Source organism: Sceloporus occidentalis, unplaced genomic scaffold, assembly GCF_023333645.1.
Source record: "Sceloporus occidentalis isolate IW3139 unplaced genomic scaffold, rSceOcc1.0.p SCAF_55, whole genome shotgun sequence".
Classification (NCBI taxonomy): domain Eukaryota; kingdom Metazoa; phylum Chordata; class Lepidosauria; order Squamata; family Phrynosomatidae; genus Sceloporus; species Sceloporus occidentalis.
Genome location: NW_028317035.1, coordinates 331,527 through 403,615, shown reverse-complemented (window position 1 = coordinate 403,615; position 72,089 = coordinate 331,527). Strand labels below are relative to the sequence as shown.

Genomic DNA, 72,089 nt, shown 5'->3' with positions numbered 1-72,089 from the left:
ACCTGAACTGTATCATTCATTTGAACCGCAAGTTCCGTTACCAGTTAAGTTCTCTGGGGATCGTAAGACATTCCGCAGGTTTGTCATGAACTGTGAACTTATGTTTTCTGTAAAACCCCGTACTTACAGCACTGACATGGTGAAGATCCGTTCTATGATCCTTCTACTTGAAGGTGAACCTTCTGATTGGGCTCACAGATTGTTGGAGAACGACGATCCTGTTCTTGACTCCTACTCCTCCTTTGTTACGGCTTTGTCTTCATTATATGATGATCCTCACCGTCGCTCCACTGCGTGTTCTGTTATAAGAGCCCTAGTCCAGGGCCGTCGTCCAGTAGAGGAATATATTTCCGAATTCAGGTGTCTAGCCACTGATACCAAGTGGAATGAATATGCTCTTGTGGACCAATTCCGTCTAGGACTCTCAGATGCTATCAGGGATGAACTTGCACGTTGTCAGATTCCTGAGTCTCTAGAGTCCCTCATGTCTCTGGCCTTAACTATCGATAGGAGACTTAGAGAACGTAGAGCTGAAAAACAACGTCCCTGGACGCCCAGTTGGAGAGTGCCTCCTACTCGTCCTCATGAACTACCCTCAAGTCCTCCACCTGTACCGGCAGCTGAACCTATGCAGATTGGATTGACCAGATCCGCGCTGTCCTTAGTGGAAAAGAATCGTCGCAGGGATAATAATTTGTGCCTGTACTGTGGAGGAGATTCCCATCTTTTGCCATCCTGTCCGATACGGCCTAAACAACCCAGGGGTGAGTTTCGTCACATACGCTCTTGTGTATCCTCTATCATGTCTGAGTCACCTACTCATTTGTCTATTACTCTACGTCTACAGTGGGGAACTCGTCATCTTTATGTTCAAGCCATCATTGACTCCGGGGCCAGCAGCAACATTATGGACAAATTATATCTCACTAAGCACAATGTCCCTACTTGTTCCAAGAAACACCCCACATTCATTCAGACCATCGATGGCTCCCCTGTGTCTTCAGGACCCGTCGAGTCAGAGACAATTCCGCTGTCCTGTTCCATAGGGGGAAGACATACCGAAAAGGTCTCTTTTGATATTATCCACTCTCCGTTATTTCCTGTCATCCTGGGGCTTCCGTGGCTGAAAAAACACGATCCAGCCATCCAATGGTCCACAGGACGTATCACGTTTTCGTCTCTGTTCTGCACATCACACTGCTTGGGCACAGCACATACCACGTTTGACACCCCTATCTCAGGGTTACCATCCCACTACACAGAATTTAAAGAGGTTTTTGACGAGAAAGGAATCGAGTCCCTTCCACCACACCGACCCTATGATTGTCCTATAGATCTCCTACCTGGATCCAAAATACCTTACGGCAGGATATACCCCCTTTCGGATACCGAACTCAAGGTCTTACGAGAATATCTCGATGAACATCTGGCTAAGGGGTTTATCCGCCCTTCGACCTCACCAGCCGGGGCAGGAATCTTCTTTGTGGGCAAAAAGGATGGAGGTTTGCGGCCTTGTGTGGACTACAGAGAACTTAATGCCGTCACCGTAAAGAATCGGTATCCTCTTCCACTTATTTCTGAACTTTTTGAACGTTTAAAACAAGCTACTGTCTTCACTAAACTAGACCTTCGAGGGGCGTATAATCTCGTCCGTATTAGAGAGGGTCATGAATGGAAGACAGCTTTCCGTACCCGGTACGGTCATTTCGAATACTTAGTGGACTCTGTAACGCTCCAGCTACTTTCCAGAACTTTGTCAATGACATTTTCCGAGATTTATTGGATACATTTATGGTGGTGTATCTAGATGACATCTTGATCTTTTAGTCTACTCTCCAGGAACATCGTGACCATGTTCGTCAGGTCCTTGCCCGTCTTCGCACCCACCATCTATTTGCTAAATTAGAGAAATGTAAATTTGAGGCTACCCAGATTGAGTTTCTGGGGTTCTGCGTTTCCTCTAAGGGTATTGAAATGGACAAGAACAAGGTACAAGCTATTGAACAATGGCCACAACCACAATCCCGTAAGGAGGTGCAACGTTTTATCGGTTTTGCAAATTTCTATAGACGTTTTATTCGTAATTTCTCCAAGATCGTCCTACCTCTCACGTCCCTTACGTCTAAGACTGTCAAGTTTCTGTGGAATAAGAGTGCTGAGGAGGCTTTTACCACTCTAAAACAAAGATTTGTGTCTGCACCAATCCTCGTTCATCCTGATCCTGACCTACCTTTTGTGGTGGAGGTGGACGCCTCTACGGTGGCTGTAGGCGCTATCCTTTCCCAAAGGCAGGGAGGTAAAGACTTGCTTCATCCTGTGGCTTTCTACTCACGTAAATTAACGTCTCCGGAGAGAAATTATGACGTGGGGGATCGGGAGTTGTTGGCAATAAAGTGTGCATTGGAGGAGTGGAGACACCATTTGGAGGGGTCACAACACCCATTTCTCATTTTCACCGATCATCGTAATCTAGAATATCTGCAGAGGGCTAAGAGATTGCGCCCTCGTCAGGCCAGGTGGTCCCTCTTCTTCACAAGGTTCAATTTTCATATCACATACAGACCAGGAAGTAAGAATGGCAAGGCTGACGCTCTGTCCCGTCAATTCTCTAATGAACCTGATCATCCTAACCCGACTCAACCAGTGATCCCTCCTACACATTTCCTGGTAACGAAAAAAGACTTTCTCAACACGCTTCGGGATTATTTTCAAAGCAGAGAGAATCGTCCAACTCAGCTTCGTACTGTAAAGCGAGAGGGCCTTTTCTATTATCAAGAAAGACTGTTGATTCCACCTCCATTTGTGCGTGAAGTACTACAAATGTGTCATGACGCACCTTTGGCGGGACATCCTGGGATAACAGGAACCCTTAATCTACTCCGTCGCCGCTTTTGGTGGCCCCACATGGTATCTACTGTAAGAGACTATGTAAAGACATGCCAGACCTGTGCCCGCAACAAGTCTTCGCACCAACGCCCTCAAGGGTTGCTACAGCTCATTCCCGTTCCTCGCTCTCCTTGGTCTTCAATCTCAATGGATTTTATTGTGGATCTACCCGTGTCCCATGGGCATACTGTAATCATGGTAGTAGTGGATAGGCTAACAAAGATGGCACATTTTATACCTCTGCAACATCTTCCCTCAGCAGCAGAGACGGCTGAAACATTTATTAAAGAAATTGTTCGGTTACACGGAGTTCCTCTCCAAGTTCTGTCTGATAGAGGTTCCCAATTTACATCCAAATTTTGGAGAGCTTTCTGTAAAGGACTAAGGATTGACCAAGCCATGTCCTCCGGTTATCATCCCCAGACTAATGGGCAAACTGAAAGAGTAAACCAAAGTCTCGAACAGTACTTACGATGCTTCACTACTTACCTGCAGTCCGATTGGTTCTCCCTATTACCTATGGCCGAATTTGCACACAATAATAACAAGAATGCGTCTACCCAAGAGACTCCATTCTTTCTTTTATATGGCTACCATCCTCCTGACCTACCTACCCTGATCCCAGCTGTGCCGGTGCCTGAAACGCAACAAAGGTTAAAAACCTTGCAAAGGGCCCTACGAGCAGCCAGGCTCAATCTGGTACAGGCTCAACAACGATATAAAGAGCAAGCAGACAAACAGACGGGGTGTACCTGTCTACTGTCCAGGTGACAGAGTTTGGTTGGCCACCAGACATATAAGGTTAGCCATTCCCTCCTTAAAGCTAGGACCCCGATTTATAGGTCCCTATACCGTCACACATTGCATTAATCCTGTCACCTATCGTCTCGCCTTACCATCGTCTCTTAATATTCATCCCGTGTTCCACGTGTCACTACTGAAACCAGTAGTGATAAATAGAATGACCAGACATTCTCTGTTACCTCCTCCGCCTGTTTCGGTTGAGGGACACCCTGAATATATTGTTCAGAACATTTTGGACTCACGTTTCCGGGGAGGTCGTCTTTTTTATTTAATTGATTGGAAGGGTTATGGACCCGAGAATAGGTCTTGGGAACCTGCGTCCTCGGTCCATGCGTCTGCCTTGGTTCGACGTTTCCATAGGAACCATCCATCTAAACCCGGTCCTATCGGTTCCCGGAGGTTACCGTTAGGGAGGGGGTACTGTCATAAATCAACTCACCCTCTCCCCGGTTCCAGCGTCGGCAGGTCTCGGCGTCGGGTTTCCTCTCAGCCTCTGCTTGCCGACACAGACACGAGCAGAGGCTGCGTGCAGGCACGCCCCCTCCACTGCCGGCAGAGAGCAGCAGGGAGGAGGACGCGGTCCCAGGTTGCTATGGAGACGCGTCCACTCCCTGTTACTGCTGATAGACGCCGGCAACGTAGGAGTTGTGTACGCGTTGCCATGGAAACGCGTCTCTCAGTATGACGTCATTTTGGCGCCAAATTCAAATTATAAAAGCCCCTTCCGCTGAGAGATCATTGCTCAAGTATCAAGCTATTACTGCCTCTGTACCTAAGCGTTCCTGATTGTTTCTACTAGTGTACCAGACCCTTCCTTCTGATTTTTGACCTACGTTCCTTGCTGCCTGCCTCGACCATTGCGTGTGACCTGACCTTGTTTTTGGATTATCGTTTTTTACCTCGCCTCGGACTTTGTGGTTGCCATCTGCTATTAGGAACCATCTACCTTTTCGGCTCACGGGTCAACCGTGATAGGTTGATGGGGTCTTTTGGGTTAATTTAGGGACAGTTAGGGTTAATAGGGTTTTTAGGATTAATTTAGGGGCAGTTATGGTTAATGGGAGTCTTTAGTGTTAATTTAGAGGCAGTTATGGTTAATTGGGTCTTTAGGGTTAATTTAGGAGCAGTTATGGTTAATGGGGGTCTTTAGAGTTAATTTAGGGGCAGTTATGGTTAATGGGGTCTTTAGGGTTAATTTAGGGGCAGTTATGGTTAATTGGGTCTTTAGGTTTAATTTAGGGGCAGTTATGGTTAATGTGGGTCTTTAGTGTTAATGTAGGGGCAGTTATGGTTAATGGGGTCTTTAGGGTTAATTTAGGGGCAGTTATGGTTGATGGGGTCTTTAGGGTTAATTTAGGGACAGTTATGTTTAATGGGGTCTTTCGGGTTAATTTAGGGGCAGTTATGGTTAATGGGGTCTTTAGGGTTAATTTAATTAATTTAATAAGGTTAAATTAAGTTGCAGTTAGAGGTGAAGGGGGACAAACTAAGGGAAATCTAAATCCTGGGGCAGTGAAGATTAATCCTGTATTTTTTTATAAAAGTATTCTGTCAGTGTGCTGTATATGAGTCTGCGAGCGAGTCTGTGAACGAGTCTATGAATCTATGAGGTCACTATGGCATATCTGGGGGGGTATAAGGCATATCAGGGGGTATAAGGCATATCAGGGGTATAAGGCATATCAGGGGAGGACGGAGTGGCATATCTGGTGGTATAAGGCATAAAGGGTATATAAGGCATATGTGGGGAGGGCGGAGTGGTATATCTGAGAGGCATGGGGCATATCTGGGAGGCAGTGTGGCAAGCCTGGGCTCAAATGTGCATAACTGGAGGGGCAGGTTGGGAAATAAAAACAAAAGTTTTTTTATTCTGCTATTTGTTTTTAACATCCTGTTTATTAAATTATTTTAAATAAATGAAAAATGTACATTTATTTTTTTAATCCGATTAATTGAAAAAATAATTGGCCAATTCATTGATTATGAAAATAAGCGTTAGTTGCAGCCCTAAAGGATAGACCTTCGAGAGGAACGGCTGGTCCCCTCACTCAGGAGCATTTTGCACACATTTCAGGTGTGCAACTAACGGTTCCATCTGGATTCACAAACAAATTGAAAATAGGCTTGAAAATCATGATTGTATTGTGAGTGCAATGAATGATTTATATTATTATTGAGAACTATTGCAACAGTCTACACTATTATTATTTCAATTTTTTCTTTCGTTGGATCTTATATGAGCGCCCCCAAGTGGAAGTATTCGGATACTAATAATTGACCAGTCTCTGTGATCAATAGCCAGTTACTTTATCTGATCATCATCCTTAACACTATACACTAATTGTAACCTGACCCTAAGATGTAACGGTAACACTTTTGCGATCCATTAATAGGACCCCGACACTACTCCTTATGTCAGCCCCTATCCCATAACCTAACCACTAGGTATATCCACTAAGCTGTTACATATTATTTGCTAATAATATATTTGACCAGGTTTGCTGGCTTGGTGCTCTCACCTTCATTCTTCACATCCAGTCCCTCACCAAATCCTGCCGCCTTCACCTGAAAGACATCTCCCGAATCCGTCCATTCCTTTCACAAAAAGCAACCAAAATACTAATATACTCTCTTATGATTTTCCACCTGGATTATTACAACTCCCTACTAACTGGTCTCCTCCTTATACCACGTCAATCTGTCTTCAACACTGCACCTAGATTAACCCCTTAATGACAAGACTGTTTCTTACTCATAGTAGATTTTGGGATAATGGCTCTTTTAACATTTTTCAGTGTTGCTGTTTAGCTGTGATTTTCTTTTCTCATTTCGTGCTCCCACATATATTATATATTGTTTTTTTCAGGACAAACGGGGCTTTCTTTAGATACCACTATTTTTATCATATCTAATTTACTATTTAAAAAATGATAAAATATGGTGATTTTTTGTTAAAAAATTACCTTTTCAAATAAAAAAAAAAAAAGTTTACTCATCTGCAAAAACTAATGAGAAAACCTGCTAAATAGATTCAACTATTTGTCCTGAGTTTAGAAATATCCAATGTTTTTATGTTTTTTTTGCTTTTTTCTGCATGTTATGGGGCAATAAGTACCAGTAGCGTTTTGCCATTTCAAAACCATTTTTTCCCCAAATCTGGTCGTTCTGCCCCATGTGCTATTTCGGGTATTTTTGAAGCCGGCCAATGCAATTTCCCCATCAAACCATATATTTTTAAAAACTAGACACCCCAAGGTATTTCAAATGCTGGTATTTTAACCATTTCCATGCACTAGTTCTACCATCAGCCTTTGTCAAACTTTATGGTAGTAAAAATGTTGTACTCCAGGTATAAATTTACCACACCTGGTATATGTCACTGCCAAACAGCACCCCAATATGTGTTCCGCAACATCTCCTGAGCGCAGCGCTACCCCACATGCTTGGGTTTGTTGGGTTATTTGGGAGGTAAAAGGCCACCTTTGTGAGGTGTGTATTTTTTGCCATTTAGACATTCTGCCCACGTCCCATATTTGGGACATCTTTGAAGCTGGCCAATTCAATTTACCCATCAAATCATAAATTTTTTAAAACTAGGCACCCTATGGGCATTTATAATGCCAATATTTTAACTCTTTCCATGCAGGAATTTTTGTGAACATATAGCGTGAATTGTAGGACTTGCTCATAAAAAATGTATTTTTGGTTTTTTTGGTGACAGTGGGGAATTTTTACATGTTACCATATTTTTTAATTTTTGTAAAAAAATTTAACATTTTTTTGTGTGCTATCGGAGCTATCACAAGGCTATCTGGGTAGGGGGGTTGTGTTGATACATGTCTCGCTATCGAGGCATGTCAGCAACACCGTTTATGCTTATGTTATGTTTAAGCTGTTTTAGGCTGCTATTTTTCTTGTGTGGAGGGCTTTCGTCCCCAGATCCACAGTCAGCCTCACTTGTGAGGCTTCCGTGGATGTTGCAAAGCCGCTGATCGCGATGCAGCTGTAACAGCAGCCCGTACATGTACGGGCTTTGTCATTAAGGGGTTAATCTTTTTCCCTCACCATTCCTCATCTACCACTCCTCTTTGCCAATCACTTCACTGGCTCCCCATACCCTTTAGAGTCAAATTCAAACTTATGACCCTGACCTACAGAGCCCTTAACAACTCCACATCCCTTTCAATCTCTTATCCAAATAAGCAGTCCTCTCCTACTGTTTCACTTCCCACTCAACTGACTAGATTGTAAGCTTGCCCTCTTTTCCTTTTGTACCAGTTTATTATTGTTTGATTTTAAATTTAACCTACTGGCTCTGATTTTAAACTGCAATGTAATGTGCTAGCGCTATATAAATAAATGTAATGTAATTTGAAAAATTAGACCCAAACCCAGGGAAGGAGAGACAAATATTTTTATTTTTTTTAAAAATACCCCAAAACCCAGGAAAGAAGAGACACCAAAAACATTTAAAAAATTGCTGAAAAAAACAAGGGAAGAACATCAGCAAAATTTATGCCATGCAAGAGAAACCGAAATCCTGCTATTCAACCTGATACAGTGGGGCAAAAAAGTATTTAGTCAGCCACCAATTGTGTAAGTTCTCCCACTTAAAAAGATGAGAGAGGCCTGTAATTTTCACCATAGGTACACTTCAACTATGAGAGACAGAATGGGGGGAAAGAATACAGGAAATCACATTGTAGGATTTCTAATGAATTAATTGGTAAATTCCTCGGTAAAATAAGTATTTGGTCACCTACAAACAAGCAAGCAAGATATCTGGCTCTCACAGACCTGTAACATCTTCTTTAAGAGTCTCCTCTGTCCTCCACTCATTACCTGTATTAATGGCACCTGTTTGAACTTGTTATCAGTATAAAAAAAGACACCTGTCCACAACCTCAAATAGTCACACTCCAAACCCCACTATGGCCAAGACCAAAGAGCTGTTGAAGGACACCAGAAACAAAATTGTAGACCTGCACCAGGCTGGGAAGACTGAATCTGCAATAGGCAAGCAGCTTGGTGTGAAGAAATCAACTGTGGGAGCAATTATTCAAAAATGGAAGACATACAGGACCACTGATAATCTCCCTCGATCTGGGGCTCCACGCAAGATCTCACCCCGTGGTGTCAAAATGATCACAAGAACAGTGAGCAAAAATCCAAGAACCACACCGGGGGACCTAATGAATGACCTGCAGAGAGCTGGGACCAAAGTAACAAAGGCTACCATCAGTAACACACTACTCCGGCAGGGACTCAAATCATGCAGTGCCAGACGTGTCCTCCTGCTTAAGCCAGTACATGTCAGGGCCTGTCTGAAGTTTGCTAGAGAGCATTTGGATGATCCGGAAGAGGATTGGGCGAATGTCATATGGTCAGATGAAACTAAGGTAGAACTTTTTAGTAGAAACTCAACTCGTCGTGTTTGGAGGAGAAAGAATGCTGAGTTGCATCCAAAGAACACCATACCTACGGTGAAGCATGGGGGTGGAAACATCATGCTTTGGGGCTGTTTTTCTGCAAAGGGACCAGGACAACTAATCCGTGTAAAGGAAAGAATTAAGGGGGCCACGTATCCTGAGATTTTGAGTGAAAACCTCCTTCCATCAGCAAGGGCATTGAAGATGAAAGGTAGGCCAATGTTTAGGATCCATCCCATTATGTGCCCAACATGTATAAAAAAAAAAAATGTAAAAAAGGCACAGAAAACTACAATTTTGTGTTCCTATTAGCTATGAAATCCTCGGTTTATGTGCATAACAAAAACTAACACGCCCCACTCCCTATTTCCCTCTTAAACTTTGGTGTCTCCCATGACATCAGTGGGAACACCCACTGACGTCAGGAGTTAAATTGCTGAAGGGGACATATCAAGACATTTTGGACAATGCTGTGCTTCCAACTTTGTGGGAACAGTCTGGGGAAAGCCCTTTTTATTCCAGCATGACTGTACCCCAGTGCAAAAAGCTAGGGCAATACAGAAACTGTCAGGAACATGTATTTCAGGTGTATTGTCTCTTTAAATATTTTGGTTCTACTTTTCCTTTAAGTTCACAGGTCCTATGACAATTAACAACATATTTAAGGTTTCCATGTCAGTGAACCTGTGCACTCTTAATGAGTTGACTGCAGCATGTTTCTTTTGCACCTGTGGCTCTCATATTAGCCTTCTGATATTTGTGTCTTGGAATAACCAACTTACCTCTGAACTGAAACTCGTCTTGCCTCACTTTGGATATCTACAGTTTGAACAGCTTACTTATTTTTTATTACTGGATGTAATACGTGGACTTCATTTGCTCTATACTCACCTGCTGAAACCTTAATGGAATCCAGTCTTACTCTGCTTCCACAACTACAGCCTGCCAGTTTGTGAACTGCTTTACTTTTCTCCATAAATAAATTACTTTCCCCAGTAAGACCTTGGTAACTAATTCTAGATTTAATTTTTTTTTCTTTGCTTCTAACATTTGGACTGTTGGTTATGAACTTTATTTTCCCTTTGCTTATTTGGCAACTTATATGGTGAAACAACCTATTTCAATTAACAAGAACGGCTTCCTTTGTTTTGTTTATCGCAAGATTATCCTTTGATTTAAACTGCCTGCTGTATGAAGAACTTTGCTGTTACCAATAAAAGTCAGTGTAATCGGATACCCCATTTTCCTTCTTCATTTGAGGGGAACATGAGGGAGTACAACACAGTCCAAATCTTGTGGAAAGCTTTCCCAGAGCTGTCATAGCAAAGGAGGGCCCAACTACATATTAATGTAGTCCATGTTGGTGTAATGGTCCCAAAACTTTTGTCCATACAGTGTATGTGCTTTATGCTTTGAAATCTTTAATGGGTGTGTTTTTAAGGTATATGAGGTTAAACTGAAAAATGTGACACCTACTGTCTCTTAAATAACATGTTCCAATTTTGACCCCACAACATGAGAAGCACAGCTTACTCATGCATGTGACATATTACCATATTCAGGTGTTGCTCAACAGTTTTTGTTTTTGCACATATCCAAAAAAAACATGGTAACTGCAAAGTGTTCATGGAATTAGCTGTATGGGGCATGCTATGTCTCTAATCAGATTCCATGTGCTGTCTGGTTTTTGAAAATGTGGTTTTATGGAGTTAAATTGAAACATGTGACTCTACTGCGCCTCAAATGAGAAGTGGACCTATCAATTGATCTGTCAAAATGTATGTGTTCCAACTTTCAACCCACAACGTCCAAAAAAAATAAAAATACTGAATACTGCAATATGTTTGTTAAAAATGGGAAAAAAGCTACATTTTACTGCACAGATTGGAATTTATGGTTAAATAAAGTTTTGCAATGTCCCTAGTTGAAATTGTCAACTTTCTGTCAGGGACTGGGTCCATACAGACGACGAAATTTTTGGGAACTCAGTGTTGGCACTCAAGGTTATGATCAACGTACTCTTTAGCATGTGTAACTAAATGTGCCATTAAAAGACATAATTCCAGGTAGGTATAGTATATTAGGTTGCAAAAAACTTCAGTCCATCAAGCTCAACCTTTCACACGGGTACTGTTGACTGCACAAACCCTTCCCAGAAGTATTTACTTGAGTCACATTTTGCCTCACATTTGGGTGCATTTTTCAGAAGCACTCCCCATAGAAAGGTGTTTTGGTTTTTCTTTTTTATTAAAAACCTTCAGAAAAGAAAAGGCTTCCCACACAGGTTCCACCAATTTATTGAAACAAACAAAATTATGTCTCAAGCAAGCTCATTACATGACATATAACATATAGCAGCATTTTCGGAAGGAGACTATAACTGGGTTGTGTAAAGAAGTAGACTTTAAAGGTACTGTTCCACATAGACATTCTTCCTCAACTATCCTAGATTCTTATATTATATATATATATATATATTCCTTTTTTTAAATAACAATGTTTTGTTGTATTTTCATGTTGAAAACATTTCAGCTGGGCCTCTTAATCTTGCACTGCTCTGGCTGCCAATCATCATAAAATGGGTGTTACCTTTAAGGTTTTCTAGTTTAAAGGGACCCTACTTATCACACAAAACACCTCACATCTATCACTCCATCACACAAAATATCTTAATCATATTGATATAACTTAGGAGGCCCCCTAGGCGGAACAGTACCTTTAATGCAGATGTTGTGCCAGCATCCAAAGGTTTCTAAACAAAATGCTATAACTGCATAATGTACACATTCACATGTTTTTTGTTTTTTTACAAGTTTCAGTATCTTACTAATTTGTTTTTTTGGTAAATTTTGCTAACATAGGTTTCTGTATTTCTGATGCACACAGAGCAAAGTAAGGACAGATAAAACACATGAACACAGACAGGCAAATAACCAATCAGAAACAAGAGACTAGTACACTGCAATCGGATACCCCATTTTCCTTCTTCATTTGAGGGGAACATGAGGGAGTACAACACAGTCCAAATCTTGTGGAAAGCTTTCCCAGAGCTGTCATAGCAAAGGAGGGCCCAACTACATATTAATGTAGTCCATGTTGGTATAATGGTCAGGTGTCTCAAAACTTTTGTCCATACAGTGTATGTGCTTTATGCTTTGAAATCTTGGGTGTGTTTTTAAGGTATATGAGGTTAAACTGAAAAATGTGACACCTACTGTCTCTTAAATAACATGTTCCAATTTTGACCCCACAACATGAGAAGCACGGCTTACTCATGCATGTGACATATTACCGTATTCAGGTGCTGCTCAACAGTTTTTGTTCTTGCACATATCCAAAAAAAACATGGTAACTGCAAAGTGTTCATGGAATTAGCTGCATGGGGCATGCTATGTCTCTAATCAGATTCCATGTGCTGTCTGGTTTTTGAAAATGTGGTTTTATGGAGTTAAATTGAAACATGTGACTCTACTGCGCCTCAAATGGCCTTTTGTCACCTCAAACCTACGAATATTACTGCCCCTGACCATGCACTTAGTGTAGTTGGCAACAGGCTTGTCATCTTTCACTCTCAATGTAAACCAATCCTCATCTTTTGTAGAGCAATCCATCTTACACTGTTTCTTTATACTTATCTATTTTTTACAAACTAAAAAATATACAAACTGTCCATAACATTCACGTGTATTTGTGTTATTTGGCTTCATCTTAATCTTTGTTTGTCATGCTTTTTCATCCAGACTAACCACTTCATCATTTTGCGTTTTTCTTACTGCTAAAGGAAAGTTGGGTTTATTTCACTTCAATTATTCTGTGTAATCATTCCGAAAGCATCCTAGGTAAATGGACACTTTCACATAAAAAAATGTAGTACAGTAAGTAAATAATGTATCAACTACATTACTTTTTTATTTTTTTTAGAATTGATGTTACAGCTCTGGTTTCTGTGCATGCCCTCTTGTTTCATATCTTACTTAATTATGTAGAACTGCTAAGTGAGCAGATTGTCCTTTCATTGCTTCTGAGTTTTGTTCTGTGTTTAGTATTAATTCCAATCTGATTAGTACCAATGCTGTACACAGAAAGCTGCATTCCTATCCATGAGATTTCCTGAAGGGCCCATAACGGTTTTGAATTCTCTAAACCCAGTATGCTTGCACATGGTATCTTATGGCTTATTCAAGGGATTGTTGCTTGCTGTATGGACAAATGATGGTCATTCAATGTAAAAGATGGTAAAGACTTTGGTAGGACAGTTGTGGTTTCCATCCCTTGACTTCTCTGTGCATTATGAAGTGTCTAACCAAGTGATCTTCTGCTACAGTTAGAGCTTTGCTGGCCCTATATAATAAATGCTGAAAAAGTGAGATTTCTTTAAAGTTACCTCTCTCATTGAATTATGCATTATGCAGGTCAGCTCAACCCTTGTTGCTGGTGATAGTTCTGGCCCTTTTGACAAGTGTTAACCACAATTCTCTCAAGTGAATAAACCCAACTTTTCTACTCATGTTGTCTTTCTGGAACCTTTACCACTGTATGAGAAACTATTATGTAGGTTTTAAAATTCTCAAATTTTTTTTTCCTGACTCTCAGGTTTATTGTTTTAAGCCCTATTTTATTCTCAGAACTCCAGATTTCTCTCACTTTTTTAAGGTTTTTTTTTTTCTCCCTACTCCCCGTTTTGTACTTACTCAGTGTTCTCTTAACATTTAAATTACCCTGTATCCTCTACATTTTAAGGTATCTTGTCTGCCTGTCCCATGCCAAAACTTGGTGATTTCAAGGCCATTGTCTTCCTTACCAGTGGTGTCTCATCTTGCTAAAGTTCTCTGTCTGCAAACCTTTGAGTCTATCTCACCCCATGTTCATTCCTCTCGTGTTCAGGGTTAGCCTTCATTTTTCCTATTCCTCCCCTACCCTCTAGAGCATTATCTCTATGATAAGGGTTTGCTCTTCTCGTTCCCCAAAGCTGGTGTTTCTTCTTCTCCTCTGGTACCTCCCGGCAGCCCACCTGACATACACAGAATCTCCTCTGGAATGGGCTCTAGTTCTTCACTCTGCAGAGCCTGGGTGATGAGTGTTAGTTCTTCACACAAAGTCTCATATCGAAATCCAACTCTAATATCAGGAACATTAGTTCTGCGGATGTCATTGCCTCCAGGTCCATCCCGCCGGTAATTAGGGCCCAACCAGTAACTTTTCACCTACAAAGGAGAAGTGGTGTATGGGTGAGTTATAGTGGTGTATGGGGGGTATAATGAATTTCAGGGTAGCATAGTGGTGTATGGGGGTGTAATGAATTTCAGGGAGGCAGAATGGCATATCTGGGGGAGTTAGAGTGGTGTATAGGGGAGGTAGAGTGATGAATCCGGGAGTATAATAAATTTCAGGCATATCGGGAGGTATAAGGCATAAATGGGGGCGAGTGGCATATTGGAAGTTATAACGCATATCAGGGGGGGCATAAGACATATCTGGGGGTAAAAGGTATATCAGGGGGCTCAGTTGCATATCACTGGCATATAAGGAGTATAAGGCATATCGGGGGCACAGTGGCATATCGGGGGCACAGTGGCATATCAGGGGGCACAGTGGAATCTCTGGCATATAGGAGGTATAAGGCATATCTGGGGGCAGAGTGGCAAGCTGGGGGTCAGATGTGCATAACTGGGGGCAGTTTGGTAAATAAAAGAAAATATTAAGAAGGCTTTTTTCTCAGTTTTTATTAAATATGAAAAATAGTTAACATATGAATTAATATGTACTAATAACTTTGTATTAAAACCTAGTTTGAGAAACACTGTGTTTGGGTTCTTGTAGCTTTTATTATTATCTCAGTAAAATAAGAAGGTGAATAGAGAAATGCCATTGCGATAAAGAGATGAAAGTGTAAATTGTACGTTTTTTATTACATTATTTGAAATTAAAAAAAAATTGCATTTTTTTTATCCGATTAATGGAAAAAATAATCGGCCAACTAATCGATTATTAAAATAATCGTTAGTTGCAGCCCTAAATTAATAACAGAGGTGCACTGGGACATACCCGGGCTTGTTCAGTTAGAGCCATGTGTGCTTCAGTAGAATGCCAGTACTTAGAATGTATCTGATATAGCAGGGGTATTTGCTCGATTATAAGACAAGGTTTTTGTCAGAGCAAATGCTCTGAAAAATACCCCTCGTCTTATAATCGAGGTTGTCTTATAACAGGGGCGTCCAACATGCGGCCTGCGTGAGATCGGCAGCCTCTGTACTGCACAGAGGAAGCGGAACCCAGCAAAGTCACGTGAATGTACGTGACATCACATGATAGGAGTGTTAGCAATCACACTCCTATCATGCCAAGTCATATTGTTGAATGTTGCTGTCCAATTTTGGTGTGTTACTTACTTTTAATAAAATTGTGGTTAACACACCAAAATTGGACAAAGAAATACAATAACAATATTAATTTATATATGATTGTTGACAGCAATCACACTCCTATCATGCCCAGCCAACCAGTACATGCTGGAATCTGGGTATGCCTGAGATTGCTGTTAACAATCATTATATATATATATATATATATATCATTATTACATTTTTTGTACAATTTTGGTGTGTAACTTTTATTAAAAATGTGGGATTTTTTATTATTTTTAACGGTAGGGGGGTCATTTTTGGTTTCAGCTACGTGAACCCCGAATTTTCGGTTTTGGTCCAGAATTCTCATTTTGGTGCATCCCTAGAATAAATAGAACTATTTCATTTTTACTTATCCAGAATCCTGAATTTGTAGTCACAAAACTTTCTAGGCCCAGAAATCAGTGAGAGGAAAAGAAAAGGTTTTCTGTCATTTACTTTATTTTAAAATGCATATCTTATTAAAGGCTAAAAATTACAGTGAAAAATGAGTGCGGCCCTCGCACGTATACAATTCTGATGAAGTGGCCCACCGCGGAAAAAACTTGGACACCCCTGTCTCATAATCAGACCTCAAATAGAGGTCTGACTATGAGACTAAGATCCAGATCCCCCGCAGCGCCTGGTAACCTCAGCTGCTGCCGGCACTTCCATCAGGGCTTCTATCACCGAGCGCCGGAAGGTCATGTGACGCCAGTAGCGGAGGTTGTCTATGCGCATCCCACAGACTTTCCCCTGCTGCCAGAGAGGAGCAGCGCTGCAGGGAATTATCTTCTTTGGCAGCCGGGGTCTGTGCGATGCGCGTAGACAACCTCTGCTACTGCTGGCACTTCTGCTGGGGCTTCTATGACGGAGCACCGGCGTCACATGACCTTCCGGCCTCCACCCGCTGCCCCCACTAGACAACAGGGAGTCAGAAGCACTGGTAAGTCGGGGGGGGGAGTGTTATATGGGGCGGGCATAAGGCTTTTCTGGAGGCAGAGTGCCTCATGATATGCCTTTTAACCCCTATATGCCAGAGTGGGGGGTATAAGGCATATCATGGAGGCAGAGTGGCATATAGTAAGCCGCGGACCGTGACGTCTGTTCCGTTTTTGCACTAGTTTTCCTGTCTCCGCCTCCTCTTCCTATTTAAACCCGTTTTTCCTTTTAGTCAGTGCCCGTTCTTAGCGCCAATTAGCTTTTGGGTGTGCATTTTCTTACTCTTGATTCCTGCCTTGTGTACCGATCTCTGCCTGTTACCGACCACGATTCTTCTCTGCCTGCCTACGAACTCGGACTGCTTCTCGATACTGAACCTTCTCTGCCAGCCCTGACCTCGGATTTGATTTCCCGGTAGGCTGGCAGACCATCATTCAAAGCGGCCGCACGACGGCTGCTCTGAACTTCGCGTCCAGGCGGTCGTGCAGCTGTAACTTCTGTGGCAGCAGTGTCTCAGCTCTTCGTCCCGCCCTCTTTTAAGACGTGACGTTCAACAGGGCGGGCTTACAGAAGAGTTCCTCCTGACAGGGAGAGGATCTTCACGTCGGAGGACAGCAGGGGAAAAAAAACCACAAAAATCTATATATTACCAAAAAATTGTTTGGGGTTTTAGAAAAGTGGACCCATATTCAAGTGGGGGGAAGAATTCCCTTGGGACAAAAATTAAATACAAAAGGGGGGTGGCTGGGTCGTGGCATTACATAATCTATAGGGGAGGGTGGCTGGGGGTAATACACATGGCAGTAGGGGCATCAATAGACAAGAGGTTGGTTGGGCATCACATTAGCCAGTACAAAAAGGGTGAGGGGCATCAATACACAAGGGAGGGGATTAGCTGGGGCATCACATAAATCAATATACAAGGGTGTGGGGCAAAAATGCAAAAGTGGCAGTTAATGACGAAGTGGTGTAGAAAATAAATTTTTTATGCTTCAGTGCGGCAGAGCCTGTCCTGGTGTGTGTGTCTGGGTGTCGGTGTGACAGAGCCTGTCCTGGTGTGTGTGTCTGGGTGTCGGTGTGACAGAGCCTGTCCTGGTGTGTGTGTTTGGGTGTCGGTGTGACAGAGCCTGTCTTGGTGTGTGTGTCTGGTTGTCGGTGTGACACAGCCTGTCCTGGTGTGTGTGTTTGGGTGTCAGTGTGACAGAGCCTGTCCTGGTGTGTGTGTGGGTGTCGGTGAGGCAGAGCCTGTCCTGGTGTGTGTGTGTTTGGTGTGTCAGATCCTGCCCTGGTGTGTGTGTTTGGGTGTCGGTGTGACAGAGCCTGTCTTGGTGTGTGTGTCTGGTTGTCGGTGTGACACAGCCTGTCCTGGTGTGTGTGTTTGGGTGTCAGTGTGACAGAGCCTGTCCTGGTGTGTGTGTGTGGGTGTCGCTGAGGCAGAGCCTGTCCTGGTGTGTGTGTGTTTGGTGTGTCAGTGTGTCAGATCCTGCCCTGGTGTGTGTGTTTGGTGTGTCAGTGCGGCAGAGCCTGTCCTGGTGTGTGTGTGTTTGGTGTGTCAGATCCTGCCCTGGTGTGTGTGTTTGGTGTTTCAGTGCGGCAGAACCTGTCCTGGTGTGTGTGTGTTTGGTGTTTCAGATCCTGCCCTGGTGTGTATGTGTGTGTTTGGAAGTCGGTGTAGCAGAGCCTGTCCTGATGTGTGTGTGTGTGTGTCATTGGGCAGAGCTTGTCCTGGTGTGTATTTGGTTGTCTGTTTCCTGGCACTTTACTTAATGCAGGAATAAATAAATAAATAAACTATTTAATTTTTACTTATCCAGAGATAAAACTTCCTCCTGAATTTGTAGTCACTTCAGAGGACAAAACTTTCTTGGCCCAGAAATCATCTATTTCAATCTACATATTTTATTTAAAAGGATTAGTGGCACTAAATTATGGCTTCAGGCGTCCTGTGTATGATGACTTTTTTAGGGTACTGATTACTCCAAGTCCCATCACATAAGATTCTATCTTGTATTATCTGCCTCACACTGATGTCATCTTTATCCAGTATACATGGATGCCGAGGAGTTAAGATTCTGTCTATTTTACTTATTTCCATTAAATGGCCATCAAAATCCTCAGAACCAGGCCTGTGATGCCCTTAATCCGGCCCTGCCTCCAGTGTGCATCAGACATCTTAAATCCATCTTGTACCCACAGAGTGCTCCAGCCTTGTGCAGTTTTATTTGGCTAAACTAGTTCTAAATGGTTTGTGGACTAACTTTGTTTTACTGTTTAAGTAATTCAGTATTGATAGAATGACATATTAACCCCTTCGAGACAAAGGCTGATTTTACTTTTTGTACCCTTTGTGACAATGGCCTTTTTAACATTTCTGCGCTGCTTGTGTTTAGCTGTAATTTTCTTCTTTCCCGTTTACTGAACCCACACACATTAGATATTGTTTTTTTCAGGACAAGAAGGGCTTTCTTTAGATGACATTGTTTTGATTGTATCATATTATTTACTATTAAAAAAATTATAAAATATGGTGAAAAATGTAGAAAAAAATGACTGTTTCTAACTTTTAGTTGAAAAATCTTTTACTCATCTATAAAAGGTAATGAAAAAACCTGCTAAATAGATTCTACTATTTGTCCTGAGTTTAGAAATACCCAATGTTTTTATGTTTTTTTGCTTTTTTCTACCCATTATGGGGCAATAAGTACAGGTAGCGTTTTGCTATTTCAAAGCCATTTTTTCCAAATCTGGTAATTCTTCCCCCCATGTGCCATTTCGGGTATCTTTGAACCCGGCCAATGCAATTTACCCCATCAAGTCATATATTTTTGAAAACTAGACAGCCCAGGGTATTCCAAATGCTAGTATTTTAACTCTTTCCATGCACCATATCTACCACCAGTCTTTGTCAAACTTTATGGTAGTCATTTTTTTGCATTTGTTTTGTCATACACATTTTACTTCAGGTATGAATTAAAATGTTCTAGTTTATGTCACTATCACAAAACACCCCAATATGTGTTCAGCAACATCTCCTGAGCGCAGCGATACCCCACATGAATGATTTTGCCTGGCTGTTTGGGGGCAAAAGGGCCACATTTGGGGCATGCGCATTTTTCAATGTTGAACTTTGGCATTTGGGGATCCACTGCCCATGCCCTATTTGGTACATCTTTGAGCCGGGCCATTTCAGTGTGCCCAATAAACCCATATATTTTTGAAAACTAGACACCCCAGGGTATTTCAAATGCTAGTATTTTAACTCTTTCCATGCACCATATCTACCACCAGTCTTTGTCAAACTTTGTGGTAGTCATTTTTTTGCATTTGGTTTTCCACACATTTTAATTCAGGTATGAATTAAAATGTTCTCGTATATGTCACTATCACAAAACACCCCAATATGTGTTCAGCAACATCTCCTGAGTACAGCGATACCTCACATGAATGATTTTGCCTGGCTGTTTTGGGGCAAAAGGGCCACATTTGGGGCATGCGCTTTTTTCAATGTTGAACTTTGGCATTTGGGATCCACTGCCCATGCCCTATTTGGTACATCTTTGAGCCAGGCCATTTCAGTGTGCCCAACAAAACCATATATTTTTCAAAACTAGACACCACAGGGTATTTTAAATGCTGGTATTTTAACTCTTTGCATGCACATATTTTACCACCAGCATTTTTTCAAAGTTTGCAGTAGTATTTTTGTGTGTGTATTTTTCCCACACACACCTACTTTATGTATGAATTTACAGCTCCTGGTATATGCCGCTGTCACACGACACCCCATAATGTGTTCAGCAACATCTCCTGAGTGCAGTGATACCCCACATGCATGGGTGTGTCATTTTTTGGGGGAACTAAAAGGCCACATTTGGTACGTGTGCATTTTTCTAATTGGAAATTAGATGTGTGGCCATCCTTCCCCCCGTGTTAATTGGGACGTTGTTGAACCTGGCCCATTCAATTTACCCCATCAAATCATACATTTTTTAAAAGTAGACACCCCACGGGCATTTAATATGCCAGTATTTTAACTCTTTCCATGCGAGAATTGTTTTAAGCTAATATGCTAATTTTAGGACTTGCTCACAAAAATATATTTTTTATATATATATATATTTTTTTTTTATTATTTTTTTTTAAAAAAAAATTAACATTTTTTTTCAACTTGGAGGTTCCCCTGATAGTGACATCAGTGGGAAATGATTTTTACATTTTACTGTTTTTTTACTATTTTTTTCTAATTATTATTAATTTTATTTTATTTTTTAATTTATTTTTACTAATCACACTGTGATTAGAAAGCTGGGCTCCATTGACTTGCATGGTGAATGCAGTACCTGTATTCAACCTGCAAGTGGAGCCAAAGTTCTCTAGATGGTCTGGACCATCTAGCGAACTTTTAAAATTTGTGGTTCCTGTTACAGGACGGCGGCCATCTTCCTTGATGGCGAAGATTGCCGGCAGCTGCGGCTGTGACCGCTCTCCGGAGCGGTCACAGCCCATCAAAAGGTTAGTGTTTGGTGTCGCTGGATGCCTCCTGATCGAGGCATTCCAGCGACACCATTTAAGTTTAGGAGGCGATCGTCGATCGCCTCCTAAACGCTTTTAAAACGGGCGTCCGCCGCCATACAAAGTATGGCGGATGTTGACGCCCCGTGGAGGGGCCAGAGATGGCCCCTTCGTGCCGATCGCGGCGTTGCTGAATGCCTCGAGGTCGAGGCATTCAGCAACGCTTTTTGGGTGCAGAAAGCGATAGTAGATCGCTTTCTGCACCCGTTTAAAGACGTGCCGGTCCTGGCACGTCAATTGTCGTAAAGCACATGCTTTTCCGTGCCGTGCCAGGACCGGCAATTGTCATTAAGGGGTTAAAGTTGATTAAAAAAAAGTTTCCACTGCTTTTTTCATTATCGTAAAATTAAGCTTGGATTAATATGCATTATAAAGCTAAAAGGCCATATTTTCTCTATATATCTACAAGACAATTATACTAATTGATAAACAAAAATCACAGGCTATAGGCAGTTTTAATGAACAAAGTTATGCTAAAACTTGTAAAAATGCCACTTCAAAGTGTTCAAATGTTTTTTTATATATTTCTTTAGTTTTTAATGAACATGTTCATACATGGTTGTAATGTGATGGATTGGAAAGTATTACCTTGTCGGGAAAGCCACTCATTAAAACACTGTTCCTTGCTAGTTCACACATGTCGCATGAGCTTAACTTCCAAACTTGGGTTGCAATGCTGTATTCTTCCATCAATGGCTCCTACACAAAACAATGTAGATCAAAGTTAAGTAATTCCAAACTGCCACCTTGCTACACTACAGAAAATATTTTCTCCTGACTTATCTCTATCCACCCTCTGCAAACACGTTCCCCAATTGCACCTTTGTAAAATGAAACTGCAGTGGGTCATCTGTAGACAAAGATACCACGAGGCCACGAGATAAGAAATCTGGTAGTGGATTCCGGTGATAACTGAGAAACAGACTGTTATTACTGAGAGGTGACATAGCGATGCCAATCTGTGCCAGGTAGTACAAGTACTGCAACACTGGAGCCTGCAGGAAAAGATGGCATGGGGTGAGCAAAGTATTTTGTATAAGCCTGTATAAAACATTAACACGAGTCACAGGTGGGGAAGAAAGAAAATGAGACAACAGAATGTAGAGAAAGATAAAAATAGAAAAGTGGAGTTTTGTTTGGCATATGGAAAATTTGACAGCGCCAGTGACAATAAGTATGGGATTAAATTAAAGTCTCTAATAGGGTATTCAGGAAGCAATTCCAGATCAATAGTGCGTGCTAATTGAATTTAGGGCCACAATCACCTTGCGCAACAGAAGCCCGTGTGAGATATTCTGTGACAGCATGAATCCAGAAACCAGGTGGTGAATCGGCCCTGCTTCTCCACAGTGCGGTCGTAGCACAAATGTGTGAAATCCACGCTGCCTGTGACCATAAAGACACACGGGAATATCAAAAGAAATTAGTGTTTTTACAACACTGTTATATAATTTTTTTTTAAATGCATGATATAATAACCCGTGGATGATGAAATAATGGGAGGGAAAAATTTTATTACTGAGCTTGTCAATGGTAGTTTAGATAGAACAACAGGATATTTTGAAAGGTTATAATTAGAAAACAAAAGATTCCTTGCACATGTGTGAACCAATGACCCGAAACTGAGAGCCATTTTTTTTTTACATGGGTCAGGATTTATTGTGAGTGGCTGCAATGTTTTATCGGAACCTATTAGGAAAAGATTGGGATGACGGGAGTAACAGTGCATTTTTTTTAGCAGGATGCATGCAATGTTGCCTCATAACATGAAGTGTTATTCTCATGCTCCTCAAGTGATGAATGAATAAAGATGTAAATACAATGCTTCCTCAGAATATGTGTTACCAACATTAGCGGTTTCCAGGAAAGTTGGACCATTCAACTCCTGAACATTATGTATTATGAAGGACAAACCACATTAAAAGCTGAGTTGGACTTTCATAATGTGGGGATTTCTTAAAAGTCATCCCTCTGATTCAGATCTGCATTATGCAGGGTCAGCTTAGCTAGTCTTGCCAGGAAAAGCCCAATGGGTTGGCCCTTTTAATACACAGTGATATCTGGATGTTGAAATTTTTAACTCTCCTGAAAACTTGCAGTTTACTATATGAGTAGGCTACATCCCATACAATATCACATAAGGTAAATACGTATGGTTTTTCTTTTGTAGTAGATTCTTTAAAGGGGAAGTCCCATTGAAAAAGTGTTTTCTCTTTGACCATAGTTGGGCTAATTTTCTTATATTTGCTATAGTTACAACCTTACAAATAATTTACACCTTTAACAGGGATGCCTATATTTTTCAAGACACATTACACCATTTATAGATACTTAGTTTAACCCCTTCAGTCCCAGGGGTTTTTGGCATTTTTGCGGTATGTCGGTTCAGTGATTATTCCCCTTTCCTGTGAATAGTGTACCCACGTAAACTATATATTATTTTTTCAAGAAGAGAAAGGGCTTTCTTTTGATACCATGGTTAGATAATTAGCTGAAATTTAGGATGAGAAATTTAGCAACAACTAGCGAAAATTTGAAAAGTTTATCAATTCAGGTGTCCTGAGTTTAGAAATGCCTAATTTTTTTTTAAAGAATTTCCCTACTTTCCCAGCACTTATAGTGAACATACTATAAGGTCTACATTATTCTTTACAAAGCCGTAGAATTTTAGGTATGATGGGATTGCAACTCTAATTTTAAACAAATAAACCAAAAATACCCACAGAAGTATATATTTCTGTAAAGCAGACAACCCACACTATCGTATCAGGGGTATTTGGGCATTCTTCATGCAGCTATTTGGCCACAATCACTGTCAAAGGTGGCTGCAGAAATTATTTCCTGCGCTTTTTTTCACACCTCTGTGTTGCTTAGATTTTTTTGCACAGGGTATGTGTTACGGCACAGAAACCCGGCCAAAATTTTTTTGCTGCATCTCATGATAACGGAAATACCCCACATCCTTAGTTTTTTTTTCTTTCTAGAGGGCCATATCCATCCCTTACAACCCTATAGGGTAGTCTTTTTTATACTTATGGCTTAACGCGTTTGGGGGTTGTGTTAGGGCAATGGGATGTAAGGGTTATTTATTTATTTTTTATTATTATCTTTTTTATAATTTTTTTATTTTTTTTGATTCGTGTTTCAGCATGTGAGAAGAGTGATAAACATGGTTTCTCACTCTCTTCCCTGCGATCCCCTGCACCGATCACATTGTGATCTCCATGCAAGTGCCCATAGACTTGCATAGAGATCACAGTGTCTGTGATCAGTGCCTCATCGGAGAGATCGGATACTGACAGACCCTGCAGGGGATGTCCTGTCCTCTAATGACCTTCCGGGTCAGGAGGGGCACTCGCACTAACACACACACACAGACACACACAATCAGACACAGTAGCATACATGCACATAGACCCTCACACTAACAAAACCAGACATTCAACACTAACACACACTTACACTAACACAACCAGACAAACTAACACACAGAAACTCAAAACTAACACATACACACTAACATACCTAGACACACACTAACATACCCAAACACGCATGTATGTACCCAGACACACACACACTTTCTTTGTCATTGTTCTTAATGAAGATGATGGCAGCCATAATCCACAAAAGCTCAACAATTTATTAAAAAATAATAATAAATATTTAAGTAACGAAATGTGTCCTTGTTTCTACTTTTCCATTTTGTATTGAGTGGAGAGTACCTGTGGTATCACAGTATCTAATTCCTGCTTTGTAGCAGGGATCAGGTTCTTTTGGCATGTCAGCCATCTGATAATAGATTAGCTGGAAGCATGTTGGTTCTTTAATATTCTTTTTTGTGTTTCATTACCATGATAGCAAGAAGCTATAGCTATTGCTATATACTGTCTGCTTTGTAGATCCAACTGCTGCCTAAAGTCAGCGATCAGATTTGATTTTTTTTTATATTAATTTGCTCAGAAACAAGCTGCGGCATAAACTAGAAACCACAGGGCCCCGGTGCACAAATTCTCCTAAGGCCCTCCATTTCAACAGGCAACATGTCCCACAGTGTCACCTTTGCCCACCAAAGAAGCTTGTGAGTACCACCTTTGCCCCCAAACAGCTTATGAGTGCCTCCTTTGCCCCAATCATTTATCAGTGCCATCTTAACCCCAAACAGCCTGTCTGTGCCATTTTTTGCACCAGGTTGTCAACCAGATGGTACAAATAGCTTATCTGTACCATCTTTACCCCCAGATGTCTGTGCCATCATACTCACCAGCACACACTCCATCTCACACCATGCTCACTTACCCTTAACCATAGAGATCCATGCTCATATACATAGACATTCATGTAGGGCTGCAACTAACGATTTTTTCCATTAATCGATTAATTGGATAAAAAACATGAATGTAAATTCTTCATTTATTACAAATGATGTTAAATACAAACAGCAGAATAAAAAAAACTTTGATAAAATGCATTTCTTGTCTTTATTTCCCAACCAGCCCCCCCCAATTTATGCACATTTCAGCTTGCCACGCTGCCTCCCAGACATGCCACACTGCCTCCCAGACATGCCACACTGCCTCCCAGACATGCCACGCTGCCTCCTAGACATGCCACGCTGCCTCCTAGACATGCCACGCTGCCTCCCAGACATGCCACTTCACTCTACCCCCACATATGCCACTGTGGCCCCTGATATGCCTTATACCCCCTGATACACCACTCCATCCTCCCCAGACATGCCACACTGCCTCCCAGACATGCCACGCTGCCCTCCCCACATATGCCACTCTACCCCCAGATATGCCACTGTGGCCCCAGATATGCCTTATACACCCTGATACACCACTCCGTCCTCCCCAGACATGCCACACTGCCCTCCCCACATATGCCTTATATATCGTGTATGCCTTATACCCCCAGATATGTCACTTTGTCCTCCCCAGATGCACCATATATCCCAAGATATCTCATAGTCCCCTCATAAGGTCACAGACCCATTCACAGCACACTGACACTATACTTTTATAAATAAGTACTGGGTTAATCTTCGCTGCCCCCAGTATTTAGATTCCCCTTAGTTTGCCCCCTTCTCTAACTGTACCTTAAGTTAACGTTATTAAATTAATTAAATTAACCCTCAGTCCTCATCATTAAATTAACCCTAAACACCCTATTAACCATAACTACCCCTAAATTAACCCTAAATACCCCATCAACCACAACTACCCTAAATTAACCCTAAACACCCCATCAACCACAACTGCCCCTAAATTAACCATAACTGCCCCTAAATTAACGTGAAACACCCCTTTAACCACAGCATCCCCTGAATTAACACTAAAGACCCCATCAACCACAACTGCCCCTAAATTAACCCTAAACACACCATTAACCACAACTGCCCCAAATTAACCCTAAACACCCCATTAACCACAGCTGCCCCTAAATTAACCCTAAACACCCCATTAACCATAGCTGCCCCTAAATTAACCCTAAACACCCCATTAACCATAGCTGCCCCTAAATTAACCCTAAACACCCCATTAACCATAACTGCCCCTAAATTAACCCCCGCCTCCCCTAACTTTCAGCAGCCCAAATATTAATTTTATACTTACAGTTAGATGAGTGTCTTAGCCGTGTGGTTCTGGGAGAAGGAAGGGGCGTGGTCAGTTGTCACAGTGATTACAGGGAGGGACTGGTAAGTAGGAACTGCTGCTGTGAGTCACTGAAATGGATTATATAATGAGGGGTATTTTTCAGAGCGTTTGCTGAAAACACCCTCATTTTATAATCGATAAAAATTGATTCAACTAATCGATAATGAAATTCGTTGGCAACGATTTTCATTATCGATTATTATCGATTAGTTGTTGCAGCCCTACATTCATGCTTACATACATGCAAAAATATATACTCCCACCCGCACCTCACCTTCAGTTATCTACTACTATCACCTACTAAAAAATGTTTGCAGATTTGCGATTAAGAAAGCTATTTCTTTCCTATAATACCAGAATGTTAACCTGAGCGGGAACATTATCCTACAGAAAAGCTTTGAATCTTTCTTCGTGGAGCATTGGGAAGAAACAAGGACAATATCTAACATTCACACAGAACAGATCAGTAGGGATTTCTGTGTTTTCCCAGTGTTATTGGAATTGTGCACTGCAAGCAAAAAAAGTGTCGGACACCCAGTTCTCCTCTGAATCATTCACATGTAGTGTGTTACCAATTGTTTTCTCGGTGACTATGGTCCCAGCTGCCTTGAGATCATTGATGAGATCCCATCATGTAGTTCTGCGCTGATTCCTCACCAATGATCATGAATTCTCATGACCATTGAAACTCCACGAGGTGAGATCTTGCATGGAGCCCCAGATCGAGGGAGACTGACAGTTATTTTGTGTTTCTTCCATTTGAGAATATTTGCACCAACTGTTGTCACCTTCTCACCAAGCGGTTTGGCGATGGTCTTGTAGCCCATTCCAGCCCAATCTTGTCCCTAACATCCTTGGACAGCTCTTTGGTCTTGGCCATAGTGGAGAGTTTGGAATCTGGCTGATTGATTGCTTCTTTGGACAGATGTCTTTTATACAGGTAACAAGCTGAGATTTAAGAGAGTGCTCCTGTATAAAAGACACCTGTGAGCCAGACATCTTGCTGATTGATATGGGGTTCAAATACTTTCCCTGAGTAAAATGCAAATCAATTTATAACTTATTTGAAATTAGTTACTCTGGATTTTTTATTGTTATTCTGTCTCTCATGGTTCAAATAAATCTACCATTAAAATTATAGAATAATCATGTCTTTGTCAGTGGGCAAACGTACAAAATCAGCAGGGGATAAAATAACTTTTTTCTTCACTGTATTCCCATCACGGTCAAACACTAAACTCAACCAACATGCACAACCTAAACAATCTAATTCCTATCATCTCCAGCCATAAACTCCCTCCCGTCTTTAACTGTGCCCTATATAATAAGGCAAGCCGGGCCACGGAGCTGGCGACGGCCGCCTAGTGATTAGAGGAGCGTGAGGGGTGAAAGCTCCGCCCCCTCACGCTCAGACTGCAGGAGCACCGGATCGTGTAATGAGAGCAGCACGAGGGGTGAAAGCTCCGCCCCCTCACACAGACTGCTGAAGCTGGAGCACCAGATGTTGTCACTCACTGACATCCTGTTTGAAAATAAAACAGCAGTCTGCATCTATCAGAGCCCCAAAGTGGAAGAAGTAGGTAAGTCAGTAAAATAATGTATTTCTTTTTATATAGATAAATTTGTCTAGACACATATATAAACACTTATATATAGACACACGAGTTCAGCTCCCCAGTGTCACCTTTGTCCCCATCCAGCCAGGCACAGGATGGGCTGTTTGGGGACAAAGATGGCAAACCCTACGTGTTATCTGGGTGCTGGTCAGGTTCTATGTGGACAATGTGGAGGCCAGGGCTGGTTTTGGGGTGTGCAACCTGTGATCTATGCCTGTAATTTAGGGGGTTTTATCTATACCTTTAATGCCGTGTTTTTATGTGAATTCTAATTAATCTATACCTGCAATGCTGGGTTTGTGTGTTATTCTGTTGATCTATATCCGGTATGCTATGCTTCCATACATTATTCATGTATTCAAAGAAAAAGAGGCGCATGTACAAAAGGGGCCCTATATACATGCAACCCTTTTTCTTTGATTACACCCTATGTACATGCGCCCCTTTTTCTTTGATTACGTCTGGTCTTGAACATCCTGAGGAGTGTTTTGTCGGGTTGCTGCAGTGCATTGCTAGGGGAGTCTTGTTTATTATTTTTACTTTTAATTTTCACTTTTTAATTTGAACACATATTTGTTTGATCTATATTTGTTTTAAGCCTTATTTATGTATACCTGTAAATACAGGGTTTTTATGTCTTATTCAGTTGATCTATACATGAATGTACTGTTTACATGTGATCTATACATGAACTACAGGGAGTAAGTAAGAGAGGTATGGTTTAGTGAATGAGGGACAAGGGGACTCTGGGGATGATTACGGGGGAGAGTACCATGGTCAGGGTCAGAAGGAGGGAAGACTGCACCCTAATGTTACGCATTTTTTTTTTACTTTCTGTGGGAATAAATAGAACTGTGTAATTTTTATTTATCCAGAGATAAACCGCCCTTTCTGAATTTGTAGTCACTTCACTTCAGAACAAAACATTCTAGGCCCTGAAATCAGTGAGAAGAAAGGTAAAGGTTTTATGTTATTTACTCTATTTCAATCTGCATATTTTATTAAAAATGATTAGTGGCACTAAATTGTGGCTTCAGATGTAACATGACTTTTTTAGTGTATCGATGTACTCCCAATCCCGTCACAAAAGATTCTATCTCATACATCTGCCGAGCTGTGATGTCATCTTTATCTAGCATACATGGATGGTGAGGAGTTAATATTCTGTCCATTCCCTGCTACTTATTTTGGCCTTTTAACTCTTTTGGTTCCTGGGATTGTAATGTGGTATTCTGTTATTGTAAAAAGTTGAAACATTTGACAAATATGATTCAATATGTAATTTGTTGGAAAAAAATTGTTGTGTAAAAATCATGTTTTTTGGGGGGTGGGGGGGGCCCGTAACAGATTCTCGCACCCGGGCCCTGAGGCTTCTAGTTACGCCCCTGATTTTAAAATTTTTTACAAACTCCTCTCCCTGACATCCTCTTCTTGTCTTTCTCAATGGACTAATTCCCTACACACACTGAGGGACACTCACTTGATTTGGTTGTTTCCAGATCATGCTCCCTTTCAGATTTCTCCATCTCTCTTTTCCCTCTGTCTGACCACCACCCTTTTCTCCAGTGCTAATCCCTAACCAAGCAACATTGCAGGTTTCACCTCATATTTGTAGGCCATTACCAATACCTAACTGTCAGCCTCATTGGAACCTCTCTTACATTTCATATTAACCCTTTTTCCAATACACTTGCCTCATCTCTCGACAGCATAGCTCCAGTTACTGAATGTTACCCCCGACAGTTGAAACGCCAACCATGGCATACCAAAATCACACGCTTTCTTCAGAAGTGCTGCCGCAGACTTTACTCACTACAAATTCATGCTTCACAACTACAACTCTGCCCTCTCTTTCGCCAAACAGCTCTACTTCTCTACTCTCATACACTCCCTTTCTTCCAACCTGCGATTAATTTTTGCTACCATCAACTCCCTTCTCCATACCCACCCCACAAACCTCTCTAACTGCACATGATCTTGCTATCTACTTCAAAGACAAGATTAAAACTATTAGACTACATAGTCTACAGGCATTTGAGATACAGCGCTCTCCTGGATCTCCTCATATCTGTCTAACCGTTCCTTCTCTGTCCGCTTCTATTTAAATCTTTAAATCTACTTCTGTGTGTTACTGAAGTGTTCATAAGCTTTCCTCTTGAATCTTAAAATATAACTTGGTGATAGCAGCAGTAGTATTTTTCTCTGTTTAAGAAATTAGTGTGGTGTTTAGATTAAGTGAATAACCAAAAGGCTGTTTGACATTAACCTTTCACACCCACACTCCTTGCCATAGGTTAGCTGACAGGTAACAATGACAGTACCTCCTACTTAGCTAGCACCCTGCGAATGTCACTGAGATTGAATCTGCTACATATCAACAGTGAGATGCAGGGTTAAACAATGCTCCCACCATAACATAATAAAATGGGCACTCATTTGTGTCTTATTATATTATTTAGTAATTTTGTGAAAGGATTTATTTTCATGAAGGGGACTCAAAATTCCTGGGATGTTTGTGGCCTTTGAGGACTATTGATGTGCAGTCTTGCATTAGGCTCTTAAAAGGCAGGCTGCAGTTGCTGGCTCTGTGATCACAGAACATCAAGGTGGGTTGCAACACCCTAATTACATTCATTTATAAATGACTCAGTATGCTTTGCTTAAACCTGTACCTTCGTAGATGGTTGAGTACAGTCATGTTGGCGTACATATAGTACAAGTAATAGGAATAAGGTGGGTTGTCTTCTTCCCGCCAGTTCTCAGGTAATGGACTATCCATATTGAAGATATGATGTTCAGGTTTTGATTCATCATCTACACTATCAAACCCATCTACCTGTGGGTGACATAAACAAAAGGGGTACAACACACCAAAGAGAAAGAGGTATTGGGTGTGCTATCAGGTATGATATTTTTATTATTTGCAAATAGTTAAGCATGGATATTATAGCAGTGTGTTTACAATATAGTACATAAGGTACAAAAGGTACTGATGGCAAGTTTACTAGCATCATTAACAAGTACAATATAGTCTTAACTAAAAGGAATAAGAAATGTTGGAACAAACTAAACTAAATGTTCAAGCCTACACAAAGCCTACAGAGGCCCCTTATCAGCAACCATCACTCCTGCATTCCAATGGCACATTGTGTTAGCTAATTCAAGTTTAAGTTTAAAAGGCTAATTGATTATTAGAAAACCCTTTTGCATAGAAATTTCCTTGTATTCCATGAAAACAGCTAAGTGACCCCAAACTTTTGAATGGTAGTGTACACGTGTGTATGTATGTGTGTGTATATGTACGCACTTATATTATACATAAACTCTTGAAGTCACAGCCCTCAGGCACTATTACTTAGGATGATGACATGCACCAACTGTCTCATTTACCAACTATGCAACTACCCTCTTTGAATTCTTTGGTTTTACATATCAGGACATAATAACAATCACCTCTTCTTTAGCGGGTCTAAAAATTAAGTATATACAACCTCAGATGAACCATGATGTCATGATTTATGCAACAAAAATAAAGCCAAGCTGGAGAAGCCATGTGTGAAAAACTAAGTACACATTATGATTCAATAGCATTTGTATATGCACAGCTCCTTTAAAGTCCACCCACAACATTTCAACCGGGTTAAGGTCTAAACTTAGACAGGGCCATGATTCTTTTCTTTTTCAGCGATTCTGTTTCAGATTGGCTCCTGTGCTTGGGATCATTATCCTGTTGCAATTTCACACAATTTTGGCCAACCTTTAGCTGTTGGACAGATGGCCTCACATTTGACTTTAGAATACTTTGGTATACAGAGAAGTTCATGGTCGACTCAATGACTGTAAGGTTCCCAGGTCCTGTGGCAGCAAAACAAACCCAAACCTGCACCCCTCCACCACCCTGCTTGATAGTTGGTATGAGGTGTTTGTGCTGATATACTGTACACATTTCATACTGGTTTTCACCAAATGTGGTGCATTATGGCCAAACATCTCCACTTTGGTCTTGCTTAGTTTTTCACATACAGTGAAGGAAAAAATTATTTGATCCCCCTGCTGATTTTGTACGTTTGCCCACTGACAAAGACATGACCAGTCTATAATTTTAATGGTAGGTTTATTTGAACAGTTGTTTTGTGTTTCTTCCATTTGAGAATAATCGCATAATTGTCACCTTCTCACCAAGCTGCTTGGCAAAGGTCTTCTAGCCCACTCCAGCCTTGTGTAGGTCTACAATCTTGTCCCTGACATCCTTAGACAACTCTTTGGTCTTGCCATGGTGGAGAGTTTGGAATCTGACTGATTGATTGCTTCTGTGGACAGGTGTCTTTTATACAGGTAACAAGCTGAGATTTAAGAGAGTGCTCCTCTTAAATCAGCAGACATCTTGCTGATTGATAGGGGATCAAATACTTATTTCACTGAGTAAAACTATAAAATTATAAAAATATATAAAAATTACAGACTGATCATGATCAAAATCAGCAGGGGATCAAATATTTTTTTCCTTCACTGTATGGCTTCTCTATTTTGTTAAATAAATCATGACACAGTGTAACAACATGAAGTGTTGTTTACCTGAGGTTGTATTTACCTAAATTTTAGACCTGCTAAGAAACAGATGATTGTTAGAATATTCCATATGTTAAACTAAAGAATTAAGAATTGTGTTTTTACACAACTATATGTACAACTGAAGTAACAAATTCTGTTAATTCATCCCTTTATGTAACAGATAACGGGGGAGATATATATATATATATGGGATATATAGCTAACGTTCCTATAACTATTCCATATTTTAGTAGTAATGACCCTTAACAAAAACCTGAGCTTAATACTCACATGTTCCAAAAAGAGATGTAACTCTGGGTGACTTGCTGGGTTCACAGTTACTTCAAACAAGGGAAGGAAAATGTTTTCTAGCATCTGCTGGAAATGAGTAATTTGTTTCTTGCTGTGGAACACATCACTGATAGAGGCAAAAGTAAGGAGAACAAAAATGCTAAAAAATATATACCGGTAGATACAAAGTATAAACCTAAATTAATAAGAATTCTGTGATTCATTTTCATATATGTTAGTGAAAGATGTAACGTAAAGCCCTCTTATTCAAAATATTAGACTCACAAGAGCCTAGGGATCTGCACTAGCCATCTCACGTTGTTGGAGTGCACTTTGTGGTTCACTGCCCAGCGAGCGAGTCCATCCCATTCCTCCCGAGATCGTCCATAAATGGAGAGGCGCAGTTCTGCATTCTGATACTTGCTTTCTTCAAGGTCAGCCATCACTTCCTGGAGATAACCAGAGGGATAAGGCAATATGAGCAAGGGCAATGTTACTTAATTTACTTTAACCGCTTAAGGACCAGGCTGTTTTTTTCCTACCCTTTATGACCAAGGCAGTTTTAAGACTTTTGCGGTGCTCGTGTTTAGCTGTAATTTTCTCGAATTTAGTGTACTCGCACAAGTTTATATTTTTTTTCAAGGGCTTTCTCCAGATACCATTTTTTTGATCATATCATCTAATGTCCTATAAAAAAATAATAAAATATGGTGAAAATTGAAAAAAACACTCTCTCACTTCTATTTGAAAATTATTTTACTCATCTACAAAAGCTAATAAAAAACTGCTAAATAGATTCTACTAATTGTCCAGAGTTTTTTTTTTTCTTCAAGTTATAGAGCAGTACGTAGCATTTTTTTTCCAAATCCTGTCCCCATGAACCATTTCCCTTCACGAATTCTACCAGTAGCCTATACCAAAGTTTGTGATAGTAATTGTTGATGTATTTGTTACACACAAATTGTGCTTCAGGTATGAATTTATAGCTCCTGGTATGTGTTACTGCCAAACACTCCAATATGTGTTCAGCAACATCTTCCGAGTACAGTGATACTTGCATGGGTTTGTCGGGTTGTTTGGGAGGTAAAACATCACATTTGGGAAGCGTGCATTTTTCAACTTTGGAACTATGTCCTGTTTGGGACATACTTGAAGCTGGCTAATTCAAGTTACCCAATTAACCCCTTGATGACAATTGCCGGTCCGGGCACGTCACCGAAAATCTAGTCGTTAACGACAATTGACGTGCCCGGACCGGCACGTCTTTAAACGGGTGCAGAAAGCGATCTATTTTCGCTTTCTGCACCGAAACGGCGTTGCTGTAATGCCTCGACCTCGAGGCATTAAGCAACGCCATGATCGGCACAAAGGGGCCATCTCTGGCCCCTCCCTGGGGCGTCAACATCCGCCATACTTTGTATGGCGGCGGACGCCCGTTTTAAAATCGTTTAGGAGGCGATCAACGATTGCCTCCTAAACTTAAATGGTGTCGCTGGAATGCCTCGATCAGGAGGCATCCAGCGACACCAAACACTTACCTTGGGATGGACTGTGACCGCTCCGGAGAGCGGTCACAGCCGCAGCTGCCGGTGATCTTCGCCATCAGCAAGATGGCGGCGGCCCGGGAAAAAAAACACGAAAGACGAAAAAGTTTGCTAGATGGTCTCCCCTCGGGCGCAGCTGCGAGGGGGCGCACAGCCGCCTGATCAGCAGCTGCAGCTTGAAGGACTGGTTGGGGAGATCACGGATCTCCCTAACCAGCCCAACAATAAGGTAGCACGTGTGCTCCCTCTCACTGTGTGCACTGCACCGACAGCGAGCAGCAAACCAGACCTTGCATTCCAGTCGTACCACAAGAGACAAGTCAAACTCACGCATCAAGACAAGAGGAAAGAAGGAAGGAAGGAATGAGAAGAAGAGAAAGGTAGGACTTAGGGAGAAAGTGGGGTTGGGGATAATGAGGAAAGAGTTATCTGATGGGGAGAAAGAATGGGCTATCTGATGGGGAGAAAGCAGGGGGGTATCTGATGGGGAGAAAGCAGGGGAAAGGGGTGCTTTAAGCCTACATGTAATCCAGTATGTATGTGCATATACATGTTGAGGCATGTATATGGGCAATGTTTATGTGTGTGTATGGGCAGGCATATGTATGTATAGAGCAGGTGTGTATAAGAGCAGTTGCAAACGCGCGATCGGGCATTCCCTTCCGGGTTGCGTCACTGCGGGGATATCCTGCCCTCAGATGAGGCACAGAGACGCTACGATCTCTATGCAGGTCTGTGAGGACCTGCATAGAGATCACAGTGTGATCGGTGCAGGGGGATCGCGGGGAGGGGAGTGAAAAACCATCTCTCTCACTCCCCCTCCCGTCCTGTAACAGAAAAGCTGGAAAAAAAAAACGGTTAGTGATTTAAAATTAATATTAAATAAATCATTAAAATAATAATATAAATAATACTAAAAAAAATTATAATGTGAGCTGTGATGTCACTGTGACATCACTGGCATGTTCAGGAGGTCCCTAGGAGGACCTCTTACCATTACTGTGTAAAAAAAAATATATAAAAAATACAAAAAAATGTAAAAAAATTAAAATAAAAAAAAATAAAAAAAATATATATACAAAAAGATAATTAAAAAAAATGTTAAAAAAACCTTACATCCCATTGCCCTAGCATAACATCTAGCCAGTATAACCCTCCTGCCCCCGTTCACAACCCCCAAACCCGTTAAGCCATAGGCATAAAAATTATACAAAATTGTACACCTAATAGTATGCTCCCTGGTGCTGGGAAAGTCTGGAAAATCTATATAAATTAGGTATTTCTGAAATCAGGACACCTGAATTGATAAATTTGGAGGGGATTTTCCATCACTTTACCTAATTTTGTGAGGATTCAGAGGGAAAATGTAAAAAAAAATTAGTTTATTTTTCTAATCTTCGCTAGTTTTTACTAAATTTCTCATTCTAAATTTTCAGCTAATCATCCAACTATGGTATCAAACGAAAGCTCTATCTCTCCTTGAAAAAACAATATATAGTTTACATGGGTACACTATTCACAGGAACAGAGAATAATCGCTAAACCGACATACCCCAAAAATGGCAAAATTGCTCTGGGCTTTGAGGTACCAAAAACCCCTGGGATTGAAGAGGTTAAGTGTGTGGATGTTCCTGTGTGCATGGGTGTGTGTGACCACATGTTGTGTCAGGAGTCATAGATGGTTCCTTCGATACATCATAGTAGTCTCTGTGGCCATGTCCAGTGGGGTCCATCTGTGTTTGTAAGCTTTCTTTTCTTTTGGTTTTGTGAGTTTCTGTGGACATTTTCGGCCATTCATCCAGTACAGCATTCAATGCCACGATAGTGTATGACCCCATCGAAGCATTGCAGGGGTTAATATTAGTCCCCACAAGGCTTCCTATGTATAGCGGTCAGGGGAATCCTACAGAGACCCCTCTATCATAAGGCTGCATCATACACACACATTGCGCAATCAATCAGTGGGTTTCTGTGGCAGGAGACTCAATTAAGGTCCCTACAGATCCTGAAAGTCCTCTATATCACTACTCTACTCAGTTAGTGTCGTTACATTCAATCTGACAGTTTAGGGCTACAAATTTTGAAGGGAGACCAGGCTGTCCATGAGGTATGGCGATATGTCCTTGGTGCTCTAGGACCAGTTTTTTGGTGATGTATCCCCTACATACTCTGTCACAAAGGGGATAAAGGCTTCTCCCCAATAACCACTGTTGTATTGTTAGTGGAAATCCTTGACTCATTATACTGTAATAAAAACACCTTTAAAAATACAGTTATTATTTTTCTCTTAGATGTAGAATGCAGCAAAACTTTTAAACTCCTTAGAGTACCAAAAAGACAAATAATTGAGGTAATAGTCAAGCTGTTACCTTAATTATGTGGGCAAAGTATTTCCCAGATACTTTATTATCCGTTTTTATGAAGATTTCTCTCAGGATGGACTCTCCAATAGGATTGTACTTAGCGTTGAATTTGTCAAATCGATGGAAGGTGTTTCTATCCTACAACAAAAAAAGGTGTCGTTAGTCCCTATGAACAGTATATATAAAAACAGATTCCACACCAAAGTGACCCTACCACCAAGGCAACCAATGGAATGATCCAATCAAAAAAAACATTTCATTGGTTGCCATGCTGATCAGACCACTTTTCAAATGGTGCCATAGAATCATATAATACATAATGCCATGAATTTACCACTGTCATTATGTAACACACCCACCCACAGAAGACACGAGAGAATACAATCCAATGTAACTATGCGGACCAGTGCTGGAAATGTAAAACTAATTTTAAACACTTCAACCAGCAGTTTGCACGAGAATAAAACAGATCATTAATGCAATACTGCACAATGCATTTTGCATGGCAAGTCTTCTTTAACCTTTTATGTAAGAGACTGCTGATCTCAAAAGAAAACATTGTTTTGCAGTTGCCTTAAGCATCCAGCCTCACCGCATGCATGTCCAAAGTATCCACACTGAGGTCATATGCAGTCAGGTTCATGGTCTGGAACACCTCCTTTAGTGTTTGCTCCTTGCCTCCTTCCTCATGCACAATTTCTTCACTATTCTTTTTCATGGCTCGTTTGATAAAGCGTAGCAGGTGTTTTTGGTTCATGCAGGATGCTGCGTGGATATGAGTATCCACCTGAAGTGGATAGATTAGGGATAATAAATAAAACTTTAGGCATCAGTAATTACAATATAGCAGTGAACTGGCAACACACCTTACGTATATTGTAAAAGTCTCTGTGAGGCACTTTCTTCTGAGCCGCCAGTTCCTTCATCTCATTTAGAAGAACATGCATTTGGTAGCGAGAGCTCAGGTACTGCAGCCGCCGGTAACAAAATGATTTACTGAAGGGGGGTTAGGGGGGAAAATGCAAAGGTTTAAACTTAGAGGGAGAAAAAATGGGGTAAATTAGTAAAAATAGAGTCAGGTCACCAAGAAGACCAATGAACATAAATGTGACAATATAATACAAAAATAAACATGCGTATTGGTGTGAGGAGACATTGTTATACAATAGGGGAAAGGTGAAATGCCAAGACAGGAAACATAGGAAACAAAGAGTTAAAAAGAATACCTAAGGAAAAAGTGGGAAATGCAGATAATTTTCAAGAAAATGAGGGGTAAAGAGAAAGTAGCCAAAAGGAAAATGGAAGGCACTAGAGGTAAGGCATTATACTTGCTTTCTAATACCATATAATCACATTCTTTAACATGATGCCACTGTGCCGTCCCTTAACTGGCAATCCAACCTTGCAATATATCTTGGTCACTTACATGGGACCATTTATTATCAGAGCCATTAGTACATTCATGTCAGCCACAAACTCCTGCAGATCTGGGTATGGAAGATCAAGTTCTGTGCTCCTGTTGAGAACATAATTACATAAGACAAAATAGGCCTACAGACATCTACTATTACAGATTTAACCGCAAAGGGTATTTAAAGGGACAGTCTAATGTCCCTGATACCCCCTCTAAAGAAGAATGCATATTAACCCCTTAAGGACCAGTTTGTTTTTTACTTTTTGTACCCTTTGGGGGAGGCTGTTTTAACACTTTTGCGGTACTCGTGTTTAGATGTCTCCTCACCCATTTAGTGTACCCACACACTAAGGGCTTTCTGACTTCTACCCGAAAAATCTTTTACTCATTCAAAAAAGCTACTGAAAAACCTTCTAACTAGATTCGACTATTTGTCCTGAGTTTAGAAATACCCAATGTTTAAAATTTTTTTTTTGCTTTTTTCTGCAAGTTATTGGGCAATAAGTACAAGTAGCGTTTTGCTATTTTAAAACCATTTTTTTCCAAAGCTGGTCATTCTGCCCCATGTGCTATTTCGGGTATCTTTGAAGCCGGCCAATGCAATTTACCCCATCAAACCATATATTTTTGAAAACCAGACACCTCAAGGTATTTCAATTGCTGGTATTTTAACCGTTTCCATGCACTATTTCTACTACCAACCTTTGTTAAACTTTGTGGTAGTAAAAACAAGACCCCAATATGTGTTCAGCAACATCTCCCGAGTACAGTGATATCCTCCATGTATGGGTTTGTCGGGTTGTTTGGGAGGTAATATGGCACTTTGGTTTTTTTACAGGACGCGCCGCTATCTTGCGCGTGGCAGTGCCAGTTGTTACCGCTCTCCGGATCGTTCACAGCGCGTCCTGGGATGAATGTTCGTTGTCGCTGAATTACTTGTGATTGAGGTATTTCAGCAACACCATTAAAGTTTAAACTAAACTTTTAAAACAGGCGTATGGCGTATTTTGGCGTCCACGGAGAAGGGCCAGACAATATCTCTCCCTTGCAGCCACAGATGCCCCAAGATGCTGATCTCGGTGTTGCTGAATGCCTCGACAGCGATGCATTACAGCAAAACCGTTTAAGCGAAGAAAGTGATTGTAGATCACTTTCTAAGCTTGTTTAATGAAATGACGTGTCAGGCACGTCATAGGTCGTTAAGGGGTTAAATTACTCTGTGAGTACTTTAACATGCATTCTTCCAAAACAAAAATTAAAAAAATGAAAGCTCTTACCTGACCAGAAGAGGCTTCCCTGCCAGATTGTCTGCTTGACGCACTTAATCAGTGGCAGGAAAGTATCCCCACTGAAATCAATGGCATAATTTTTGTAACATGTGTACTAATGTCTGAATAGACACCTGCACTCAGTGTTCACCGGAGGCAGTGCTGGAGTTGACTGGAGGTGTGTGTATATCACAAGCAGAGAGATGTGGTTGGCCCAACACATCTCTTCCATAGCATTTAGCTAGGTGGAGTGGAAAGGGGCCAATGCGCATTGAGGGGATTTGCAAAACAGACCACAAAAAAATGTAAAGGATCCACACAGCTTGCATATGCATTAAAGTGCATATGATGCTGGAGTGTCCTTTTAGCCATATATAGAAGACTTACATGTCTGTGACCTCCTGCTTTTTGTAAACGTGAACAACGCCATCCACCATCTTCAGTCCAAAGCCTAAATCACATGGCATGGTACTGGGGTCACATACTTCATATGGATGTTGCTCTGAGAAGGGAGGATGTACTGGGGCATCTGTGGTGCAAGGGAGAGATATTGATTCATTAGTCAGTACAGTCTGTTGGGTATACTCTTATACCCTCTGTTTTATTTGCACCTGCAGCCACAGGAGTGTCAGCTGTCTCTTCCTGAGGAGGACTGTCCAATGTTCTCTCACTAAGGTCCTTCAGGTGCTGGGCAGTGGTCCAGCAGAAACTCTGCATGGAGAGGTTCATGTACTTCTGACGAATAAACAGGGCTCGCACCACACTCTTGGCAGCATCCAGCAGGTCAGTAAATGGCACCTGGAATGGTAAGACAGCACAGCGTAGTAGTCAGATTTTTTTTTTTTAACTAATAAGATGATCTGAGAATCCACACAATAAATATTTTAGACACTGACAAGAGGAAAAGAATAGAGCAGAGGGAAATTTTAAAAAGGGCTCCAAGGAAGGAGCACTGACAATCGTGAAGGTGATTTGAAACCAAATTCCTTCCAATTACTTCACATTGCATGCTGTGTTGACTGAAACACCATGGCATAATAATAATAATAATAATAATAATAAATTGGTGTAAATTTTACCTTTTCTTCTATTTTAATACTTTTGAGACCACTTTTGTAATTTCACAAATATACAATACAATATAAAAATACAGATTCATATAAAATGGTGAACCCACACTGTAGGTGTTTTGGTTCTTACAAGCAGTTATAGATACAGAAGCATTCTGTACATGAATACATTAAAGAAATAAGATGAAACAAACCAATTAAATATTTATTTCATGTGGTCCACAGAAAAAAGATAAATCAATGACTTCCTACTTCTCCTTTTATAGAGTTTAAAGGGACACTAGTTTGCAAACTTGCTGAAAATAAAATATTAACATGTCTATTTTTGAAAACACTTTTCAGCATTTTGTTCACACCGGCCTAAAGCTTTTGCACAGTACTGTATGTAAGACTCAGTGTACCACACTGCAAAATATGATGCCACTATATTCATACCTATCTACATCCTCTTAGATTGTAACCTTGCAGACTCTCTTTACCAAATGTTATCTGTGTGTCTTAGTCAGATATAGTTTTGTCATACCCTTTGAATGTATGCATTGTAAAAAGCACTGCATAAATATAAATAAAGGGTGATGATAATAATTTATAAATATATAATGATTGAGCTTTTTCCTGGATCTCGTCATATACCGTATTTGCTCGAATATAGGCCGCACTTTTTGCCCCCTCTTTAAATCTTTAAAGTTGGGGTGCGGCCTATATTCGGGGTCTAGCGCAGGAATGCGCAATTCGTATCGCCCAAAGCCCGGGATATGCAGTTCCGGGCGCCGGGCAGACAGCAGGGTTAGAATACAGATCCCCCGCATCGCTGCAGGGGACCTGCATCCTACTCTCCGATACGCTGAGACAGCCTCCCCTGCCAGCACTTTCCACAGGGGGAGTGCCGGCCCGGGAGGTTGTCTAAGCGCATTGTCTAAGGCGTCCACCGGCTGCAGCGATGCGAGTAAACAACCTCTGCTGCCGGCACGTCTGCGCGATGCGCTTTAACAATCTCCCTTGCCGGGAATTCCCACAGGGGAATTGTTAAAGCACATTGTGCAGATGTGCCTGCAGCGGAGGTTGTTTACGCTTGCATTGCTGCAGCCAGTGAACGTCTGCGCGATGTACGTTAACAATCTTCCTTGCCGGCACTTGCCACGGCGGAAGTGCAGGCACCGGAAGTTGTACACGAGTATTGTGTAAATGTCCCCCGCCGGCCCCGCAAGACACCGGGGAGTCTGCACTGGTAAGTCTGGGGGGGCACTGTCACTGACAAGACATCTTCGCTACTTCTGCTTTCTCTTGGTAAACTAATTAACTCATTATGCTCATTATACTCTCTCTCTTTTCTCAGTCTCCATTAATTAACAAAATGAATATTTCTCCTACTAACTCGATGGCTTGGGGGTGATCTTTGCTTCCAACTTTGTGAGAACGGTTTGGGGAAGGCCCTTTTCTATTCCAGCATGACTGTGCTTTTGGGATGAACTAGAACGGCTATTTCGAGCCAGGCCTTCTTGTCCAACATCACAAATGGTCTACTGCAGGGCTCGACAAATCCCAGGCGCCAGGTCGCCATGGTGACTGAGAATTTTGTCCTGGCGACTAGGTGTTTGTCAGCCTGTTACATCCCCTCCAAAAAATGCCCCCACGCCGGGGCGCTGCTGCTGTCTGCCCAGGTCTCTGGGCAGACCAGCACAGCCACACCGAGCCCGCCCCCGAGCCTGTGATCACTCCCACGGAGTGATTCTGTAGGCTCAAAACGCGATTGCAGGAAAACCAGCAAAAGCTTCAGGAAAGGGGGTTGAGTGTTAATTGGGTCCCCTGACACAACATCCCCCTGCTGCCTGATCGCTCCATGAGAGCGAAAGGGCAGCGTTAACCCCTTCAATGCCACGATCGCGGCATTTTAGGGGTTAATTCCCATTTTGTACGGGGCTCTGCTGCTGGTCTGCCTAGACGCCTAGGCAGACCAGCAACAGCAAAAACGAGCCCCCACAAGCCCTCTGATGACTCCTGTAGGCATGGAAGCCTACAAGAGTCATCAAAGAGACTCCTCCCTGCAATGGCTGGTCAATAGACCAGCAATTGCGTCCCAGCCAAAGGCAGCTTCAGGGACAGGGGGAGAGGCTTCTTCGGTCTCCACATGAGTATGGAGACCAGCCCCAACCCTCCCCTGCTGCCTGATTGCTCCATGAGAGCGACAGTGCAGCGTTAACCCCTTCAATGCCACAATTGTGTATGACACATTCGTGGCATTGCAGGGGTTAACATTTGTCCCCACAAGCTTGTGGGGACTAAATATCAGTCAATGCTGTGCTCCAATGGAACATCAGCATTGAAAGAGTTAAAAAAAAAAAGAATTTATCAAAAAAATAATTAAAACAAAAAACAGCACTGACCCGAAAGTCCAGGGTGCTTCCAGGTCAAATGCTGTGAGTTTAGTAAGTGGGATGATGATGATCAGATCACTCCTGACCAGTGTTCCCTCTAAGCTGTGCGCTTGTGAGCGCGCACATAGCTTTCAGAGGGAGCGCACACTAACAAAAATTGTGCGCACAACCAGTAGCGTACCGAAGGGGGGGCGGTCCGCTACCGGTTGTGTGCACAGCACCCCTCCAACCGGCTTAAAATCAATCAAGACCTCCGATCCTCCTCCCTTGCGATGCGCGCGGCAACTGATGCCGTGCATCGGGATTTGATGTCAGATCCCGGCGCACAGCACCGAAGCCATGCCCACCGTCTTTACTGCACCGGAAGGAGAGGACATAGAAGAGGAAGAACGAAGAGGAGGAAAAGTGACAGAGAAAAGGTAGGGAAACATTCTGTGAGAGTGAATTAGTAAGTGTGTGAGAGTGATGGGTGTTATGCTGTAGTTTAACCCCTTCGTGACAAAGGATGATTTTACTTTTTGTACCCTCTGTTTACTGAACCCACACACATTATATATTGTTTTTTTTCAGGACAAGAAGGGCTTTCTTTAGATGAGATTGTTTTGATTGTATCATATTATTTACTATTAAAAAAAGTATACAATTCGGTGAAAAATTTAGAAAAAAATGACTGTTTCTAACTTTTAGTTGAAAAATCTTTTACTCATCTATAAAAGGTAATGAAAAAACCTGCTAAATAGATTCTACTATTTGTCCTGAGTTTAGAAATACCCAATGTTTTTATGTTTTTTTGCTTTTTTCTACACATTATGGGGCAATAAGTACAGGTAGCGTTTTGCTATTTCAAAGCCATTTTTTCCAAATCTGGTAATTCTTCCCCCCATGTGCCATTTCGGGTATCTTTGAAGCCGGCCAATGCAATTTACCCCATCAAGTCATATATTTTTGAAAACTAGACAGCCCAGGGTATTCCAAATGCTAGTATTTTAACCCTTTCCAAGCACTAATTCTGCCATCAGCCTTTGTCAAACTTTACGGTAGTAATTTTTTTTGCATTTGTTTTTTCACACACATTTTACTTCAGGTATGAATAAACAGGTTCTGGTATATGTCACTATCATAAAACACCCCAATATGTGTTTAGCAACATCTCCTGAGTACAGCGATTCCTCACATGAATGATTTTGCCTGGCTGTTTGGGGGCAAAAGGGCCACATTTGGGGCATGCGCATTTTCAATGTTGAACTTTGGCGTTTGGGGATCAACTGCCCATGCCCTATTTGGTACATCTTTGAACCGGGCCATTTCATTATGCCCAATAAAGCTATATATTTTTGAAAACTAAACACCCCAGGGTATTTCAAATGCTAGTATTTTAACTCTTTCCATGCACCATATCTACCACCAGTCTTTGTCAAACTTTGTGGTAGTCATTTTTTTGCATTTGTTTTGTCACACACACTTTACTTCAGGTATGAATTAAAAGGTTCTGATATATGTCACTATCACAAAACACCCCAATATGTGTTCGGCAACATCTCCTGAGTACAGCGATACCTCACATGAATGATTTTGCCTGGCTGTTTGGGGGCAAAAGGGCCACATTTGGGACATGCGCATTTTTCAATGTTGAACTTTGGCATTTGGGGATCCACTGCCCATGCCCTATTTGGTACATCTTTGAGCCGGGCCATTTCAGTGTGCCCAACAAAACCATATATTTTTGAAAACTAGACACACCAGGGTATTTTAACTCTTTGCATGCACACATTTTACCACCAGAATTTTTTCAAAGTTTGCAGTAGTATTCTTTTGTGTGTATTTTTCCCCCACACGCCTATGTTATGTATGAATTTACAGCTCCTGGTATATGCCGCCGTCACACGACACCCCAATATGTGTTCAGCAACATCTCCTGAGTACAGTGATACCCCACTGGGGGGAACTAAAAGGCCACATTTGGTACGTGTGCATTTTTCTAATTGGAAATTAGATGTGTGGCCATCCTTTCCCCCGTGTTAATTGGGACATTGTTGAACCCGGCCAATTCAATTTACCCCATCAAATCATAAATTTTTTAAAAGTAGACACCCCATGGGCATTTAATATGCCAGTATTTTAACTCTTTCCATGCGAGAATTGTTTTAAGCTAATGTGCTAATTTTAGGACTTGCTCACAAAAATATATTTTTTATATATATATTTTATTTTTTTTGCCTTTTTAAAAAAAAATTTTACAAATTTTTTTCAACTTGAAGGTTCCCCTGATAGTGACATCAGTGGGAAATTATTTTTAAATTTTACTGTTTTTTTTACTATTTTTTTCTAATTATTATTTATTTTATTTTTTAATTTATTTTTACTAATCACACTGTGATTAGAAAGCTGGGCTCCATTGACTTGCATGGTTGAATACAGTACCTGTATTCAACCTGCAAGTGGAGCCAGAGTTCTCTAGAGGATCTGGAGACCGTCTAGCGAACTTTTTCATCTTTATTATTTTTTTTCCCGGGCCGGCGCCATCTTGCTGATGGTGAAGATCACCGGTAGCGGCGGCTGTGACCACTCTCCGGAGCGGTCACAGCCCATCCTGATCGAGGCATTCCAGCGACACCATTTAAGTTTAGGAGGTGATCGTTGATCACCTCCTAAACGCTTTTAAAACGGGCGTCCACCGCCATACATGTATGGCGGTTGTTGATGCCCCGGGGAGGGGCCAGACATGGCCCCTGGTGCCGATCGTGGCGTTGCTGAATGCCTCGAGGTCGAGGCATTACAACAACGCCGTTTGGGTGCAGAAAGCGAACGTAGATCGCTTTCTGCACCCGTTTAAAGACGTGCCGGTTCTGGCACGTCATTTGTCGTAATCGACTTGTTTTTCCGTTCCGTGCCAGAACCGGCAATTGTCATTAAGGGGTTAAACTGAATGTGAATGGGTGTGTGTGTGATAGCATGGATGTGTAAGTGTGTGTGGGGGGATAGCATGGCATAGGGAGGCTGTAATCATATTCCTATCATGCTCAGGTTCCAGCATGTACTGGCTGCCTGGGCATGATAGGAGTGAGATTGCTGGTAGCAATTATATATTTTTTTGTTCAATTTTGGTGTGTTAACCACACCTTTATTAAAAGTAAGTAACACACCAAAATTGGACAGAAAAATTCGATAACAATATTAATTTATATATATATATATATATATAATTGCTAACAGCAATCCCACTCCTATCATGCCCAAGCAACCAGTACATGCTAGAACCTGGACATGATAGGAGTGTGATTGCTGTTAATCATATATATATATATTGTTATTGATTTTTTTGTCTAATTTTGGTTTTACTTTTAGGTCCAGAATTTTCATTTCGGTGCATCCTATATATATATATATACTAGGCCAGACACTAAAGTGGTAGGCCTACACCACATCAATGTTTGGCTTAGTATATAGTGATTGGGGTTATGCTGCATTATTGTCAATGTCTGGCTCAATGTATAGTGATAGGTGTTATGTTGTACCATGGTCAATGTGTGCCTCTCTATATAGTGATAGGTGTTATGCTGTACCACCGTCAGTGTGTGCCTCAGTATATAGTGATAGATGTACCAAAAAAATAGAATAACAATTTAAATTTAACATTTGCAGAAGCATATTGTGCGGACAAAATTTTGGCTCTGGGAAAATTTTTGCCCAAGAGAAATTTTCTGCGCACACCACCTAAGAAAAATTAGAGCGAACATTGCTCCTGACCAACTGTTTTAAAAAAATCCTGGCTCCTAACTTTTTTTAGCAGGCACCTAGATTCACAACAAATTTCTCAAGCCCTGGTCTACTGGATGAATGGCCAAAAATTCCCACATAAATACTCAATAATCTTGTGGAAAGCACATATCCCTATAATTGTGTACCTGATGGCCCTTCTGCCTTCTACGTTTTACATGGTCAAGAACAGCCTGGCATCATGCGTATGCCTGATGTATTAGGAATATACAGTGGACGATTCACATAGGGAAACTTAAAAATAGCCCATGAATGCTTCTCTGTATCTTCCTAACATTGCACTCAAGCATGTGATGTTATGAGGAAGGATGCCTCTAAAGGCAAGGCTGTCAATCTTTTCGTCAGACCTGACATTAATCAATCTAGGGACAGTATGAAATGGTAACAACCTCTGAGAAAGTACAACTGTAAAAAGGGCGACCACTATAAATCCGTTATTTATCACCATGTACCCGGGTAAACAACATCACTTTAATGGCCACAGACTCTTCACCCTAATTGCTTAATTACGTCTGTTTGATAAATCCATGCACTTACCCCACACTTCTCATCACCAGAGATAGACACTCTCAAATATTCTCTTTCAGCGACAACCTCCTTATAGAAATAATCAACATAATCCTCATGTTCCTCTTTGAGTAACCTGAAACAAAGAAACAGTGATGAAGAAGCCAAGGGAATGAGGTGAAAATGTTTGCAAAACGGATACAAGAAAATGTGAGTGAATGTGGGTAATAAAATTAAAGAAAAAATAGGAAAGGGAGTGACAGAAGAAACTTACTGTAAGTCCGAGCTGCTGTCAATTTTCAGAAAATCTTGTTTAGCTCTAAGTAAAATGTCAGGTTCAAGTCTGGGAAAGCAAAAGGTGTGCACATATAACATAGGAAAGAAAGCATTGGAAAGCAGATTTCTGAGATATAAGAAAAATTAGTGTTTGTAATTGGTGGTATAGGAGTGTAAGGGAAAAACTATTTACTTCAGATATCTAGATTTACATCTTTTGTGCAGACATAAAAAAACATTAGTTTGATTCTTAAGGAACAGCTTAGTCATGTTTTTGTTTGATTTTTATTACGCATTAATAGTATGTTACAAAATAAGAAGTGTAGATGCCAGGAAGTATACTTCCTGTGCATGATCAGTAGTACTCATTGGGTTCAGGCAATGTACATGAAATTGACCTGACGCACGTCAATACGTGAAAATATGGTTGAAATGTACGTTATTTACTTTATGTACATTGACTAATTTTACTCACAATGGCAGACTATTTTGCGGACCTTTCATGATCTATCTCTAAATGTTATAGTAATAACAAAAATTAGCCCTAAAGATGGAGTGCATTGGTTGCAATATATCTCCTTCCCGAAGTCTTATGATAATCATATACATCTTGCGTGTAGTCTCCTTTTTATGGCCCTCTCTTGGGATGATTCCTTTGGTAGTCCCATATCGTATCTCTTTCTCATATGATACATATGTAAGTATGTAGATTGAAAGTGTAATATGGAGAAGAATAGTAAGTAGGTAATTTTTCCCATAAATTGGATATCCTGATTTGGCATCTACTTCCTTATTGTGCCCTTTGATTACCCCTCCCCCTTTTGTAATCTTGTTTAGAGGTCTTACTTTATGTCTTGACTAATCTGTCTCTCTAGACGCTGTCGCCTTTCCTCCAGCTTCTCAATGGGGCTTTCCTCTGGAAACTCATATGGAGCAGAACGCATGTCGCTGTCAGCAAGGGAGCGACTGAAGAGCTCCTGGAGAAAAATAAGAGACTAAGACCGAAGAATAGTAAAACGTGTTGGGAAAGGTAACAAAAAGGGAACATACCCTGCAGAATTGAGAAGAAAATGAAAAAAGAAAATAATGAAAAACTTAGGGAAGCATGAGGGAATAGTAGTAGAGCTGTATACGAAAAGCATCATAGGTTTAAATGTTTTTCAACCTCTGCTATCTCCTTGTATTTTCCGTCCATGGAGGTCCTCAGCTCTCGGTTCAGTTGTTTTAGGCTGTGAGAGGTGCCAGAGAACGATTTTGCGGACTGCAAAGGGTGAAAGAGAGACCCCCGATGATCTGAAATAAAAAGTGACTTGAGTGTGGGATATTTGCAAATGTGCAACTACTGGAAATCTCATCTTAAAGTGGCAAAAGATAAGTAGCTAATACTCGCAGAGTGGGACATTACAGAAGTGTAAAATACGTAAGAAGAGCTGTAAAAGAAAAAATGAGCAAGAGCTAAAAAAAACTCTAGTGCACAAAATTGGTTTGTTTTTTAAATATCTATATTTGGTTAATAAACTACACGCACAATCTCATCCACTGATGAGATTTTATATAGCGCCACCATATTCCGGGACACGACAGAACATAACAACTAGCATACCTGGGAACTCTCCGGTTCATTGTCGGGAGTATTGTCGGGTGAGCGCTACTCCTCCGGTTCAAGACCCGAATCCTCTGGAATCCCCTCGGTCCTGACACGCCCCACTCCCCACCCATTTTTTTCCTTTACATGGGGGTGTTCCCCTGACGTCAGCGGTACCGCCCACCGACGTCAAGGGTACCGCCCATGACATCAGCAGGACCTCCCACGACATCAGCAGGACCGCCCACTGACATCAGTGTGCAGGCTCTGGGTAGCCGGAGCTGAGAAGTTCCCAGGTATGACAATTAGAGTTACAGAAACAACAGATGAGGAGGGCCTTGCTCAAAAGACCTTACAATCTAGATCTCTGTGTCCTCAAACCTGCTAACCCCTGACTGTCCATGCACATCTGTACAGTCCAGGGCTAAAACACCCTCTAAAGCAGAATGTACATTAACGTACTCTATATCCTATCCTACTTTACCTTACATTCTTCCAAAATGAAAAAAGCACTTACCACACCTAGACTTTGCAGACCCGCTGCTCCCTTTCTCTGTGGTCCAATATTTGATGCAACTGGGTCAGCAAAGCACCCTCACTGAAATCAATGTGAACACTTGCGTGTACAAGGGGTCTAAAGAGACCCCCACTCATTTAGTATGCTAAACCAGTGCTGGAGCTGACTGGAGGTAAATATACCACTCCTCTTGCACTGTAAATATCTTGGGAGGGTGTAGGGGGGAAATGCATTTGCAAAATGGACACCATGAAAATGTAAAGGAGCTATAATATTCATTACAGTACATATAATGTCTGAAGTGTCGCTTTAAACACCCTGCCTCTCAATTTACCTATGTCGGCCAGCTGTACACAATTCTCTTCCCTAGAATATACACATTTAATGAGGGTTCCATGAGAATCCACAGGTTTTCTCTTTTCTTATCTGATATTAGGTACTTATAATTAATTAGATTGTGTCTTAGTATTTGTTCTGCACATTATTGTAAGCAGCTCCTTCATCATTACCCCTGCCCTACACCAGATTTTTTGTAAGCATTTTCCAGTTAACACAAGGAACAGATATTTATAATATAATATAGAAACATAGAACTTGATGACACATAAGAACCATTTGGCCCATCTAGTCTGCCCACTTTTCCTTAATCAGTCCTTGATCTTTTCTTAGATTCAGGGTAGCTCTATGCCTTTCCCATGTATGCTTAATTCCCCTGACACATACCCTTATTTCAATAAATATACTTATTTTAATGTATTTTTCAGTGTCCCTCCCTCAATTCCCCCCTGTGAAGAATGATATGATGTGCTCTCTAAATATTGGTATGCTCTTACCCATGAGTTTAACCGCACACTCACCAGCTTCTCTGACCCATCTTTTGACCTCTTCTGTCTTCCACATTTGGTCACCTGCACCTTGCCTAGCTCTTTCTCTACCTTTCAATCTCGTGTGGCCCTAACAACCAATGCCTTATACCTAGTTAGTCACTCCAACGCTCATCATGGCAGAGGCTTATGGGGATGGAATATCAGGCTGCTTAACACAGCCAGTAGCTCCTTTATACATCTATCGTATAACACATTAACCTCCACTTACAACATATAATATGCATCTATTTGCCTCCACAAAGCATTATGTTCTTCTTTGTTTCTTCTCACTGACCCCTATCCGACTAGTCTCTCGATTCCTACCCTTCTTCACTTTCTCTAACGCCGTCCTGCATAATACGTACCTTGCCGTATGCGCCTCTTAAACAGTGACAAAGACTGACCGAGCAGCTGTTCCAAAACTACTGCATAGAGCCAGTTGTCTCCCCCTCTGTTATGAAAGTCATTGGTACATTCCAAGACGCAGTCCTAGAAGAACTAGCAAAATAAGCGGATGGATACTACCAAGTATTGAGTGTGGGGGAGTAGCTGCATATCCGTGGGTCAGCAGCAAAGCTGCTGTGCCACACCGCAAGGAAACGAGGGGCTGTCCCAAAGAGACAGCAAAACGTAGACCGCAAACATACGTGTAGGAATAGCAATAAGAAAGAGAAATCTAGAAAAAACACTGTGTGAGAAAGTGATGCAGCGAAGTAGATAAAGCGATAGGGCCACTGAAGTGTATGCGACAGACTGACGGCATTAGAAATAATGGTCACCAGTGGAGAAGGATGATATATATTAATACTGCATATTACTTGCTTTGCTACCCTTATGAAATACCTTGACCGGTCCACAAGATTCTACGTTCTCAAAGTGAGACAGCCAAGCCAGAGAGATAAGTAGGAGTTAAAAAATAGATGAGGTCAGGAGGAGGAGGAGTAGACAGAGATGGTCGAGGAAAAGGAAATGTGTGATTATATAAGAACAGAAGACACAAGGTCAGGGGATTTAAGATAAAATGAGAGGCACGTGAAAGGGATTTAGATAAAAGTAGGGATGTAATGGTATTATAATAAACCAGCGGACTGGAATATAACATTCTAAGGAGGATGCTGTTTTAAGGAATATGGAGCAAGAATATGAAGGTGGCTGATGGTTAAACAATATGTGGAGCGGTCCATGCTCATTTTTCTGTTGCCATCCAGCAAGATCCAGTGGTATAATGTTATGTATATTTCTATTAACCAGGCAATATAAATAATGAAGCCTCACCAATGCTGGAAATAGCTATCACTGTAGCACATAATGTAGGGAATGTTGGAGTCACACATATACTCTATCGTCGGTAGACTACATTTCCTTTTTTTCTTTCTAGAGGCTAGCTGGATGGATGGCTGTGTGTGTGTGTTTTGTGTGTAGGTGGGGTGTTACAGCTCTGTATCTTCCAAACGTTGCTTAGTCATCAGGTTGTGACAATAACCATCACCAAAAAAACAAACAAACCTTTGTATTAAACATAGATCATTCAGAATGTCTGTATGTTGAGCTTTAGAGCAAGCCATTTTGCACCTGGCATTTTGGACACAGATCTCATATTCTATCCTGAAAATGCAAATTCAAAATAAGTCTACAACCTTTGTGACTGATTCTAGGGCACAGTGTTCCAACATGTTGACAACCAGCAGGAACTGTTGTGGAACTACGATTCTCAAGATGCTCATTTAGAATGTATATTTTGTTGTGTGTTATATACAGCAAACAATTATTTGTATATATATCATGTCTGCTCAAATTCTTTTTCATTGGTGTGCATGCTTATCATTCTGCATATATAGCTTTATTTTGTGCATAGAGGGTACTTACATAGCATAGCGACCTACCTTTTTTCTTTGTCTTCTTATGCAATTTATGGTGTGCAGTTCTAATCTCTATATATCCAGAACTGTTCAATGTTACAGGGGAAAAATGTACGTTTGCAGGTCTGAGTTAGGATCTACAGTGATCCAAATTACTAGACATATTCAAAGTATGCCCAGCTATTAGAGGTATATATATATAGGAACTACAGTATATTTCCTATTTTCTGTGTTTTTGACTGTATATTTGACAAAAGTGTCTAGATCATATTAAATGGGCCTCGTCAATGTGCAACTCTCCAAAAGACACTAGAAACTGAGAACAATAGCATTTCTATGTTTCAAAGTTCTTTATCAGCTTTATCTTGTTTTCACACATTGAGATCATATGTCCCTTGGTCTCTCAAACTCAAAAAACAGAAGAGCTAGATGTGACACTTTTTTTCTATTCTGCATTTTCCAACCCAGTGTTTTAAATAAACGTATCAAATACGTTTACGAGTTAAGCTACGGCTCTGTATACCAAAGCAAATGGAATCTGCCAATTACACAAACACTTGGTAGTTTCCTAGTATATTGTCACAGTCTCTTTGTGCCGAAGTACAAAGTGCAGCGTTAGCAGATGATGGAGGGGTAGGGCAGTAATAGCATGATGCAGTGTAAGCAAGCAGTGAGGCCTCAAAGTGCAATGCTGGCATAAGGAGATGGGAACGCAGGGTAAAGAGTCAATGATAAAAACAAGGGAAGTTTAGTTACAAAGGTACACTCCGCTAATATATTTAAGAAAAATGCATACTGGAATCCATTTTGAATGGATTCTAATGCATTATATTATATGCACATCAGTGCATGTGATTTTCTATATATGCTCCATTGTGTTTCCATTGAAGTCAGTGGGAGCTGAGCTCCTATAGAATACAATTTGAGTAGTGCCTTACAATCACAGGAAGCTTTGCTGTTTTCAGTTGACGCAACCAGAGAAGGAGAATGAGGTCTCGTTATCTAAGTCAAATACCAGAAGAACACATACACTGATTCTACATGCAAAAGTGCATCTATTACATCCATGAAATGGGAAATAAAGGATTGTTACAGTTGTAAGATTGGAGTATTTACATTCCCTGTAGATGGTGACACTATTTTAAAAGATAATTTACAAAAAATAATGCAGAAATAAGGTCAGTTATACGATAGGGATATGATAGCAAATACACACTGTGCAAAGATCTCCGGTATCTTGCCATTATAGAAAGAAGTGTCTGAAGGACCATAACAAAGTACTGGGATATTGATATAATTGGCACTTTATCGACAAGATTACTGTGATTGAGCCATGACATATGATGTATTAACATAGTATAGAATTAAAAGGAACCCTCCAGCCACTATATGCACATGATAGCTGAGAGGTCTCTGCAGGATCCCCCAAATGCATTTGCTGCTTTCCTACTGACTGCACCTATTTGCAGTAAATTCACTTCAAGTCAGCTATAGCTCTGATTCAGTATTCAGTGGTGTATAAAAGACACAATGGAGGGAAATTTGCTGCAGTTTCTTCTACAGGTACTTACAAAGTACTATAATATACATGCTTTGTTAGTGAGGATGTATGGTACTATTATGATGGGGTCCGGTGAGGAAACCAGTATGCAGGGATAGGGGTGAGGTGTATAGCCTAATGTAGCCAAAGTCCAGTAACATGTACCAGAACCAGAGCAGCCAGGTAGCAAGCGAGGTCTGGCAACAGGTATCAAGTCCAGAGTATCCAGGTATCAGGCAGAGTACGGTAACAGATAGCAAGTACTCGTAGTCAGGTAGCAAGCAAGGTCTGGCAACAGGTATCAGGTAAGAGTAATCATGTAACAAGCAGGGTCCGGCAACAGGTATCAGGTAAGCGTAGTCAGGTAGCAAGCAAGGTCTGGCAACAGGTATCAGGTAAGAGTAATCATGTAACAAGCAGGGTCCGGCAACAGGTATGAGGTAAGTAATCATCAAGGACAAGGTAACACAGGGAGCTCAACCGATAAAACAACCGAGCACTGAATGAGTGTCAGTGCTCGGCTTTTAAACATGCCGCTTCCCCAGACCCCGCCCCCTGCAGTGCCGGTGTCCAATGGACATTCCGGCGTCTCCATGAAGGAGGGGCGTGGCATGCAGCACCATGCACATCCCTCTTTCTGTGGCGGTTCGTTGTCACGAACCGCTGTGTTCGGACATCGGGAGGCATCGGTGCCTTAGTGATCCGGCTCGTCAGGGGGATCGGGGACGTAGGAGGACCAAGGAGGTAAGTGCCGGGTACCCGCTGGTCGCGGGTACTCGCTAGACATGTTGCGCACGGGACACGGGTACTCGGGAGACATGCTGCGCACGGGGCCGTGACAGGTACATTGGATTGTCCCTTTAGTTACTTTAGTTATCAATTTAAGAAATTGTTATATCTGCATTTTCACTTTATTTTTTAATTAAATGTTAAGATGCCCCCCCCACAAGAAAAATAAGAGTTTCAGTTACAAACGCTATGCTTCATGTCACCCTGCTTGTATAGATTACTGCACTGAAAATTATTCAGTACCATGCTGTGAGTAAAGACAAGAAGCAGCCACAGAACTTAGCGGAGTTAGCCACCAAGAAGCATTTCTAACGGAAGATCTGCTTGGATAGAAGGGAGACAATGAAGCAAACATAATTTTTACTAACCTCTGAAAAAACTAGGTATAAACAGGTTAAGTTGAAATATCGGATATAGGGAGAAAAGGAAGCACTGAAACAACTTGAGAATATACGGTATATAGTAAGGAAGGCACAAGGGGAATGATCACTAGATGCCTGACTCTTATAAGAAACAATAATGAAAATATGTCATTTAGTCCGATTAAGAGCTGGGAAAAAGGGCTATAGAGGATTATTCCTCTGGAAAACTGGATTGGCTCTATATGAGAGGTCAATAGGATGGTACATTGCCTAAATATTAGAGAGCATTTTTATAAATTAAGGAATAGGTAGTACTTAGTACCAACTAAACCAGCAAACATGTATGGACAGATAGAACCCAACTTTTGGAGATGTGATAGGGAGACTGGTAGTTTTGTGCATATATGGTGGTCATGTGGATTGGTTACAAATGTTTGGCGAAAGGTTTTTTGACCATATTGTGGGCATGTGTGGGATCAAGCTGACTTTCACTCGGGATTGTGCTCTGTTACATTTGGACTGGGCCACAGTCTCAAAAGTGAACAAAATGCAGATGGCCACCAAATTTTTGATAGCAAAAAACTGGAGAAGTAGAAAAAAAACGATTCGGTGGGGAGAGATAAAGGTGAACACGTTATACCAGTGTTAAATGGAACTGGGTATAACAAATTCAAATGGATTAACCAATTGTATAAAATGGGAAAAAGTTATTGAGATTCTGGAATATGTGGTCTAGACGGGAAATAGGGTTTGCCATCTCAGGCGCATCCAGATATGTGTAAACTACAAAGGGGTAGGATTAAAGCGCTAAAAGCAATATAAAACTAACAATAAATCAGATAGAGTAGTTCACAGATATGTGGAAATGTTTGTATTGTTTAGTATGGGTACTTGTGTTTTATTTGATTCTGTATTGTATGCGTCAATGTATTTGATAATTTGAAAAGAACATTTAACAAGGTTACCATGGAAGCCCCAACGTGATCATTTAACCCCTTCGTGACAATGGCTGATTTTATGTTTTGTATTTTTCTTCTTTCCCATTTACTAAACCCACACAAGCTATATATAGTTTTTTTCAGAACAAGAAGGGCTTTCTTTAAATGTTATTATTTTGATTGTATCATATACTTTACAATAAAACAATTACTTGTTTTACTCATCTATAAAAGCTATTGAAAAACCTGCTAAATGGATTCTACTATTTTCCTGAGTTTTGGAATACCCAATGTTTAATTTTTTTTTAGCTTTTTTTCTCCTGTTTATAGGACAAAAAGTAGCGTTTTTCAAAACCATTTTTTCAAAATCTGGTACTTTTGCACCAGTGTGCTACTTGGAACATCTTTAAAGGCATCAAATCCAATTTACCCCTTCAAACCATATATTTTTGAAAACTAGACACACAGGGTATTTCAAATGCTGATATATTAACACTTTTCATGTACACATTTTACCACAAGCCTTTATCAAGGTTTGCAGTAGTGTTTTTTTCCCACACACATTCTTCATAAGGTATGAATTTACAGCTCCTGGTATATGTTGCTGTTAAACAACACCCTGAAATATGTGTTCAGCAGCATCTACCCCCCATGCATTGGTTTGTTGGGTTATTTGACCTCATTTGGGACATTGGATTTTTCAAATTTGATATGTAGTCATCCTGCTCCCTGTGTTATTTGGGACATTGTTGAATCCGGGCAATTCAATTTACCCCATCAAATCATAAATTGTTTTAAAACTAGACACCCCATGGGCATTTAATATGCTAGTATTTTAACTGTTTCCATGCAAGAATTGTTTGTGAAGATATAGAGTTAATTTTAGGACTTGCTCATAAAAACAGACATATATATATACACTGCTCAAAATAAAAAAAGGGAACACTTAAACAACACAATGTAACTCGAAGTCAGTCACACTTTTGTGAAATCACACTGTCCACTCAGGAAGCAACACTGATGGACAATCAATTTCACATGCTGTTGTGCAAATGGAACAGACAACAGGTGGAAATTATAGGCAATTAGCAAGACACCCCCAATAAAGGAGTGGTTCTGCAGGTGGTGACCACAGACCACTTCTCAGTTCCTATGCTTCCTGGCTGATGTTTTGGTCAATTTTGAATGCTGGCGGTGCTTTCACTCTAGTGGTAGCATGAGACGGAGTCTACAACCCACACAAGTGGCTCAGGTAGTGCAGCTCATCCAGGATGGCACATCAATGTGAGCTGTGGCAATAAGGTTTGCTGTGTCTGTCAGCGTAGTGTCCAGAGCATGGAGGCGCTACCAGGAGACAGGCCAGTACATCAGGAGACGTGGAGGAGGCTGTAGGAGGGCAACAACCCAGCAGCTGGACCGCTACCTCTGCCTTTGTGCAAGGAGGAGCACTGCCAGAGCCCTGCAAAATGACCTCCAGCAGGCCACAAATGTGCATGTGTCCACTCAAACAGTTAGAAACAGACTCCATGAGGGTGGTACGAGGGCCCGACGTCCACAGGGGGGGGTTGTGCTTACAGCCCAACACCGTGCAGGACGTTTGGCATTTGCCGAAGAACACCAGGATTGGCATATTTGCCACTAGCGCCCTGTGCTCTTCACAGATGAAAGCAGTTTCACACTGAGCACATGTGACAGAGTCTGGAGACGCCGTGGAGAACGTTCCGCTGCCTGCAACATCCTCCAGCATGACCGGTTTGGCGGTGGGTCAGTAATGGTGTGGGGTGGCATTTCTTTGGGGGGCCGCACAGCCCTCCTTGTGTTTGCCAGAGGTAGCCTGACTGCCATTAGGTATCGAGATGAGATCCTCAGACCCCTTGTGAGACAATATGCTGGTGCAGTTGTCCCTGGGTTCCTCCTAATGCAAGACAATGCTAGACCTCATGTGGCTGGAGTGTGTCAGCCGTTCCTGCAAGAGGAAGGCATTGATGCTATGGACTGGCCCGCCCGTTCCCCAGATCTGAATCCAATTGAGCACATCTGGGACATCATGTCTCGCTCCATCCACCAACGCCACGTTGTACCACAGACTGTCCAGGAGTTGGCTGATGCTTTAGTCCAGGTCTGGGAGGACATCCCTCAGGAGACCATCCGCAACCTCATCAGGAGCATGCCCAGGCGTTGTAGGGAGGCCACACACACTACTGAGCCTCATTGTGACTTGTTTTAAGGACATTACATCAAAGTTGGATCAGCCTGTAGTGTGGTTTTCCATTTTGATTTTGAGTGCGACTCCATATCCAGACATCCATGGGTTGATAAATTTGATTTCCATTGAGAATTTTTGTGTGATTTTGTTGTCAGCACATTCAACTATGTAAAGACGAAAGTATGTCATACAATTAGTTCATTCATTCAGATCTAGGATCTTAGTGTTCCCTTTAATTTTTGGAGCAGTGTATTTGGACTTTTTAAAATTTAAAAAATGTTTGGAACTGGAAGGTTCCTCTGATGGTGACATCAGTGGAGAATTGTTTTTACATATTACCATATTTTTTTATTTTTTTTACAGTACCTGTATTCAACCTGCAAGAGGAACCAGAGTTCCCAGAAGGGTTTGGAGAGACCCTCTTGGAAACATGTTTACATCTTGCAAGTGGCAAAATCTCTCGCAGTGGTTGTGAGCGCTGTCCAGAGTGGTCACAGTGTGTCCTGGGGTGGTTCAGTATTGCTGATTGCCTCGCTATCGAGGCATTTCAGCAGCACCATTGACGATTAGTGTATGGCGGATGTTGATGCCCCAGACATGGCCCCTGATACCGATCTCAGTGTTGCTGAATGCCTTGACCTAGAGGCATTACAGCAACACCGTTTGGGTGAAGAAAGTGATTGTAGATCACTTTCAACACCAGTTTAAGGTCATGACGTGCCAGGCACATCAATTGCTTTTAACTGTTTTTTCATGACGTGTCTGGCACATCAATTGTCATCAAGGGGTTAAATGGACAGTTTAATGTTTCAGCCTCACCAAAGAAAACACATACTAAACTACTTTTTGATTACTTTCATATGTTCTCTTTAAATAAATAAATGATAATAACATTAATAAAATACTTACCTTAGGTGGAAGCTGAAGAACAACTCTTCCTCTTGAATTAGCCAGAGGCAGGAAAGAGCTCCCTTCTCTAAATCAAGGGGTCTCATTAGACACATCACCCTGGAATGCTCGCCGAGCCAGAGCTGGAGCTGACTGTAGGTCACTTACCAAGAGATGTGTTCGGCCTAACACATTCCCTTTACTGATTCTGAATCAGAATCCCTAATTCATTTGCAAGCGGGACATCTGTACATGTAAAGGGACTGTTCAGCTATCATGCATTAATGCGCATATGATGGCTGAATGTCTTTACATTTCCCAATCGCAAATGCATGGGAGAATTCTGCAGAATGCTGTGGTTCACTGCTCAGTCTGATGATTGTTTTCATCCTTCTAAGTTTGCTTATCTTGTGGCTCATATACTCACCCCAACCCAGCTCCTCCCGTACACATGTGCAGAAAGACCTCCTATTGATTTCAGTGCACTCATAAAGTACTTTAATGCGCATTGTTCTTTGGTGAGGCTTTCTGGAACATTACATTTTTACTTTAATGCAAGTTATATCTCTTGGTTCTTGAAGCTTTAAGCAGATACAGAAACAGTACATACTTTAGACTTGCACCTGCTCTCTAACTCTATATAAAACTCTCTTGTTTCCATCACCTCATGCACTGATGTGACCTCTTCATGTTACAACACACTAACTGCTGCCCTTAAAGAAACAGACATGTTATATATTATTTTTTTTTTACAGTTTATCACTTTATACTGTAGTCTTCTTTTTTTGCTTCTCATAGAAATAGTTTTAGCAACAATAAAGTACTTAGTAAGTAATAAAGAAAAAATACACTTTTAACATGATAAAATGTTGCAACTCCAGGGTTGCAGCATACTGTCTCCTCCACATTCCGTGATTTGTGCCAGTTTGCTAGAAGCAATCACAGGCAGGAAAGGGCTCTTATTGAAATCCAACTCACATTCAACTCGTGTGAGTGTGCTCCCTCCAATGCCTGTGAATCCCACTGGAAAACTGACAAGTAGTATTTGAGCAAGATACAATTTCCCTGTAAGAAACGAGGCACACAGTGTTTACATCACTGGTGTGTAAAAAAACATAATTACTGGAAAATGGAAATAATGTCTACTGCAGAACATGGATTTTTCATAGTCACACTTCAAAATGCATTTTATTTTACGTCTCTCTTCCTTTATAGTATATACTGTAGCCCCTCTCCATCTTCTTCTTACTAGTCCTAGCCTGTTCAAATCATAAAACTTGCCACTAGGTGACAATGTATTAAGAGTAATGTAATAAGTGCATGTTTTTGGTTCTACCACGCTACAAATGTTGCTCAATTTCTTCAAAAATTATTGCATACCTCAAAGAGTCAGAACATAGGCATCAGTTTCATGCTGCACAATACCAGTCAACATTGTCTTGTTTTAAACTCTACACTCAAAATTGTATCAGCCATTTCAGGGACATAATTCAGAAAATAGGTAGAACATATCACTTTTCATGCAACCTTATATATTCATTACAGGTTTAAAATGAATCCCACATAATTTATTCTATTGAATAAACCACCACATTGATCTCCTTCACCTTACAACATATAAATCACTTTTAATACCAGACCACCTTAAACAACTCACATCAGGATACTACATTTAAATGAGCAAAAAAAACATTTTAAATCCTCTCTAATAACGCTCCTTTTTAATCCTTTTCATTACTTGCATGTCGCCTACATTTGCACTGTGAAACCAATAGTTTCACAGCCAATAGTCCCACAGCCATGATTCCTAGAATTTTACTTTTGGCACATAACTTATTTTGACTGCTTAATATAGACTTGTATTTATACACTCTTCCCAAGATCCTAAAAAAAGAGTTCTACAAACAGCACAGCTTCTCGTGATTGTTACTGTTATCTTTATATTTTTTCCTGACCTCCTATTGTAGCTTTAAAAAATTGATACTGTTTACAACATAGGACAGAAGCCACACTTAATAAAGTCATCAGCCACATATGAGGCATTATAAGTGTCCTACCTAATACTGCAGGAAGGCAAAAACCTAACAGAAATGATTATTAAACTAACATTTTGCCTACTATTTTTCAACTTCAGAGGATGCTTAATAGTTATGTGCTGCAATAGTTATATGCAGACTCTAATTGGTTGTTGCTATAGAAACCTAAACATCTTCTGTGTTGTTTTTATGTGTACTGCCTCAAAGGGACGCTACAGCCATCATATGCAGAATCCCCATATGTATTTGCTCCTTCCCTCATCCCCTATCTTTTTTTGCCTATTTTCCCCATCCATGTGATATGCTTACCACCAATCAGTTCCAGGGCTAGCTCAGCGAACGATTCGTTTGCGATGGGGGGTTCCGAGAGCATGCACCGAAAGCTCTCACATTAAGTTAATTGAAGCAGCCAATCAGTGGCAAGAACTGTCAGACCACACCTGCAGCTTCTACCTCAGGATGGCAAATTAATTTTTTTATTTTTTAATAATGCATACTCACAAAGCAGAATAGAGGATGCAGCACAAGCTTTGGTTGTGTGGGTGGAAATTTCAGCACAGCGCTTAATGCCATTCCAAAATAAGGGGGCGATGAATAAACGGACCAGCTGCTTATGTGACAATAACTAACATTTGCCACTTGGGTCATAACACCACCTATGCTCTTACCATTAGCCCCATTCTACCTCCTCCTCTTATTATGTCTGAACTCCATACCATTCTTGCCATTCTTTCTTCCTCTTTCCCCTTCCTGTTTATTTAATGGTAATGCCAGTGTAATTGGAAACTGCTTTCTTTGGGACATAAATAGATCATTAACTAGACTGGTTACGTTTAAATCAGACTATGGTATCCTTCATTTTCTCTCTTTCGGAGTTGCCACTGTTCATATTCTTGAAGGTAAACCACTTGGAGAAAATATATTAGTGGACCTGTGTACTTAAGATGGCTTTTTCTAGCTACATTTTTCCATTTTAAGCAGCAGTGTCTTAAGGGCAGCATCTGGTTGTTAAAAATTAATACATTTAAAATAATAACGCTGGAGAGCCTGGGAGAGAAAACACTGTTGTGTGCTGTCACTATTTACTTGTACATACGGTTAACAGGAACACGGGCTGCTTTGTGCTAACATAGGCAGGGCAGTCTTAGTGCCTTAGTGGACCCAACAGTACCCACTAGAACCTGCCCCAAATGTGTAGAGGTCTGTCCGGTACCTGACAAGGTACAACTGAAACCTCCACAATACACGAGAGATGTGCACAAGAGATATCTGCCTGCACACAGTGTACTAGTGTGGGGTGACAAAGGGGCTTCTTGCCTGGGGCACTATTTGGTCTAGGACCAGCCCTCAACATAGATTATGGATGGAGCAAAGTACAGGTGATATGGCAAATAGAGTTGAACCCTTTTCATATCCTACCTAGACCACAGAGACTGTGATTTATGCATATTAGATTTGATCTTATCAGTTACAGGCACCTCTTTTCTTTTATATGACCTCTCATCCTCGCACAAACACTGACAAACCCCTCACCGCCACCCCTCGTCTATTTCAGCATCAACCTCCTTTCACTCACCTGCTGGGCTGGGAGCCTGTAGGCTGGCTCTCTTTTTAAATGGGGATTTGACTCCAGCCATGATGCTTGTGGGTGTCAGTTTACCTCTGTAGCTGAATCCCACTGATGTGTTCAATGTGTTTATGAGAGGGCTGTAGGGGTGTAGCAGGATTATGTGTACAAATGATCTGTGTGTATCAGAATGTGTATGCTTGTCTGTAATTTTGTTCAAAGGGTGAGCAAGATGTACCCTGTGCCCGAATATATTGGTAAATGTGATGTATAAGATTGCATTGCATAGGAAGGGAACAGTGTGGCATGAGCAGGAAGAGAAGGAGGTGTCTGTGTGTATATGCATTAGTATGTGAGGAACTGTTGTTGCAGTTTTATCACATGCTCCTCCTCCTCCTCCCCCTTTGCAAGTAACAATGTGTACAGGTCTCATGGAAGATCTGTGTGATTTCATAATGGAGGATATATTGTGCTTCTTTCTACCATAATTCATGCATCTTTTATTCTGAAATTAACAGATTAACGTTTCTGTTTTAATGTAAATACTAGACTTGTGCATTCGTATGCTGGCGAACATGAAAACGAACACGAAGAGTGCGTTTTTGTTGTTCAACCCGAATACCAAACATACGAACATGGAGGCGGCAAAACATATATGAAGACGAAGACACACAACACGTAGAATCTTTGTCTTCATCTACTAATTTCCCTGGTCCCTTCCCCATCTAGCCTACCTTATCTACGCAGCATCTCCTGACGGCGAACCTACGGATTTCTGCTCCCGTTAACCCCGTAGGTTTGCTGTCTGGAGTTAAACTTGGAGCGGGGAGACAGTTAAAGGGCCGTGCAAGCGACTCTATTAGTTGCCTGCAGGGGCCTCTTCTGGCATCAACCAATTGGTCGATGCCAGACCAATGTAGGCGACCGATAACTCCTGACGGCGCCATGTCAGAGGAGCTCCCTGCCGGCGACCAATAGAGTCGCTCGTACAGACCTTTAACTCTTTGAGCGGGGTGTCTAATGGTCTCCCTAGGCCAAGTTCCGCGTCAGGAGTTAAAGGCCCTGCCAGCAACAAATATAGTCGTTCTTAAGGGCCCTTTAACTCCTGGTGGCGAACCTACGGATTTCCTCTTCGCCAAAGCCCGTATTAACCCATTCTACAAAAAACTAAGAAAAAACAAAAACGAAGAATGTACACGAATATTCGCCCAAACCGAACACAGGGACGGGTGAATATTCGTGGAATACGATAATTTTTTCCCACACAAAGAGTTTACCGGTGCCCAAGTCTAGTAAATATTATACATCATTCCCCCTTTTTCACATAAGCCATAGCAGAATCTCACTGTTATCAGCTGCTACGATAACATGGGGTGCATTAAAGGGTAATGAGGATATATATATGTCTGTTCCTATCATGATGTAGGATGGGCTTTTACCCCTTTTTTACAATGATTGGCCATTTGTGCACGTCAAGCAAAATCGATTCAGACAAAATTTTCCCTTTTGCTGCGTTTGTTTTTTGATGAGGAATTTATTTTTCAGCCGTTCATTTCGGATTAAATTCAGAGGCCTTTCTTGATTCCAGATTCGATTTTGCATTGCAGGACCAGCAGCACTACACCAATAGATACATATATCCAGCAGCATTCAATGCTTCCCAAAATTGGACGATTGTGTTAAGGTGGAAGTAGAAGGTAATAAAGCAGCAGCAGTAGTGCACAGGGGAGACTGAACCCCAATGTTAGAAAAAAGAACAAGAATTGATTCCCTAGAGTAAAGAAGGACAATGATCTGAAGAAACAGGGGGTAGGCCAGATACTACCACTCAGACACAGCCAGATTGTACAGTACCACATAGCCATAAGAATCCCATAACCCATATGAGGAAAAAAAAACAAGATTTGACCCACAATATTAAGAAGGACGTTGAGGCACAGAGGCAGGGCACACGGCAGGCAGACACATCCAGCTACATGTCTGTACACCTCCCCACAATATAAGAAAAAGGAAGGAGACTAAACCACAGAGCAAGGGCGGAGGGCAAGCTCACATACATTCACTGGCCACTTTATTAGGTACATCTGTTCATTTGCTTGTTAACACAAACAGCTAATCAGCCAATCACATGGCAGCAACTCAATGCATTTAGGCATGTAGATGTGGACAAGACAACTTGCTGAAGTTTAAACCAAGCATCAGAATGGGGAAGAATTTAAGTGACTTTGAACGTGGCATGGTTGTTGATGCCAGAAACTGATGATCTACTGGGATTTTCACACACAACCATCTCTAGGGTTTACAGAGAATGGTCTGAAAAAAAGAGAAAATATCAAGTGAGCAGCAGTTGTGTGGATGAAAAATGCCTTGTTGATGTCGGAGGTCAGAGGAGAATGGGCAGACTGGTTCGAGATGACACAAAGGCAACAGTAATTGAAATAACAACTTGTTACAACCAAGGTATGCAGAATACCATCTCTGAACACACAACACGTCGAACCTTGAAGCAGCACCAGAAGGTCAGCTAAGAACAGGAAACTGAGGCTACAATTCACACACGCTGACCAAAATTAGTCTGATGAGTCTGGATTCCAGCTGCAACATTCAGATGGCAGGGTCAGACTTGGGTGTAAACAACATGAAAGCATGGATCCCTCCTGCACATACATATACATATATATATATATACATATAAATATATACATATACATACATATACATATATACACACCGTATTGGCTCGAGTATTGGCCGCACCAGAGTATAGGCCGCACCCTAAAAGTTAGGTGCTTCTTTTAAAGAAAAAATATAATTGAAAGTGTAATAGATATGCTGCCACTCTGTGTGTCCCCGCCGAGATATGCTGCCACTCTGTGTCCCCCCGAGATATGCTGCCACTCTGTGTCCCCCCTGAGATATGCTGCCACTCTGTGTGCCCCCCCGAGACATGCTGCCACTCTGTGTGCCCCCCCGAGACATGCTGCCACTCTGTGTCCCCCCCCCGAGATATGCTGCCACTATGTGTGTCCCCCTGAGATATGCTGCCACTCTGTGTGTCCCCCGAGATATGCTGCCACTCTGTGTCCCCCCCGAGATGTGCACCCCTCCCCTAGACTTACCAGTGCAGACTCCCGGAGTTCCCGGCGTCTTGCGGGGCCGGCAGGGGACATCTATTCTACGTAGAACGGTATACAACTTCCGATGCCGGCACTTCCATCCAGGAGGAGGGGAGCAGTGGCTGGTCGTCGGGACGGCGTGTCGTTGCGGACGGGCAGGTCGCGAGGAGGTGGTCAGAGGAGCAACGCGGCAGTTCCCGTCAGGCAGTGAACACACCGGGCAGGCCGGCCCGGGTGGCGACACAATGCCAGAGAGGGAATCGCGGTATCGGGCAATCAGTGTTTGGATGAAGGTACCCCGGGGGGCCGGGTGTCTGCAGGTGTTTCCAGGGGGGCTCCAGGGAGAGTTAACTCCCGGAGGGCGGTCGGGGTCCCTCTGGTTCACACCCTGGGATGACCGGTGCTCCTAGTTCGGGTGGACCGGCGGCAGCATTGCCCTCTGCACGGTCGGTGCAGGAGGAGGGAGTGTTGGGGGGTGTCTCGCCCAGCCAACAATCATCAGGAGCTGGACCTGCGGCTGGCCAGGCTGGTGTGGCGCAGTCAAGGAGTGAGTGGCCGCTGGGTCCCTTCCTTTCTTCTCTATCCTCTTTTCCTCCGGTTAACCCTTTCTTGTTTAATGGGTCTGGGGGTGGGAATTGCTCGTCTGCTTTGTTGCCGTGGGTTGTGCCGTTTTGGGGTTCTCAGGCTTCCGCTACTGCTCAGGGGGGTTTGTCTCCCTTGGGCCCGTGGGTCCCTGTTGCGCAGGCAGGTTCGGGGTCCCGGTGGTGGCTGGTGCGGTTTCTATTGCACAGCCTAGTTCTGCTGGTATGTCTCAGGTCGCTGCGCCTGTGGTAGATTCTGCGTCGGCGTCTGGGGTCAGTGTTGCGCCGGTGAAACTAGATGCTGCTAAAGGTGATGTGTATGTGTGTTTTGAAGGGCCTTTGGGGGCGCATCTTAAGGCGGATGTCAGAAAAAATTTTTGGAAGGATGAGTACGTTGATATTTTTTCTTTACTCCCGCTCGAGCGTTTTAATTTGGATAAGGGTAGTCAGACTGATGATGAAAGAGGATGAGGAAAAAAGGAGGTATCGTTTGATCCCCAGGGCCTTCTCCAATTGGCTGCAAGCCTTCGGGATTTTGGCTAGTGTCGTGGGTGAAAAGTACCCTGAGCATTGTTCCAGCCTTTTTTGTTATTTAGACAGTATCGGTGAAGCATACCGGGTTTATGGCGGTCAGGACTGGCTTCGTTATGACGAGCAATTCCGTCAACGGATGTCTGTTCGCCCTGATATGCGTTGGGATCACAAGGAAATAGCATTATGGTTGCAGGTTTCTGGTCCTTCGATTCGGCCTGGGTCGTCCTTTCAGGGTTCTGGGGGGACAGGTAGTGTAAGTAACTCCTCCAGTTCGGGTTAGAAGGGTGTCTGCTGGCAGTACAATGAAGGGCAGTGCCGGTGGGGGTCGGCGTGCAATTTTCGCCATGAATGTTCCACCTGTAATGGGTCTCACCCACTTACCTGTTGTTTTGGAAAGACCAAATCCTCTTCTAAGTCATCCAAGTTTGCTAAAAAGGGGGTCTACTCCGGTGAGCGTAAAAAGGATGGAGCCGTGGCTTCGTCTGTATCTTTGCTCTTTTAGCTACGGTTGATATAGAGGCAGCCTTTCGGTTGCTGCCCGTTCATCCTTCTTGTTTCCACCTCCTAGGTTGTTTTTGGGATGGTGGGTTTTTGGTTGACAAATGCCTCCCGATGGGGTGTTCCATTTCCTGTTCCTTATTTGAGACTTTTAGTACCTTTGTGGAGTGGGTGGTTCGTGTGGATTCGGGTATTTCTTCTCTTTTGCATTATTTGGATGACTTTTTGTGCATAGGACCTCCGGATTCGGATGTATGTGGGGTATTGTTGGCTTTGTTACAATTTCGGGCGGCTGATTTCGGTATTCCCTTGGCGCCTGAGAAAACGGAGGGTCCGTGTACGGCGTTAAAATTTCTGGGTGTTGAAATTGTCTAAATGTTTTTTCATTTGCCCCAGGATACGTTGATCGATCTGTTGGAACATGTTGTGCAGGTCCGGTCCGCGGTTAAGGTGACTTTGCGCCAGTTGCAGTCACTGTTGCACAAACTTAATTTTGCCTGTCGCATAATGCCCATGGGATGGATTTTTTGTAGGCATCTTGCTCTTGCGACGTGTGGCGTTAGGGCTCCTCACCATTTAATTAGGGTGACTCTGTCTTTGAAGGAAGATCTGCGGGTTTGGGCTTCCTTTTTGCAGTCTTATAATGGGCGTTCGGTGTGGTTGGGATCCGAGGAGTTTCATGCCGATTTAGAGCTTTTTACGGATGCAGCTGGCGGTCATGGTTTTGGGGCATTTTTTCCGTGCAGGTGGTGTTCGGCTGCTTGGCCTTCTTCATGGGTGAGGGTGGGTTTCACGACGAACCTTATGCTGCTGGAACTGTTTCCCATTGTGGTTGCCCTGGAGTTGTGGGGTGACAGTTTGGCGAATAAACAGGTTATGTTTTTCTGTGACAACATGTCTGTGGTTCAGGTTGTTAACAATTGAATATCTTCTTCCCCCCCTGTCATAGCACTGGTTAGACATTTGGTTTTGCTCTGTTTGCGGCTTAATGTGTCATTGCGGATGCGTCATGTTCCTGGTGTTACAATATCGCTGATGCGTTGTCTCGTTTTCAGTGGGACCGTTTTAGGCTGCTCCTTCGGCAGAGCAGCAAGGTACTCCTTTCCCGGGCACGCTGTGGGACTTGGTCTTCGATGTGCCGACAAGCTAATTCGGCGGTCAGTGGCTCCTGGCACGTGGTCTGCATATTCCGCGGTCTGGGATGATTGGGTGAGATTCTTGGCCTCCGCAGGTATGTGTCCTCCAGATGAGGACGCACTTCTTTGGTTTGTAAGTTTGTCCTTCGTGGACGGGGTGTCTTATTCTACAATTTCAAAAAAATTGGCAGGTTTGGCCTTTTGTTTAACTTCATTGATATTACCAAATCCTTTAAAGTTAAGCAGGCGTTTAAAGGGTATTGTAAGGGTTTCCTTCACCGGGATGGTCTCGCTGCAGGGGGTGTTGTTGAAAGATGTTAGGGGTTTTTCTACTGCGGTGGAATTTTGGTTGTGGGGGTCCAAAACTGATAAATCGGGTAATGGCTTTAAGGTTACTTTGGGTAATCTGGCTGGGTCCTGTATGTGCCCTGTGGCTTGTCTTTGGGACTTCTTGGGGGTTCGGCCTTCGTCGGGGCAGGATGCCCCCCTTTTGATTCATGAGGATGGTTCTGCGCTGTCCAGGTTCCAATTCATTGCTTTTTTCGGAAGTCGCTTGGCGCTTTGGGTTTGTCTGATAAGCGTTACAGCTCCCATTCCTTTCGGATAGGGGCTGCCACTGAGGCGGCTTGTTGGGGCCTCCCTGAGGAGGCTATTAAGAAAATTGGGAGGTGGGAATCTCGTCGTTTTCGTTCATATGTTCGTCCACATTTGTTATGAATTAATTAATTATTTTGGTTGTTGTCATTGTTTAGGTCCTGTGGTGTCCGTCTGGATCTTTGGTCATTCCTTTATTTATTGGGCGTCCAAGCATTCGGATGTTCGTCCCAGCAGGAGACAACTCGGCTTTCCTCGTTCTCCAGTTCTGTTGCATGGGATTGGCGTTCGTGGAATGGTGTGGTCTAATGTTTTACCTGAGGTGGTATGGTGGTCGCGCTGGGCCGGACATTCTGGTATTCTCGTACTTCATGCAGGGGGTAACGACCTGGGTTTGGTTCCAATTCGTTGTCTTATCAAGGATGTTTAATCTGATTTGTTACGTTTTTGGTCGCGTCTTCCGGGTTTAGTTATTGTATGGTCTGAAATTGTGCACCGGGTCTCTTGGCGGATGGCTAGATCGATGGCGGCTTTAAATAAGGCTTGCATTAAGGTCAATAAGGTGATTTCGCGTTTTGTATCCCGCAATGGGGGGGGGTTCGGCATCACTCTTTGGAGGGTGATAATGCAGAGCTTTTGCGTGAGGATGGGGTGCACCTTAACAATATCGGTTTAGATATCCTTTGTTCTGGTTTGCAGGAGGGGATCAGGAAAATGCTTTGGTGGTTTATGGGAGTCGGTCAGTTTAAGGTGTCAAACTGCCCTCCTTGGGCTGGATAAATAAGGTGGGGGGGAGGTCCGGCCTAGTTAATAGAATTGTTTGTTGCTAATGGGGTCACTTCAACGGCTAGCCAGCAGGTGGTGGTACTTATTGGATTAGTACATTGGGCCCTCTGAGCTGGTGTTTTGCGGCTAGGGGGTTAAAAAATATCAGTTGGTTTAGGGCTGGTGCTTAGCCGTGGGTGACAGGTTTGCCGGTCTTTGATATTTATACACTCATGTTAATATTTTCATATCTCATGTTAATTAAGCTGTGGCCTTCTCAATCCAACAAAGGTGTCAGTGTTTTTCTTGAACAAATAAAATTATGGGAAGGAAAATTGGACTTGCCTAAGTCATAGAAATGTTGTAAATGGGTGAAATCCCCACCTTTTATCTCAAAAAGGATTAGACATTGTGCATGTACTTTAATGCCAAAACAAAAAAATTTAAATATAGTACCTTAAACTGAATTTGCAGGCATGCTTTAAAACTTCTTTCTAGTCGATAATGAAAATCGTTGTCAAATTATAATCCGACCTCAAACAGAGATCGGATTATAACACTAGAATCCAAATCCCCCGCAACGCTGCAGGGGACCTGGATTCCCCTCACTGTCGGCCGGTCTCTCACTTCCGTCTCTCTCCCCCTCCCATACACCCCTCTGACTCCTCCCCCCTCCCATACATCACTCTGCCTCTCTACCCGGCTCCGTTACTGACTTCATAGAAGCCTCAGCGTAAGTGAAGGGCAGTAATGGAGGCTGTCTGTGCGCATCGTTTAGACCCCCACCGGCTGACAGAGGATCATCCTCTCTGTCTGCCGGTGGGGGTCTGCATCGCACAGACAGCCTCCGTTCCTCACCTTCACTTACGCTGAGGCTTCTATGAAGCTGCAGTGAAAGCTCCTGTCAGTAACGGAGCCGGGTAGAGAGGTAGAGCGGTGTATGGGAGGGGGGAGGAGTCAGAGGGGTGTATGGGAGCCACCCTCCCATACACCACTCTGGCTCCTCCCCCTCCCATACGGCACTCTGCCTCTCTACCCGGCTCCCTGGTGTCTTGTGAACCTCCGTGGCTGACAGGAGTGGAGTATGGGAGGGGGAGGAGCCAAAGTGATGTATGGGAGGGGGAGGAGCCAGAGTGGAGTATGGGAGGGGGCAAAGTGGTATATGGGAGGGGGAGGAGGCAAAGTGATGTATGGGAGGGGAAGGAGGCAGAGTGGAGTATGGGAGGGGGGAGGAGGCAGAGTGGAGTTTGGGAGGGGGAGGAGCCAAAGTGATGTATGGGAGGGGGAGGAGGCAGAGTGGTGTATGGGAGGGTGGAGCCAGAGTGGTGTATGGGAGGGGGGAGGAGCCAGAGTGGTGTATGGGAGGGGGAGGAGCCAGAGTGGTGTATGGGAGGGGGAGGAGCCAGAGTGGTATATGGGAGGGGGGAGGAGCCAGAGTGGTGTATGGGTGAGTTATAGTGGTGTATGGGGGGTATAATGAATTTCAGGGCATATAGGGGGTATAAGGCAAATCGATATTAGGCATATCAGGGGGGCATAAAACATATCTGGGGTTAAAAGGTATATCAGGGGGCTCAGTTGCATATCACTGGCATATAAGAGGTATAAGGCATATATGGGGGCAGAGTGGCAAGCTGGGGGTCAGATGTGCATAACCGGGGGCAGTTTGGTAAATAAAAAACATTTAAACAAGGCTTTTTTCTCATAGTTTTTATTAAATATGAAAAATAGTTAACATATGAATTAATATTTACTAATAACTTTGTATTAAAACCTAGTTTGAGAAACACTGTGTTTGGGTTCTTGTAGCTTTTATTATTATGTCAGTAAAATAAGAAGGTGAATAGAGAGAGGCCATTGTGATAAAGAGATGAAAGTGTAAATTGTACATTTTTTATTACATTATTTTAAATTGAAAATTTTTTTTATTTTTTTTATCCGATTAATCGATTAATGGAAAAAATAATCGGCCAACTAATCGATT

At 42.0% G+C, this 72,089-nt stretch overlaps 1 protein-coding gene across 1 annotated transcript; it reads right to left on the bottom strand.

Annotated features, from left to right (window-relative positions):
* Positions 1 to 14,053: 14,053 nt before the first annotated feature.
* Positions 14,054 to 48,992, bottom strand: LOC149287876 (AMP deaminase 2-like). The gene is made up of 17 exons (XM_089492255.1): positions 48,894 to 48,992; positions 48,575 to 48,705; positions 47,727 to 47,795; positions 47,483 to 47,588; positions 40,335 to 40,521; positions 40,111 to 40,252; positions 38,468 to 38,557; positions 37,908 to 38,037; positions 37,634 to 37,828; positions 37,048 to 37,179; positions 33,420 to 33,583; positions 33,135 to 33,261; positions 30,965 to 31,128; positions 22,282 to 22,402; positions 21,838 to 22,011; positions 21,605 to 21,715; positions 14,054 to 14,323 (listed from the first exon to the last, which is right to left on the bottom strand). The coding sequence occupies exons 1-17, from the start codon at positions 48,921 to 48,923 to the stop codon at positions 14,054 to 14,056; spliced, it is 2,343 nt and encodes a 780-aa protein (XP_089348381.1). The 5' UTR covers positions 48,924 to 48,992.
* Positions 48,993 to 72,089: the final 23,097 nt, after the last annotated feature.

Bases quoted from the DNA above. Each gene is read 5' to 3' on its own strand.
- LOC149287876 (XM_089492255.1), bottom strand. From the start codon at position 48,923: ATGGACGGAAAATACAAGGAGATAGCAGAG. The intron at 37,180-37,633 runs GTGAGGCTGGAT...TTTTTGTTGTAG, and splicing joins ATACTTTGGACATGCATGCG to GATAGAAACACCTTCCATCG. The intron at 33,262-33,419 runs GTGAGTCTAATA...TGCCTCTATCAG, and splicing joins GTGCAGATCCCTAGGCTCTT to TGATGTGTTCCACAGCAAGA.